Below are 70369 nucleotides of genomic sequence, written 5' to 3' on the forward strand. Positions count from 1 at the left end.
GAACCTTCAAAGCACAGTGTGGTTTCATGTACGAAAGCGAGCCCAAGCGTCTGAGGCTGGCAGCCTCTTGCTTGCGAGGCTTGGTGTCCTCGTGGGCCTGACGGCTACTTCCCTGTTTCCGGCACCCTCAGGAAACTCTTCAGAAGAGCCTTCGGAAGCCGCTGAGAGAGAACAGCTGCGAAGTGGAGGCACAGAGCAGTCACCTCCATACCAGCCCCGTGTCCCAAGCAACGATCCTTCCCCGGAGGGTTCTTAACCCACCCAGGGATTCAAGCAGGGAGTTTGCCTTGTCCAACTTGCACAGGAAACTGGCATGAGAGGTAGGGCTCATGTACTTGCGTTCACACGACGAGGCCCGGAGAAGTTCTCACGGAGCCGAATCCAGCACCCTTCCTCCACCACGTGTGTACAACAAAGGAGCGCTGGGCAGTGGGTGTTCTCAGGCCAAGAGAGAAGTCCTTGTTCTGTGCTGCACCTGCTGGGTGGTTCAAGGGTTCTCTGACCTTCCTCCTCTGGAAGCTTTTCAGAGCTGAGGCTACCCCTGGGCTGCGAAAGCAGAGAGGCGTAGAGGCCTTTCACACTGAAGGCGTGGGCTGGTTTCCCAGGGAGAAAGTGTACGTCGCCCACACCCACACCCCCACCCCACCCCAGCTGGAGGCGTGCAGGTTGACACCATTTTGTTCTGCCCACGGAAAATACAAAGAGGCGTACACGATTTGGGCTGTCTGGCGAAAGGATTCTGAATCGCTGGCACCCTGAGTACCTTTCCTGAAGTTTGCCTCCTAGCTGGTTAAACTCGGCGTTCAGAGGCGAGATGAGAACAGACTTGCTCAGCGTGCGGCGACGAGCCTTGATGCCCTGCCCTAAACGTTTGTGCTTCTGGCCAGCGTCGCGCAAGTACTTTGACACGTAGGATTCTTACCTTTACTCTAAGCTGTCCCTGTTGGCTGAAGCAGTCGGCGTGTCTGTATCGCAGCCTGGGAGGCAGGGCGTTGGGGGAGTCCGCCAAGTGACTGGCCTCCATCATAGCTGAGAAAGTGCGTCGAGGTTTTCGGGAGCCACTTACAGGGAAAGGTTGCAATTCGGAATTGGAGACTGTGCTGGCAAACGTCAGCAGCTCCTCTCCCTCGCAGTGCTCTGGGTGTGCCGACTCCTAACAGCCACCACGGTCCCCAGCTTGTGAACGGTCCCACTGCGAGCCGGTTTCATCCGTGAAAGATCCACGTGAGGCCGATCTCCAGCGATCGGGCTCCACGCCTTGAGCCTCTGGGACAGGGCAGCCCTGTGCCGATGTGCCCACCAGGGGACGCAACCGAAGTTTACTTACCACGGGAAAGCGCATCAAGGCCTCGTGTTCTCTCCATGAGATGAACGCGAGCTTGAAGGGTGACGCGTCAGAGTACACTGTGAACAGCTCGCCGGTACGCCTGTCTTGCCCCCTCTCACGGTCTCACGCACCCGGGCTCAGTTCCCTGTTGGAATGCTGAGTGGGAGCGCCAGCCTCCCTTCTGGACTCTGAAGCCTTCCGCCCCTAATGGCAAGTCTGTGTGCCTCTCACGTGGGGGGGCGGAATGAGGTCGCCCGCAGAGGTTCTGACATGAAAGAACTAAAGACGCGTGGTGCTGAGGAGCTGGTTCCTCATGGAGGGAGCCCAAAGGCCAGAACGCCGAAGGTCTCTTCCAAGGCTGCCGGACGCTCTGCCCTTCTAGGCCTGAGATACGGACCTTGTGACGGCACGGAAAGCCTGCGAGATTTAGGAGACATCGCCAGTGCAAGTGGCAATCCGGAAGGAAGACCCTTCAAGGCGGAGGGTCCTTTCCTGCACAAAACTGCGCCCTAGCATTTAACTTCACAGAACAGGTATCCTCGCACGCCTGTGGCTTACTCTACAGAAAGGACACTGTGAGCAACCTCTTCCGAAAAGCCTTCGCCAACGGCTTGGAGACAACAGCAAGCGAGCGCAGTGGAGGCACAGACCATTATCCTAGATAGCAGCACAGTGTCTCTAGCAGAGATCGCCTCCCGGAGGATACTTACGCCACACCGAGGTTCCAGCAGGGAGTTTTGCCTTGTAGCAGTACAACTCACTCAAGAAACAGGGCTGAGGTGTAGGGCTAATCTGACGTGCGCTCACTCTATGTGTCCGCGAGAAGGTTTCACGGAGCAGAAGGCATCACCGACCGCGACCACGTGTGTGCACCCAAGAAGCCCTGTGCCGTGGGTGTTCTCAGGCCGACCGAGAAGACCTAGGTGTGTGCTGTACCCGCTCTCGGTGGTTCACACGTTGCGTGACCCTGTGCCTTTGGAGGGTTTTCAGGGCGGGTGGCACCTCTGCGCTGCGAGCGCGAAGAGGCGTAGAGGCCTTTCACACTGGAGGAAGGGCCTGCATCTATCTCACGGAGAAAATGTGTACGTCGCCCGGCAGATGGAGGCGCGCTCTTGACACCATTTCTTCTGCCCGTTTAAAACACAAGTATTTGTACTCGATCCGGGCTGCCTGGTTACATGCTTGGCAGTCCGCATCACCCCGAGTACCTTTCCTGAAGTTTGATTCGTAGCTGGGTAAACTCGGGCTTCAGAGGCTAGATGAGACCCAACGTGTTCGGCTTGTGGCGAAAGCCTTTGACCAGAGGCCTATACGCTTGTGCTCGTGGCGAGGGCTAGGCAAGAACGTTTACGCACTGGGTTTTTATCTTTACTCCAAGCTGCCCCTTTCGGCTGCAGCAGGCGGCGTGTCCGTATCCCAGCCAGGGAAGCAGGCCCGTGGGGGAGTCTGCCAGGCGACAGGCCTCCACTCTAGATAACGGCGAAAATGCATCGAGGCCTTCGGAAGCCCCTCTCAAGGAAAGGCTCCTCTCCGGACTAGAAGACTTTGCTAGCGGACTTCAGCAGCTCCTCTCCTTCAGGGTGCTCCGGCTGTGAAGACTAGTGAAAGCCACCATGGTCCCCAGCTTCTGAACGGCTCTTTCCCGAGTTGGTCCCATCCGTGGAAACGCCGAAGGGGCTGATCTCAACCGATCGGGCTGCGCACCGTGAGTCTCTGGGGTAGGGCAGCCCTGAGCCAGTGTGCCACCCAAGGAATGAAAAGCCAAGTTTCCTTACCCACAAGAAGGCACACTGAGGCCCGGTGTGTTCTCTATGAAATTTACGTGGGCTTGAAGGGTGATGCCTATACTACATTGTGGAAAGGCTGGGTCTTACGGCTCTCTCTTTCTCCCTCTCTCGGGCCCATACCCTGGTGCTCAGCTCTTGTGGGAATGCTGAGTGAGAGACACCGCCACTGTGCTGGACTCAGAAGGCTTCCTCCCTTTATGGCAATTCTGTTTGTCTCTTACGTCGAGGAGCAATGGAGGGTGCGCACAGGTATTCTGAAATCAACTGGCTGACGACAGAGGCTCCGGGGGAGCTGGTTTCTCGGTGGAAGGAGCCAAAAGGCCCGCCTTCCTATGGTCTCCTTTAGAGCTGCCGGACACCCGGCCGTCTGAGGCCTAACAATTGGACATTGTGACGGCATGGCATGGAAACCCTGGGAACCCTAAGACACGGTGGAAGTGCGGTTCGCAAGCTGGGTGCCAGGAACCTTCAAAGCACAGTGTGGTTTCATGTACGAAAGCGAGCCCAAGCGTCTGAGGCTGGCAGCCTCTTGCTTGCGAGGCTTGGTGTCCTCGTGGGCCTGACGGCTACTTCCCTGTTTCCGGCACCCTCAGGAAACTCTTCAGAAGAGCCTTCGGAAGCCGCTGAGAGAGAACAGCTGCGAAGTGGAGGCACAGAGCAGTCACCTCGATACCAGCCCCGTGTCCCAAGCAACGATCCTTCCCCGGAGGGTTCTTAACCCACCCAGGGATTCAAGCAGGGAGTTTGCCTTGTCCAACTTGCACAGGAAACTGGCATGAGAGGTAGGGCTCATGTACTTGCGTTCACACGACGAGGCCCGGAGAAGTTCTCACGGAGCCGAATCCAGCACCCTTCCTCCACCACGTGTGTACAACAAAGGAGCGCTGGGCAGTGGGTGTTCTCAGGCCAAGAGAGAAGTCCTTGTTCTGTGCTGCACCTGCTGGGTGGTTCAAGGGTTCTCTGACCTTCCTCCTCTGGAAGCTTTTCAGAGCTGAGGCTACCCCTGGGCTGCGAAAGCAGAGAGGCGTAGAGGCCTTTCACACTGAAGGCGTGGGCTGGTTTCCCAGGGAGAAAGTGTACGTCGCCCACACCCACACCCCCACCCCACCCCAGCTGGAGGCGTGCAGGTTGACACCATTTTGTTCTGCCCACGGAAAATACAAAGAGGCGTACACGATTTGGGCTGTCTGGCGAAAGGATTCTGAATCGCTGGCACCCTGAGTACCTTTCCTGAAGTTTGCCTCCTAGCTGGTTAAACTCGGCGTTCAGAGGCGAGATGAGAACAGACTTGCTCAGCGTGCGGCGACGAGCCTTGATGCCCTGCCCTAAACGTTTGTGCTTCTGGCCAGCGTCGCGCAAGTACTTTGACACGTAGGATTCTTACCTTTACTCTAAGCTGTCCCTGTTGGCTGAAGCAGTCGGCGTGTCTGTATCGCAGCCTGGGAGGCAGGGCGTTGGGGGAGTCCGCCAAGTGACTGGCCTCCATCATAGCTGAGAAAGTGCGTCGAGGTTTTCGGGAGCCACTTACAGGGAAAGGTTGCAATTCGGAATTGGAGACTGTGCTGGCAAACGTCAGCAGCTCCTCTCCCTCGCAGTGCTCTGGGTGTGCCGACTCCTAACAGCCACCACGGTCCCCAGCTTGTGAACGGTCCCACTGCGAGCCGGTTTCATCCGTGAAAGATCCACGTGAGGCCGATCTCCAGCGATCGGGCTCCACGCCTTGAGCCTCTGGGACAGGGCAGCCCTGTGCCGATGTGCCCACCAGGGGACGCAACCGAAGTTTACTTACCACGGGAAAGCGCATCAAGGCCTCGTGTTCTCTCCATGAGATGAACGCGAGCTTGAAGGGTGACGCGTCAGAGTACACTGTGAACAGCTCGCCGGTACGCCTGTCTTGCCCCCTCTCACGGTCTCACGCACCCGGGCTCAGTTCCCTGTTGGAATGCTGAGTGGGAGCGCCAGCCTCCCTTCTGGACTCTGAAGCCTTCCGCCCCTAATGGCAAGTCTGTGTGCCTCTCACGTGGGGGGGCGGAATGAGGTCGCCCGCAGAGGTTCTGACATGAAAGAACTAAAGACGCGTGGTGCTGAGGAGCTGGTTCCTCATGGAGGGAGCCCAAAGGCCAGAACGCCGAAGGTCTCTTCCAAGGCTGCCGGACGCTCTGCCCTTCTAGGCCTGAGATACGGACCTTGTGACGGCACGGAAAGCCTGCGAGATTTAGGAGACATCGCCAGTGCAAGTGGCAATCCGGAAGGAAGACCCTTCAAGGCGGAGGGTCCTTTCCTGCACAAAACTGCGCCCTAGCATTTAACTTCACAGAACAGGTATCCTCGCACGCCTGTGGCTTACTCTACAGAAAGGACACTGTGAGCAACCTCTTCCGAAAAGCCTTCGCCAACGGCTTGGAGACAACAGCAAGCGAGCGCAGTGGAGGCACAGACCATTATCCTAGATAGCAGCACAGTGTCTCTAGCAGAGATCGCCTCCCGGAGGATACTTACGCCACACCGAGGTTCCAGCAGGGAGTTTTGCCTTGTAGCAGTACAACTCACTCAAGAAACAGGGCTGAGGTGTAGGGCTAATCTGACGTGCGCTCACTCTATGTGTCCGCGAGAAGGTTTCACGGAGCAGAAGGCATCACCGACCGCGACCACGTGTGTGCACCCAAGAAGCCCTGTGCCGTGGGTGTTCTCAGGCCGACCGAGAAGACCTAGGTGTGTGCTGTACCCGCTCTCGGTGGTTCACACGTTGCGTGACCCTGTGCCTTTGGAGGGTTTTCAGGGCGGGTGGCACCTCTGCGCTGCGAGCGCGAAGAGGCGTAGAGGCCTTTCACACTGGAGGAAGGGCCTGCATCTATCTCACGGAGAAAATGTGTACGTCGCCCGGCAGATGGAGGCGCGCTCTTGACACCATTTCTTCTGCCCGTTTAAAACACAAGTATTTGTACTCGATCCGGGCTGCCTGGTTACATGCTTGGCAGTCCGCATCACCCCGAGTACCTTTCCTGAAGTTTGATTCGTAGCTGGGTAAACTCGGGCTTCAGAGGCTAGATGAGACCCAACGTGTTCGGCTTGTGGCGAAAGCCTTTGACCAGAGGCCTATACGCTTGTGCTCGTGGCGAGGGCTAGGCAAGAACGTTTACGCACTGGGTTTTTATCTTTACTCCAAGCTGCCCCTTTCGGCTGCAGCAGGCGGCGTGTCCGTATCCCAGCCAGGGAAGCAGGCCCGTGGGGGAGTCTGCCAGGCGACAGGCCTCCACTCTAGATAACGGCGAAAATGCATCGAGGCCTTCGGAAGCCCCTCTCAAGGAAAGGCTCCTCTCCGGACTAGAAGACTTTGCTAGCGGACTTCAGCAGCTCCTCTCCTTCAGGGTGCTCCGGCTGTGAAGACTAGTGAAAGCCACCATGGTCCCCAGCTTCTGAACGGCTCTTTCCCGAGTTGGTCCCATCCGTGGAAACGCCGAAGGGGCTGATCTCAACCGATCGGGCTGCGCACCGTGAGTCTCTGGGGTAGGGCAGCCCTGAGCCAGTGTGCCACCCAAGGAATGAAAAGCCAAGTTTCCTTACCCACAAGAAGGCACACTGAGGCCCGGTGTGTTCTCTATGAAATTTACGTGGGCTTGAAGGGTGATGCCTATACTACATTGTGGAAAGGCTGGGTCTTACGGCTCTCTCTTTCTCCCTCTCTCGGGCCCATACCCTGGTGCTCAGCTCTTGTGGGAATGCTGAGTGAGAGACACCGCCACTGTGCTGGACTCAGAAGGCTTCCTCCCTTTATGGCAATTCTGTTTGTCTCTTACGTCGAGGAGCAATGGAGGGTGCGCACAGGTATTCTGAAATCAACTGGCTGACGACAGAGGCTCCGGGGGAGCTGGTTTCTCGGTGGAAGGAGCCAAAAGGCCCGCCTTCCTATGGTCTCCTTTAGAGCTGCCGGACACCCGGCCGTCTGAGGCCTAACAATTGGACATTGTGACGGCATGGCATGGAAACCCTGGGAACCCTAAGACACGGTGGAAGTGCGGTTCGCAAGCTGGGTGCCAGGAACCTTCAAAGCACAGTGTGGTTTCATGTACGAAAGCGAGCCCAAGCGTCTGAGGCTGGCAGCCTCTTGCTTGCGAGGCTTGGTGTCCTCGTGGGCCTGACGGCTACTTCCCTGTTTCCGGCACCCTCAGGAAACTCTTCAGAAGAGCCTTCGGAAGCCGCTGAGAGAGAACAGCTGCGAAGTGGAGGCACAGAGCAGTCACCTCCATACCAGCCCCGTGTCCCAAGCAACGATCCTTCCCCGGAGGGTTCTTAACCCACCCAGGGATTCAAGCAGGGAGTTTGCCTTGTCCAACTTGCACAGGAAACTGGCATGAGAGGTAGGGCTCATGTACTTGCGTTCACACGACGAGGCCCGGAGAAGTTCTCACGGAGCCGAATCCAGCACCCTTCCTCCACCACGTGTGTACAACAAAGGAGCGCTGGGCAGTGGGTGTTCTCAGGCCAAGAGAGAAGTCCTTGTTCTGTGCTGCACCTGCTGGGTGGTTCAAGGGTTCTCTGACCTTCCTCCTCTGGAAGCTTTTCAGAGCTGAGGCTACCCCTGGGCTGCGAAAGCAGAGAGGCGTAGAGGCCTTTCACACTGAAGGCGTGGGCTGGTTTCCCAGGGAGAAAGTGTACGTCGCCCACACCCACACCCCCACCCCACCCCAGCTGGAGGCGTGCAGGTTGACACCATTTTGTTCTGCCCACGGAAAATACAAAGAGGCGTACACGATTTGGGCTGTCTGGCGAAAGGATTCTGAATCGCTGGCACCCTGAGTACCTTTCCTGAAGTTTGCCTCCTAGCTGGTTAAACTCGGCGTTCAGAGGCGAGATGAGAACAGACTTGCTCAGCGTGCGGCGACGAGCCTTGATGCCCTGCCCTAAACGTTTGTGCTTCTGGCCAGCGTCGCGCAAGTACTTTGACACGTAGGATTCTTACCTTTACTCTAAGCTGTCCCTGTTGGCTGAAGCAGTCGGCGTGTCTGTATCGCAGCCTGGGAGGCAGGGCGTTGGGGGAGTCCGCCAAGTGACTGGCCTCCATCATAGCTGAGAAAGTGCGTCGAGGTTTTCGGGAGCCACTTACAGGGAAAGGTTGCAATTCGGAATTGGAGACTGTGCTGGCAAACGTCAGCAGCTCCTCTCCCTCGCAGTGCTCTGGGTGTGCCGACTCCTAACAGCCACCACGGTCCCCAGCTTGTGAACGGTCCCACTGCGAGCCGGTTTCATCCGTGAAAGATCCACGTGAGGCCGATCTCCAGCGATCGGGCTCCACGCCTTGAGCCTCTGGGACAGGGCAGCCCTGTGCCGATGTGCCCACCAGGGGACGCAACCGAAGTTTACTTACCACGGGAAAGCGCATCAAGGCCTCGTGTTCTCTCCATGAGATGAACGCGAGCTTGAAGGGTGACGCGTCAGAGTACACTGTGAACAGCTCGCCGGTACGCCTGTCTTGCCCCCTCTCACGGTCTCACGCACCCGGGCTCAGTTCCCTGTTGGAATGCTGAGTGGGAGCGCCAGCCTCCCTTCTGGACTCTGAAGCCTTCCGCCCCTAATGGCAAGTCTGTGTGCCTCTCACGTGGGGGGGCGGAATGAGGTCGCCCGCAGAGGTTCTGACATGAAAGAACTAAAGACGCGTGGTGCTGAGGAGCTGGTTCCTCATGGAGGGAGCCCAAAGGCCAGAACGCCGAAGGTCTCTTCCAAGGCTGCCGGACGCTCTGCCCTTCTAGGCCTGAGATACGGACCTTGTGACGGCACGGAAAGCCTGCGAGATTTAGGAGACATCGCCAGTGCAAGTGGCAATCCGGAAGGAAGACCCTTCAAGGCGGAGGGTCCTTTCCTGCACAAAACTGCGCCCTAGCATTTAACTTCACAGAACAGGTATCCTCGCACGCCTGTGGCTTACTCTACAGAAAGGACACTGTGAGCAACCTCTCCCGAAAAGCCTTCGCCAACGGCTTGGAGACAACAGCAAGCGAGCGCAGTGGAGGCACAGACCATTATCCTAGATAGCAGCACAGTGTCTCTAGCAGAGATCGCCTCCCGGAGGATACTTACGCCACACCGAGGTTCCAGCAGGGAGTTTTGCCTTGTAGCAGTACAACTCACTCAAGAAACAGGGCTGAGGTGTAGGGCTAATCTGACGTGCGCTCACTCTATGTGTCCGCGAGAAGGTTTCACGGAGCAGAAGGCATCACCGACCGCGACCACGTGTGTGCACCCAAGAAGCCCTGTGCCGTGGGTGTTCTCAGGCCGACCGAGAAGACCTAGGTGTGTGCTGTACCCGCTCTCGGTGGTTCACACGTTGCGTGACCCTGTGCCTTTGGAGGGTTTTCAGGGCGGGTGGCACCTCTGCGCTGCGAGCGCGAAGAGGCGTAGAGGCCTTTCACACTGGAGGAAGGGCCTGCATCTATCTCACGGAGAAAATGTGTACGTCGCCCGGCAGATGGAGGCGCGCTCTTGACACCATTTCTTCTGCCCGTTTAAAACACAAGTATTTGTACTCGATCCGGGCTGCCTGGTTACATGCTTGGCAGTCCGCATCACCCCGAGTACCTTTCCTGAAGTTTGATTCGTAGCTGGGTAAACTCGGGCTTCAGAGGCTAGATGAGACCCAACGTGTTCGGCTTGTGGCGAAAGCCTTTGACCAGAGGCCTATACGCTTGTGCTCGTGGCGAGGGCTAGGCAAGAACGTTTACGCACTGGGTTTTTATCTTTACTCCAAGCTGCCCCTTTCGGCTGCAGCAGGCGGCGTGTCCGTATCCCAGCCAGGGAAGCAGGCCCGTGGGGGAGTCTGCCAGGCGACAGGCCTCCACTCTAGATAACGGCGAAAATGCATCGAGGCCTTCGGAAGCCCCTCTCAAGGAAAGGCTCCTCTCCGGACTAGAAGACTTTGCTAGCGGACTTCAGCAGCTCCTCTCCTTCAGGGTGCTCCGGCTGTGAAGACTAGTGAAAGCCACCATGGTCCCCAGCTTCTGAACGGCTCTTTCCCGAGTTGGTCCCATCCGTGGAAACGCCGAAGGGGCTGATCTCAACCGATCGGGCTGCGCACCGTGAGTCTCTGGGGTAGGGCAGCCCTGAGCCAGTGTGCCACCCAAGGAATGAAAAGCCAAGTTTCCTTACCCACAAGAAGGCACACTGAGGCCCGGTGTGTTCTCTATGAAATTTACGTGGGCTTGAAGGGTGATGCCTATACTACATTGTGGAAAGGCTGGGTCTTACGGCTCTCTCTTTCTCCCTCTCTCGGGCCCATACCCTGGTGCTCAGCTCTTGTGGGAATGCTGAGTGAGAGACACCGCCACTGTGCTGGACTCAGAAGGCTTCCTCCCTTTATGGCAATTCTGTTTGTCTCTTACGTCGAGGAGCAATGGAGGGTGCGCACAGGTATTCTGAAATCAACTGGCTGACGACAGAGGCTCCGGGGGAGCTGGTTTCTCGGTGGAAGGAGCCAAAAGGCCCGCCTTCCTATGGTCTCCTTTAGAGCTGCCGGACACCCGGCCGTCTGAGGCCTAACAATTGGACATTGTGACGGCATGGCATGGAAACCCTGGGAACCCTAAGACACGGTGGAAGTGCGGTTCGCAAGCTGGGTGCCAGGAACCTTCAAAGCACAGTGTGGTTTCATGTACGAAAGCGAGCCCAAGCGTCTGAGGCTGGCAGCCTCTTGCTTGCGAGGCTTGGTGTCCTCGTGGGCCTGACGGCTACTTCCCTGTTTCCGGCACCCTCAGGAAACTCTTCAGAAGAGCCTTCGGAAGCCGCTGAGAGAGAACAGCTGCGAAGTGGAGGCACAGAGCAGTCACCTCCATACCAGCCCCGTGTCCCAAGCAACGATCCTTCCCCGGAGGGTTCTTAACCCACCCAGGGATTCAAGCAGGGAGTTTGCCTTGTCCAACTTGCACAGGAAACTGGCATGAGAGGTAGGGCTCATGTACTTGCGTTCACACGACGAGGCCCGGAGAAGTTCTCACGGAGCCGAATCCAGCACCCTTCCTCCACCACGTGTGTACAACAAAGGAGCGCTGGGCAGTGGGTGTTCTCAGGCCAAGAGAGAAGTCCTTGTTCTGTGCTGCACCTGCTGGGTGGTTCAAGGGTTCTCTGACCTTCCTCCTCTGGAAGCTTTTCAGAGCTGAGGCTACCCCTGGGCTGCGAAAGCAGAGAGGCGTAGAGGCCTTTCACACTGAAGGCGTGGGCTGGTTTCCCAGGGAGAAAGTGTACGTCGCCCACACCCACACCCCCACCCCACCCCAGCTGGAGGCGTGCAGGTTGACACCATTTTGTTCTGCCCACGGAAAATACAAAGAGGCGTACACGATTTGGGCTGTCTGGCGAAAGGATTCTGAATCGCTGGCACCCTGAGTACCTTTCCTGAAGTTTGCCTCCTAGCTGGTTAAACTCGGCGTTCAGAGGCGAGATGAGAACAGACTTGCTCAGCGTGCGGCGACGAGCCTTGATGCCCTGCCCTAAACGTTTGTGCTTCTGGCCAGCGTCGCGCAAGTACTTTGACACGTAGGATTCTTACCTTTACTCTAAGCTGTCCCTGTTGGCTGAAGCAGTCGGCGTGTCTGTATCGCAGCCTGGGAGGCAGGGCGTTGGGGGAGTCCGCCAAGTGACTGGCCTCCATCATAGCTGAGAAAGTGCGTCGAGGTTTTCGGGAGCCACTTACAGGGAAAGGTTGCAATTCGGAATTGGAGACTGTGCTGGCAAACGTCAGCAGCTCCTCTCCCTCGCAGTGCTCTGGGTGTGCCGACTCCTAACAGCCACCACGGTCCCCAGCTTGTGAACGGTCCCACTGCGAGCCGGTTTCATCCGTGAAAGATCCACGTGAGGCCGATCTCCAGCGATCGGGCTCCACGCCTTGAGCCTCTGGGACAGGGCAGCCCTGTGCCGATGTGCCCACCAGGGGACGCAACCGAAGTTTACTTACCACGGGAAAGCGCATCAAGGCCTCGTGTTCTCTCCATGAGATGAACGCGAGCTTGAAGGGTGACGCGTCAGAGTACACTGTGAACAGCTCGCCGGTACGCCTGTCTTGCCCCCTCTCACGGTCTCACGCACCCGGGCTCAGTTCCCTGTTGGAATGCTGAGTGGGAGCGCCAGCCTCCCTTCTGGACTCTGAAGCCTTCCGCCCCTAATGGCAAGTCTGTGTGCCTCTCACGTGGGGGGGCGGAATGAGGTCGCCCGCAGAGGTTCTGACATGAAAGAACTAAAGACGCGTGGTGCTGAGGAGCTGGTTCCTCATGGAGGGAGCCCAAAGGCCAGAACGCCGAAGGTCTCTTCCAAGGCTGCCGGACGCTCTGCCCTTCTAGGCCTGAGATACGGACCTTGTGACGGCACGGAAAGCCTGCGAGATTTAGGAGACATCGCCAGTGCAAGTGGCAATCCGGAAGGAAGACCCTTCAAGGCGGAGGGTCCTTTCCTGCACAAAACTGCGCCCTAGCATTTAACTTCACAGAACAGGTATCCTCGCACGCCTGTGGCTTACTCTACAGAAAGGACACTGTGAGCAACCTCTCCCGAAAAGCCTTCGCCAACGGCTTGGAGACAACAGCAAGCGAGCGCAGTGGAGGCACAGACCATTATCCTAGATAGCAGCACAGTGTCTCTAGCAGAGATCGCCTCCCGGAGGATACTTACGCCACACCGAGGTTCCAGCAGGGAGTTTTGCCTTGTAGCAGTACAACTCACTCAAGAAACAGGGCTGAGGTGTAGGGCTAATCTGACGTGCGCTCACTCTATGTGTCCGCGAGAAGGTTTCACGGAGCAGAAGGCATCACCGACCGCGACCACGTGTGTGCACCCAAGAAGCCCTGTGCCGTGGGTGTTCTCAGGCCGACCGAGAAGACCTAGGTGTGTGCTGTACCCGCTCTCGGTGGTTCACACGCCGCGTGACCCTGTGCCTTTGGAGGGTTTTCAGGGCGGGTGGCACCTCTGCGCTGCGAGCGCGAAGAGGCGTAGAGGCCTTTCACACTGGAGGAAGGGCCTGCATCTATCTCACGGAGAAAATGTGTACGTCGCCCGGCAGATGGAGGCGCGCTCTTGACACCATTTCTTCTGCCCGTTTAAAACACAAGTATTTGTACTCGATCCGGGCTGCCTGGTTACATGCTTGGCAGTCCGCATCACCCCGAGTACCTTTCCTGAAGTTTGATTCGTAGCTGGGTAAACTCGGGCTTCAGAGGCTAGATGAGACCCAACGTGTTCGGCTTGTGGCGAAAGCCTTTGACCAGAGGCCTATACGCTTGTGCTCGTGGCGAGGGCTAGGCAAGAACGTTTACGCACTGGGTTTTTATCTTTACTCCAAGCTGCCCCTTTCGGCTGCAGCAGGCGGCGTGTCCGTATCCCAGCCAGGGAAGCAGGCCCGTGGGGGAGTCTGCCAGGAGACAGGCCTCCACTCTAGATAACGGCGAAAATGCATCGAGGCCTTCGGAAGCCCCTCTCAAGGAAAGGCTCCTCTCCGGACTAGAAGACTTTGCTAGCGGACTTCAGCAGCTCCTCTCCTTCAGGGTGCTCCGGCTGTGAAGACTAGTGAAAGCCACCATGGTCCCCAGCTTCTGAACGGCTCTTTCCCGAGTTGGTCCCATCCGTGGAAACGCCGAAGGGGCTGATCTCAACCGATCGGGCTGCGCACCGTGAGTCTCTGGGGTAGGGCAGCCCTGAGCCAGTGTGCCACCCAAGGAATGAAAAGCCAAGTTTCCTTACCCACAAGAAGGCACACTGAGGCCCGGTGTGTTCTCTATGAAATTTACGTGGGCTTGAAGGGTGATGCCTATACTACATTGTGGAAAGGCTGGGTCTTACGGCTCTCTCTTTCTCCCTCTCTCGGGCCCATACCCTGGTGCTCAGCTCTTGTGGGAATGCTGAGTGAGAGACACCGCCACTGTGCTGGACTCAGAAGGCTTCCTCCCTTTATGGCAATTCTGTTTGTCTCTTACGTCGAGGAGCAATGGAGGGTGCGCACAGGTATTCTGAAATCAACTGGCTGAGGACAGAGGCTCCGGGGGAGCTGGTTCCTCGGTGGAAGGAGCCAAAAGGCCCGCCTTCCTATGGTCTCCTTTAGAGCTGCCGGACACCCGGCCGTCTGAGGCCTAACAATTGGACATTGTGACGGCATGGCATGGAAACCCTGGGAACCCTAAGACACGGTGGAAGTGCGGTTCGCAAGCTGGGTGCCAGGAACCTTCAAAGCACAGTGTGGTTTCATGTACGAAAGCGAGCCCAAGCCTCTGAGGCTGGCAGCCTCTTGCTTGCGAGGCTTGGTGTCCTCGTGGGCCTGACGGCTACTTCCCTGTTTCCGGCACCCTCAGGAAACTCTTCAGAAGAGCCTTCGGAAGCCGCTGAGAGAGAACAGCTGCGAAGTGGAGGCACAGAGCAGTCACCTCGATACCAGCCCCGTGTCCCAAGCAACGATCCTTCCCCGGAGGGTTCTTAACCCACCCAGGGATTCAAGCAGGGAGTTTGCCTTGTCCAACTTGCACAGGAAACTGGCATGAGAGGTAGGGCTCATGTACTTGCGTTCACACGACGAGGCCCGGAGAAGTTCTCACGGAGCCGAATCCAGCACCCTTCCTCCACCACGTGTGTACAACAAAGGAGCGCTGGGCAGTGGGTGTTCTCAGGCCAAGAGAGAAGTCCTTGTTCTGTGCTGCACCTGCTGGGTGGTTCAAGGGTTCTCTGACCTTCCTCCTCTGGAAGCTTTTCAGAGCTGAGGCTACCCCTGGGCTGCGAAAGCAGAGAGGCGTAGAGGCCTTTCACACTGAAGGCGTGGGCTGGTTTCCCAGGGAGAAAGTGTACGTCGCCCACACCCACACCCCCACCCCACCCCAGCTGGAGGCGTGCAGGTTGACACCATTTTGTTCTGCCCACGGAAAATACAAAGAGGCGTACACGATTTGGGCTGTCTGGCGAAAGGATTCTGAATCGCTGGCACCCTGAGTACCTTTCCTGAAGTTTGCCTCCTAGCTGGTTAAACTCGGCGTTCAGAGGCGAGATGAGAACAGACTTGCTCAGCGTGCGGCGACGAGCCTTGATGCCCTGCCCTAAACGTTTGTGCTTCTGGCCAGCGTCGCGCAAGTACTTTGACACGTAGGATTCTTACCTTTACTCTAAGCTGTCCCTGTTGGCTGAAGCAGTCGGCGTGTCTGTATCGCAGCCTGGGAGGCAGGGCGTTGGGGGAGTCCGCCAAGTGACTGGCCTCCATCATAGCTGAGAAAGTGCGTCGAGGTTTTCGGGAGCCACTTACAGGGAAAGGTTGCAATTCGGAATTGGAGACTGTGCTGGCAAACGTCAGCAGCTCCTCTCCCTCGCAGTGCTCTGGGTGTGCCGACTCCTAACAGCCACCACGGTCCCCAGCTTGTGAACGGTCCCACTGCGAGCCGGTTTCATCCGTGAAAGATCCACGTGAGGCCGATCTCCAGCGATCGGGCTCCACGCCTTGAGCCTCTGGGACAGGGCAGCCCTGTGCCGATGTGCCCACCAGGGGACGCAACCGAAGTTTACTTACCACGGGAAAGCGCATCAAGGCCTCGTGTTCTCTCCATGAGATGAACGCGAGCTTGAAGGGTGACGCGTCAGAGTACACTGTGAACAGCTCGCCGGTACGCCTGTCTTGCCCCCTCTCACGGTCTCACGCACCCGGGCTCAGTTCCCTGTTGGAATGCTGAGTGGGAGCGCCAGCCTCCCTTCTGGACTCTGAAGCCTTCCGCCCCTAATGGCAAGTCTGTGTGCCTCTCACGTGGGGGGGCGGAATGAGGTCGCCCGCAGAGGTTCTGACATGAAAGAACTAAAGACGCGTGGTGCTGAGGAGCTGGTTCCTCATGGAGGGAGCCCAAAGGCCAGAACGCCGAAGGTCTCTTCCAAGGCTGCCGGACGCTCTGCCCTTCTAGGCCTGAGATACGGACCTTGTGACGGCACGGAAAGCCTGCGAGATTTAGGAGACATCGCCAGTGCAAGTGGCAATCCGGAAGGAAGACCCTTCAAGGCGGAGGGTCCTTTCCTGCACAAAACTGCGCCCTAGCATTTAACTTCACAGAACAGGTATCCTCGCACGCCTGTGGCTTACTCTACAGAAAGGACACTGTGAGCAACCTCTTCCGAAAAGCCTTCGCCAACGGCTTGGAGACAACAGCAAGCGAGCGCAGTGGAGGCACAGACCATTATCCTAGATAGCAGCACAGTGTCTCTAGCAGAGATCGCCTCCCGGAGGATACTTACGCCACACCGAGGTTCCAGCAGGGAGTTTTGCCTTGTAGCAGTACAACTCACTCAAGAAACAGGGCTGAGGTGTAGGGCTAATCTGACGTGCGCTCACTCTATGTGTCCGCGAGAAGGTTTCACGGAGCAGAAGGCATCACCGACCGCGACCACGTGTGTGCACCCAAGAAGCCCTGTGCCGTGGGTGTTCTCAGGCCGACCGAGAAGACCTAGGTGTGTGCTGTACCCGCTCTCGGTGGTTCACACGTTGCGTGACCCTGTGCCTTTGGAGGGTTTTCAGGGCGGGTGGCACCTCTGCGCTGCGAGCGCGAAGAGGCGTAGAGGCCTTTCACACTGGAGGAAGGGCCTGCATCTATCTCACGGAGAAAATGTGTACGTCGCCCGGCAGATGGAGGCGCGCTCTTGACACCATTTCTTCTGCCCGTTTAAAACACAAGTATTTGTACTCGATCCGGGCTGCCTGGTTACATGCTTGGCAGTCCGCATCACCCCGAGTACCTTTCCTGAAGTTTGATTCGTAGCTGGGTAAACTCGGGCTTCAGAGGCTAGATGAGACCCAACGTGTTCGGCTTGTGGCGAAAGCCTTTGACCAGAGGCCTATACGCTTGTGCTCGTGGCGAGGGCTAGGCAAGAACGTTTACGCACTGGGTTTTTATCTTTACTCCAAGCTGCCCCTTTCGGCTGCAGCAGGCGGCGTGTCCGTATCCCAGCCAGGGAAGCAGGCCCGTGGGGGAGTCTGCCAGGCGACAGGCCTCCACTCTAGATAACGGCGAAAATGCATCGAGGCCTTCGGAAGCCCCTCTCAAGGAAAGGCTCCTCTCCGGACTAGAAGACTTTGCTAGCGGACTTCAGCAGCTCCTCTCCTTCAGGGTGCTCCGGCTGTGAAGACTAGTGAAAGCCACCATGGTCCCCAGCTTCTGAACGGCTCTTTCCCGAGTTGGTCCCATCCGTGGAAACGCCGAAGGGGCTGATCTCAACCGATCGGGCTGCGCACCGTGAGTCTCTGGGGTAGGGCAGCCCTGAGCCAGTGTGCCACCCAAGGAATGAAAAGCCAAGTTTCCTTACCCACAAGAAGGCACACTGAGGCCCGGTGTGTTCTCTATGAAATTTACGTGGGCTTGAAGGGTGATGCCTATACTACATTGTGGAAAGGCTGGGTCTTACGGCTCTCTCTTTCTCCCTCTCTCGGGCCCATACCCTGGTGCTCAGCTCTTGTGGGAATGCTGAGTGAGAGACACCGCCACTGTGCTGGACTCAGAAGGCTTCCTCCCTTTATGGCAATTCTGTTTGTCTCTTACGTCGAGGAGCAATGGAGGGTGCGCACAGGTATTCTGAAATCAACTGGCTGACGACAGAGGCTCCGGGAGAGCTGGTTTCTCGGTGGAAGGAGCCAAAAGGCCCGCCTTCCTATGGTCTCCTTTAGAGCTGCCGGACACCCGGCCGTCTGAGGCCTAACAATTGGACATTGTGACGGCATGGCATGGAAACCCTGGGAACCCTAAGACACGGTGGAAGTGCGGTTCGCAAGCTGGGTGCCAGGAACCTTCAAAGCACAGTGTGGTTTCATGTACGAAAGCGAGCCCAAGCGTCTGAGGCTGGCAGCCTCTTGCTTGCGAGGCTTGGTGTCCTCGTGGGCCTGACGGCTACTTCCCTGTTTCCGGCACCCTCAGGAAACTCTTCAGAAGAGCCTTCGGAAGCCGCTGAGAGAGAACAGCTGCGAAGTGGAGGCACAGAGCAGTCACCTCCATACCAGCCCCGTGTCCCAAGCAACGATCCTTCCCCGGAGGGTTCTTAACCCACCCAGGGATTCAAGCAGGGAGTTTGCCTTGTCCAACTTGCACAGGAAACTGGCATGAGAGGTAGGGCTCATGTACTTGCGTTCACACGACGAGGCCCGGAGAAGTTCTCACGGAGCCGAATCCAGCACCCTTCCTCCACCACGTGTGTACAACAAAGGAGCGCTGGGCAGTGGGTGTTCTCAGGCCAAGAGAGAAGTCCTTGTTCTGTGCTGCACCTGCTGGGTGGTTCAAGGGTTCTCTGACCTTCCTCCTCTGGAAGCTTTTCAGAGCTGAGGCTACCCCTGGGCTGCGAAAGCAGAGAGGCGTAGAGGCCTTTCACACTGAAGGCGTGGGCTGGTTTCCCAGGGAGAAAGTGTACGTCGCCCACACCCACACCCCCACCCCACCCCAGCTGGAGGCGTGCAGGTTGACACCATTTTGTTCTGCCCACGGAAAATACAAAGAGGCGTACACGATTTGGGCTGTCTGGCGAAAGGATTCTGAATCGCTGGCACCCTGAGTACCTTTCCTGAAGTTTGCCTCCTAGCTGGTTAAACTCGGCGTTCAGAGGCGAGATGAGAACAGACTTGCTCAGCGTGCGGCGACGAGCCTTGATGCCCTGCCCTAAACGTTTGTGCTTCTGGCCAGCGTCGCGCAAGTACTTTGACACGTAGGATTCTTACCTTTACTCTAAGCTGTCCCTGTTGGCTGAAGCAGTCGGCGTGTCTGTATCGCAGCCTGGGAGGCAGGGCGTTGGGGGAGTCCGCCAAGTGACTGGCCTCCATCATAGCTGAGAAAGTGCGTCGAGGTTTTCGGGAGCCACTTACAGGGAAAGGTTGCAATTCGGAATTGGAGACTGTGCTGGCAAACGTCAGCAGCTCCTCTCCCTCGCAGTGCTCTGGGTGTGCCGACTCCTAACAGCCACCACGGTCCCCAGCTTGTGAACGGTCCCACTGCGAGCCGGTTTCATCCGTGAAAGATCCACGTGAGGCCGATCTCCAGCGATCGGGCTCCACGCCTTGAGCCTCTGGGACAGGGCAGCCCTGTGCCGATGTGCCCACCAGGGGACGCAACCGAAGTTTACTTACCACGGGAAAGCGCATCAAGGCCTCGTGTTCTCTCCATGAGATGAACGCGAGCTTGAAGGGTGACGCGTCAGAGTACACTGTGAACAGCTCGCCGGTACGCCTGTCTTGCCCCCTCTCACGGTCTCACGCACCCGGGCTCAGTTCCCTGTTGGAATGCTGAGTGGGAGCGCCAGCCTCCCTTCTGGACTCTGAAGCCTTCCGCCCCTAATGGCAAGTCTGTGTGCCTCTCACGTGGGGGGGCGGAATGAGGTCGCCCGCAGAGGTTCTGACATGAAAGAACTAAAGACGCGTGGTGCTGAGGAGCTGGTTCCTCATGGAGGGAGCCCAAAGGCCAGAACGCCGAAGGTCTCTTCCAAGGCTGCCGGACGCTCTGCCCTTCTAGGCCTGAGATACGGACCTTGTGACGGCACGGAAAGCCTGCGAGATTTAGGAGACATCGCCAGTGCAAGTGGCAATCCGGAAGGAAGACCCTTCAAGGCGGAGGGTCCTTTCCTGCACAAAACTGCGCCCTAGCATTTAACTTCACAGAACAGGTATCCTCGCACGCCTGTGGCTTACTCTACAGAAAGGACACTGTGAGCAACCTCTTCCGAAAAGCCTTCGCCAACGGCTTGGAGACAACAGCAAGCGAGCGCAGTGGAGGCACAGACCATTATCCTAGATAGCAGCACAGTGTCTCTAGCAGAGATCGCCTCCCGGAGGATACTTACGCCACACCGAGGTTCCAGCAGGGAGTTTTGCCTTGTAGCAGTACAACTCACTCAAGAAACAGGGCTGAGGTGTAGGGCTAATCTGACGTGCGCTCACTCTATGTGTCCGCGAGAAGGTTTCACGGAGCAGAAGGCATCACCGACCGCGACCACGTGTGTGCACCCAAGAAGCCCTGTGCCGTGGGTGTTCTCAGGCCGACCGAGAAGACCTAGGTGTGTGCTGTACCCGCTCTCGGTGGTTCACACGTTGCGTGACCCTGTGCCTTTGGAGGGTTTTCAGGGCGGGTGGCACCTCTGCGCTGCGAGCGCGAAGAGGCGTAGAGGCCTTTCACACTGGAGGAAGGGCCTGCATCTATCTCACGGAGAAAATGTGTACGTCGCCCGGCAGATGGAGGCGCGCTCTTGACACCATTTCTTCTGCCCGTTTAAAACACAAGTATTTGTACTCGATCCGGGCTGCCTGGTTACATGCTTGGCAGTCCGCATCACCCCGAGTACCTTTCCTGAAGTTTGATTCGTAGCTGGGTAAACTCGGGCTTCAGAGGCTAGATGAGACCCAACGTGTTCGGCTTGTGGCGAAAGCCTTTGACCAGAGGCCTATACGCTTGTGCTCGTGGCGAGGGCTAGGCAAGAACGTTTACGCACTGGGTTTTTATCTTTACTCCAAGCTGCCCCTTTCGGCTGCAGCAGGCGGCGTGTCCGTATCCCAGCCAGGGAAGCAGGCCCGTGGGGGAGTCTGCCAGGCGACAGGCCTCCACTCTAGATAACGGCGAAAATGCATCGAGGCCTTCGGAAGCCCCTCTCAAGGAAAGGCTCCTCTCCGGACTAGAAGACTTTGCTAGCGGACTTCAGCAGCTCCTCTCCTTCAGGGTGCTCCGGCTGTGAAGACTAGTGAAAGCCACCATGGTCCCCAGCTTCTGAACGGCTCTTTCCCGAGTTGGTCCCATCCGTGGAAACGCCGAAGGGGCTGATCTCAACCGATCGGGCTGCGCACCGTGAGTCTCTGGGGTAGGGCAGCCCTGAGCCAGTGTGCCACCCAAGGAATGAAAAGCCAAGTTTCCTTACCCACAAGAAGGCACACTGAGGCCCGGTGTGTTCTCTATGAAATTTACGTGGGCTTGAAGGGTGATGCCTATACTACATTGTGGAAAGGCTGGGTCTTACGGCTCTCTCTTTCTCCCTCTCTCGGGCCCATACCCTGGTGCTCAGCTCTTGTGGGAATGCTGAGTGAGAGACACCGCCACTGTGCTGGACTCAGAAGGCTTCCTCCCTTTATGGCAATTCTGTTTGTCTCTTACGTCGAGGAGCAATGGAGGGTGCGCACAGGTATTCTGAAATCAACTGGCTGACGACAGAGGCTCCGGGGGAGCTGGTTTCTCGGTGGAAGGAGCCAAAAGGCCCGCCTTCCTATGGTCTCCTTTAGAGCTGCCGGACACCCGGCCGTCTGAGGCCTAACAATTGGACATTGTGACGGCATGGCATGGAAACCCTGGGAACCCTAAGACACGGTGGAAGTGCGGTTCGCAAGCTGGGTGCCAGGAACCTTCAAAGCACAGTGTGGTTTCATGTACGAAAGCGAGCCCAAGCGTCTGAGGCTGGCAGCCTCTTGCTTGCGAGGCTTGGTGTCCTCGTGGGCCTGACGGCTACTTCCCTGTTTCCGGCACCCTCAGGAAACTCTTCAGAAGAGCCTTCGGAAGCCGCTGAGAGAGAACAGCTGCGAAGTGGAGGCACAGAGCAGTCACCTCGATACCAGCCCCGTGTCCCAAGCAACGATCCTTCCCCGGAGGGTTCTTAACCCACCCAGGGATTCAAGCAGGGAGTTTGCCTTGTCCAACTTGCACAGGAAACTGGCATGAGAGGTAGGGCTCATGTACTTGCGTTCACACGACGAGGCCCGGAGAAGTTCTCACGGAGCCGAATCCAGCACCCTTCCTCCACCACGTGTGTACAACAAAGGAGCGCTGGGCAGTGGGTGTTCTCAGGCCAAGAGAGAAGTCCTTGTTCTGTGCTGCACCTGCTGGGTGGTTCAAGGGTTCTCTGACCTTCCTCCTCTGGAAGCTTTTCAGAGCTGAGGCTACCCCTGGGCTGCGAAAGCAGAGAGGCGTAGAGGCCTTTCACACTGAAGGCGTGGGCTGGTTTCCCAGGGAGAAAGTGTACGTCGCCCACACCCACACCCCCACCCCACCCCAGCTGGAGGCGTGCAGGTTGACACCATTTTGTTCTGCCCACGGAAAATACAAAGAGGCGTACACGATTTGGGCTGTCTGGCGAAAGGATTCTGAATCGCTGGCACCCTGAGTACCTTTCCTGAAGTTTGCCTCCTAGCTGGTTAAACTCGGCGTTCAGAGGCGAGATGAGAACAGACTTGCTCAGCGTGCGGCGACGAGCCTTGATGCCCTGCCCTAAACGTTTGTGCTTCTGGCCAGCGTCGCGCAAGTACTTTGACACGTAGGATTCTTACCTTTACTCTAAGCTGTCCCTGTTGGCTGAAGCAGTCGGCGTGTCTGTATCGCAGCCTGGGAGGCAGGGCGTTGGGGGAGTCCGCCAAGTGACTGGCCTCCATCATAGCTGAGAAAGTGCGTCGAGGTTTTCGGGAGCCACTTACAGGGAAAGGTTGCAATTCGGAATTGGAGACTGTGCTGGCAAACGTCAGCAGCTCCTCTCCCTCGCAGTGCTCTGGGTGTGCCGACTCCTAACAGCCACCACGGTCCCCAGCTTGTGAACGGTCCCACTGCGAGCCGGTTTCATCCGTGAAAGATCCACGTGAGGCCGATCTCCAGCGATCGGGCTCCACGCCTTGAGCCTCTGGGACAGGGCAGCCCTGTGCCGATGTGCCCACCAGGGGACGCAACCGAAGTTTACTTACCACGGGAAAGCGCATCAAGGCCTCGTGTTCTCTCCATGAGATGAACGCGAGCTTGAAGGGTGACGCGTCAGAGTACACTGTGAACAGCTCGCCGGTACGCCTGTCTTGCCCCCTCTCACGGTCTCACGCACCCGGGCTCAGTTCCCTGTTGGAATGCTGAGTGGGAGCGCCAGCCTCCCTTCTGGACTCTGAAGCCTTCCGCCCCTAATGGCAAGTCTGTGTGCCTCTCACGTGGGGGGGCGGAATGAGGTCGCCCGCAGAGGTTCTGACATGAAAGAACTAAAGACGCGTGGTGCTGAGGAGCTGGTTCCTCATGGAGGGAGCCCAAAGGCCAGAACGCCGAAGGTCTCTTCCAAGGCTGCCGGACGCTCTGCCCTTCTAGGCCTGAGATACGGACCTTGTGACGGCACGGAAAGCCTGCGAGATTTAGGAGACATCGCCAGTGCAAGTGGCAATCCGGAAGGAAGACCCTTCAAGGCGGAGGGTCCTTTCCTGCACAAAACTGCGCCCTAGCATTTAACTTCACAGAACAGGTATCCTCGCACGCCTGTGGCTTACTCTACAGAAAGGACACTGTGAGCAACCTCTTCCGAAAAGCCTTCGCCAACGGCTTGGAGACAACAGCAAGCGAGCGCAGTGGAGGCACAGACCATTATCCTAGATAGCAGCACAGTGTCTCTAGCAGAGATCGCCTCCCGGAGGATACTTACGCCACACCGAGGTTCCAGCAGGGAGTTTTGCCTTGTAGCAGTACAACTCACTCAAGAAACAGGGCTGAGGTGTAGGGCTAATCTGACGTGCGCTCACTCTATGTGTCCGCGAGAAGGTTTCACGGAGCAGAAGGCATCACCGACCGCGACCACGTGTGTGCACCCAAGAAGCCCTGTGCCGTGGGTGTTCTCAGGCCGACCGAGAAGACCTAGGTGTGTGCTGTACCCGCTCTCGGTGGTTCACACGTTGCGTGACCCTGTGCCTTTGGAGGGTTTTCAGGGCGGGTGGCACCTCTGCGCTGCGAGCGCGAAGAGGCGTAGAGGCCTTTCACACTGGAGGAAGGGCCTGCATCTATCTCACGGAGAAAATGTGTACGTCGCCCGGCAGATGGAGGCGCGCTCTTGACACCATTTCTTCTGCCCGTTTAAAACACAAGTATTTGTACTCGATCCGGGCTGCCTGGTTACATGCTTGGCAGTCCGCATCACCCCGAGTACCTTTCCTGAAGTTTGATTCGTAGCTGGGTAAACTCGGGCTTCAGAGGCTAGATGAGACCCAACGTGTTCGGCTTGTGGCGAAAGCCTTTGACCAGAGGCCTATACGCTTGTGCTCGTGGCGAGGGCTAGGCAAGAACGTTTACGCACTGGGTTTTTATCTTTACTCCAAGCTGCCCCTTTCGGCTGCAGCAGGCGGCGTGTCCGTATCCCAGCCAGGGAAGCAGGCCCGTGGGGGAGTCTGCCAGGCGACAGGCCTCCACTCTAGATAACGGCGAAAATGCATCGAGGCCTTCGGAAGCCCCTCTCAAGGAAAGGCTCCTCTCCGGACTAGAAGACTTTGCTAGCGGACTTCAGCAGCTCCTCTCCTTCAGGGTGCTCCGGCTGTGAAGACTAGTGAAAGCCACCATGGTCCCCAGCTTCTGAACGGCTCTTTCCCGAGTTGGTCCCATCCGTGGAAACGCCGAAGGGGCTGATCTCAACCGATCGGGCTGCGCACCGTGAGTCTCTGGGGTAGGGCAGCCCTGAGCCAGTGTGCCACCCAAGGAATGAAAAGCCAAGTTTCCTTACCCACAAGAAGGCACACTGAGGCCCGGTGTGTTCTCTATGAAATTTACGTGGGCTTGAAGGGTGATGCCTATACTACATTGTGGAAAGGCTGGGTCTTACGGCTCTCTCTTTCTCCCTCTCTCGGGCCCATACCCTGGTGCTCAGCTCTTGTGGGAATGCTGAGTGAGAGACACCGCCACTGTGCTGGACTCAGAAGGCTTCCTCCCTTTATGGCAATTCTGTTTGTCTCTTACGTCGAGGAGCAATGGAGGGTGCGCACAGGTATTCTGAAATCAACTGGCTGACGACAGAGGCTCCGGGGGAGCTGGTTTCTCGGTGGAAGGAGCCAAAAGGCCCGCCTTCCTATGGTCTCCTTTAGAGCTGCCGGACACCCGGCCGTCTGAGGCCTAACAATTGGACATTGTGACGGCATGGCATGGAAACCCTGGGAACCCTAAGACACGGTGGAAGTGCGGTTCGCAAGCTGGGTGCCAGGAACCTTCAAAGCACAGTGTGGTTTCATGTACGAAAGCGAGCCCAAGCGTCTGAGGCTGGCAGCCTCTTGCTTGCGAGGCTTGGTGTCCTCGTGGGCCTGACGGCTACTTCCCTGTTTCCGGCACCCTCAGGAAACTCTTCAGAAGAGCCTTCGGAAGCCGCTGAGAGAGAACAGCTGCGAAGTGGAGGCACAGAGCAGTCACCTCCATACCAGCCCCGTGTCCCAAGCAACGATCCTTCCCCGGAGGGTTCTTAACCCACCCAGGGATTCAAGCAGGGAGTTTGCCTTGTCCAACTTGCACAGGAAACTGGCATGAGAGGTAGGGCTCATGTACTTGCGTTCACACGACGAGGCCCGGAGAAGTTCTCACGGAGCCGAATCCAGCACCCTTCCTCCACCACGTGTGTACAACAAAGGAGCGCTGGGCAGTGGGTGTTCTCAGGCCAAGAGAGAAGTCCTTGTTCTGTGCTGCACCTGCTGGGTGGTTCAAGGGTTCTCTGACCTTCCTCCTCTGGAAGCTTTTCAGAGCTGAGGCTACCCCTGGGCTGCGAAAGCAGAGAGGCGTAGAGGCCTTTCACACTGAAGGCGTGGGCTGGTTTCCCAGGGAGAAAGTGTACGTCGCCCACACCCACACCCCCACCCCACCCCAGCTGGAGGCGTGCAGGTTGACACCATTTTGTTCTGCCCACGGAAAATACAAAGAGGCGTACACGATTTGGGCTGTCTGGCGAAAGGATTCTGAATCGCTGGCACCCTGAGTACCTTTCCTGAAGTTTGCCTCCTAGCTGGTTAAACTCGGCGTTCAGAGGCGAGATGAGAACAGACTTGCTCAGCGTGCGGCGACGAGCCTTGATGCCCTGCCCTAAACGTTTGTGCTTCTGGCCAGCGTCGCGCAAGTACTTTGACACGTAGGATTCTTACCTTTACTCTAAGCTGTCCCTGTTGGCTGAAGCAGTCGGCGTGTCTGTATCGCAGCCTGGGAGGCAGGGCGTTGGGGGAGTCCGCCAAGTGACTGGCCTCCATCATAGCTGAGAAAGTGCGTCGAGGTTTTCGGGAGCCACTTACAGGGAAAGGTTGCAATTCGGAATTGGAGACTGTGCTGGCAAACGTCAGCAGCTCCTCTCCCTCGCAGTGCTCTGGGTGTGCCGACTCCTAACAGCCACCACGGTCCCCAGCTTGTGAACGGTCCCACTGCGAGCCGGTTTCATCCGTGAAAGATCCACGTGAGGCCGATCTCCAGCGATCGGGCTCCACGCCTTGAGCCTCTGGGACAGGGCAGCCCTGTGCCGATGTGCCCACCAGGGGACGCAACCGAAGTTTACTTACCACGGGAAAGCGCATCAAGGCCTCGTGTTCTCTCCATGAGATGAACGCGAGCTTGAAGGGTGACGCGTCAGAGTACACTGTGAACAGCTCGCCGGTACGCCTGTCTTGCCCCCTCTCACGGTCTCACGCACCCGGGCTCAGTTCCCTGTTGGAATGCTGAGTGGGAGCGCCAGCCTCCCTTCTGGACTCTGAAGCCTTCCGCCCCTAATGGCAAGTCTGTGTGCCTCTCACGTGGGGGGGCGGAATGAGGTCGCCCGCAGAGGTTCTGACATGAAAGAACTAAAGACGCGTGGTGCTGAGGAGCTGGTTCCTCATGGAGGGAGCCCAAAGGCCAGAACGCCGAAGGTCTCTTCCAAGGCTGCCGGACGCTCTGCCCTTCTAGGCCTGAGATACGGACCTTGTGACGGCACGGAAAGCCTGCGAGATTTAGGAGACATCGCCAGTGCAAGTGGCAATCCGGAAGGAAGACCCTTCAAGGCGGAGGGTCCTTTCCTGCACAAAACTGCGCCCTAGCATTTAACTTCACAGAACAGGTATCCTCGCACGCCTGTGGCTTACTCTACAGAAAGGACACTGTGAGCAACCTCTTCCGAAAAGCCTTCGCCAACGGCTTGGAGACAACAGCAAGCGAGCGCAGTGGAGGCACAGACCATTATCCTAGATAGCAGCACAGTGTCTCTAGCAGAGATCGCCTCCCGGAGGATACTTACGCCACACCGAGGTTCCAGCAGGGAGTTTTGCCTTGTAGCAGTACAACTCACTCAAGAAACAGGGCTGAGGTGTAGGGCTAATCTGACGTGCGCTCACTCTATGTGTCCGCGAGAAGGTTTCACGGAGCAGAAGGCATCACCGACCGCGACCACGTGTGTGCACCCAAGAAGCCCTGTGCCGTGGGTGTTCTCAGGCCGACCGAGAAGACCTAGGTGTGTGCTGTACCCGCTCTCGGTGGTTCACACGTTGCGTGACCCTGTGCCTTTGGAGGGTTTTCAGGGCGGGTGGCACCTCTGCGCTGCGAGCGCGAAGAGGCGTAGAGGCCTTTCACACTGGAGGAAGGGCCTGCATCTATCTCACGGAGAAAATGTGTACGTCGCCCGGCAGATGGAGGCGCGCTCTTGACACCATTTCTTCTGCCCGTTTAAAACACAAGTATTTGTACTCGATCCGGGCTGCCTGGTTACATGCTTGGCAGTCCGCATCACCCCGAGTACCTTTCCTGAAGTTTGATTCGTAGCTGGGTAAACTCGGGCTTCAGAGGCTAGATGAGACCCAACGTGTTCGGCTTGTGGCGAAAGCCTTTGACCAGAGGCCTATACGCTTGTGCTCGTGGCGAGGGCTAGGCAAGAACGTTTACGCACTGGGTTTTTATCTTTACTCCAAGCTGCCCCTTTCGGCTGCAGCAGGCGGCGTGTCCGTATCCCAGCCAGGGAAGCAGGCCCGTGGGGGAGTCTGCCAGGCGACAGGCCTCCACTCTAGATAACGGCGAAAATGCATCGAGGCCTTCGGAAGCCCCTCTCAAGGAAAGGCTCCTCTCCGGACTAGAAGACTTTGCTAGCGGACTTCAGCAGCTCCTCTCCTTCAGGGTGCTCCGGCTGTGAAGACTAGTGAAAGCCACCATGGTCCCCAGCTTCTGAACGGCTCTTTCCCGAGTTGGTCCCATCCGTGGAAACGCCGAAGGGGCTGATCTCAACCGATCGGGCTGCGCACCGTGAGTCTCTGGGGTAGGGCAGCCCTGAGCCAGTGTGCCACCCAAGGAATGAAAAGCCAAGTTTCCTTACCCACAAGAAGGCACACTGAGGCCCGGTGTGTTCTCTATGAAATTTACGTGGGCTTGAAGGGTGATGCCTATACTACATTGTGGAAAGGCTGGGTCTTACGGCTCTCTCTTTCTCCCTCTCTCGGGCCCATACCCTGGTGCTCAGCTCTTGTGGGAATGCTGAGTGAGAGACACCGCCACTGTGCTGGACTCAGAAGGCTTCCTCCCTTTATGGCAATTCTGTTTGTCTCTTACGTCGAGGAGCAATGGAGGGTGCGCACAGGTATTCTGAAATCAACTGGCTGACGACAGAGGCTCCGGGGGAGCTGGTTTCTCGGTGGAAGGAGCCAAAAGGCCCGCCTTCCTATGGTCTCCTTTAGAGCTGCCGGACACCCGGCCGTCTGAGGCCTAACAATTGGACATTGTGACGGCATGGCATGGAAACCCTGGGAACCCTAAGACACGGTGGAAGTGCGGTTCGCAAGCTGGGTGCCAGGAACCTTCAAAGCACAGTGTGGTTTCATGTACGAAAGCGAGCCCAAGCGTCTGAGGCTGGCAGCCTCTTGCTTGCGAGGCTTGGTGTCCTCGTGGGCCTGACGGCTACTTCCCTGTTTCCGGCACCCTCAGGAAACTCTTCAGAAGAGCCTTCGGAAGCCGCTGAGAGAGAACAGCTGCGAAGTGGAGGCACAGAGCAGTCACCTCGATACCAGCCCCGTGTCCCAAGCAACGATCCTTCCCCGGAGGGTTCTTAACCCACCCAGGGATTCAAGCAGGGAGTTTGCCTTGTCCAACTTGCACAGGAAACTGGCATGAGAGGTAGGGCTCATGTACTTGCGTTCACACGACGAGGCCCGGAGAAGTTCTCACGGAGCCGAATCCAGCACCCTTCCTCCACCACGTGTGTACAACAAAGGAGCGCTGGGCAGTGGGTGTTCTCAGGCCAAGAGAGAAGTCCTTGTTCTGTGCTGCACCTGCTGGGTGGTTCAAGGGTTCTCTGACCTTCCTCCTCTGGAAGCTTTTCAGAGCTGAGGCTACCCCTGGGCTGCGAAAGCAGAGAGGCGTAGAGGCCTTTCACACTGAAGGCGTGGGCTGGTTTCCCAGGGAGAAAGTGTACGTCGCCCACACCCACACCCCCACCCCACCCCAGCTGGAGGCGTGCAGGTTGACACCATTTTGTTCTGCCCACGGAAAATACAAAGAGGCGTACACGATTTGGGCTGTCTGGCGAAAGGATTCTGAATCGCTGGCACCCTGAGTACCTTTCCTGAAGTTTGCCTCCTAGCTGGTTAAACTCGGCGTTCAGAGGCGAGATGAGAACAGACTTGCTCAGCGTGCGGCGACGAGCCTTGATGCCCTGCCCTAAACGTTTGTGCTTCTGGCCAGCGTCGCGCAAGTACTTTGACACGTAGGATTCTTACCTTTACTCTAAGCTGTCCCTGTTGGCTGAAGCAGTCGGCGTGTCTGTATCGCAGCCTGGGAGGCAGGGCGTTGGGGGAGTCCGCCAAGTGACTGGCCTCCATCATAGCTGAGAAAGTGCGTCGAGGTTTTCGGGAGCCACTTACAGGGAAAGGTTGCAATTCGGAATTGGAGACTGTGCTGGCAAACGTCAGCAGCTCCTCTCCCTCGCAGTGCTCTGGGTGTGCCGACTCCTAACAGCCACCACGGTCCCCAGCTTGTGAACGGTCCCACTGCGAGCCGGTTTCATCCGTGAAAGATCCACGTGAGGCCGATCTCCAGCGATCGGGCTCCACGCCTTGAGCCTCTGGGACAGGGCAGCCCTGTGCCGATGTGCCCACCAGGGGACGCAACCGAAGTTTACTTACCACGGGAAAGCGCATCAAGGCCTCGTGTTCTCTCCATGAGATGAACGCGAGCTTGAAGGGTGACGCGTCAGAGTACACTGTGAACAGCTCGCCGGTACGCCTGTCTTGCCCCCTCTCACGGTCTCACGCACCCGGGCTCAGTTCCCTGTTGGAATGCTGAGTGGGAGCGCCAGCCTCCCTTCTGGACTCTGAAGCCTTCCGCCCCTAATGGCAAGTCTGTGTGCCTCTCACGTGGGGGGGCGGAATGAGGTCGCCCGCAGAGGTTCTGACATGAAAGAACTAAAGACGCGTGGTGCTGAGGAGCTGGTTCCTCATGGAGGGAGCCCAAAGGCCAGAACGCCGAAGGTCTCTTCCAAGGCTGCCGGACGCTCTGCCCTTCTAGGCCTGAGATACGGACCTTGTGACGGCACGGAAAGCCTGCGAGATTTAGGAGACATCGCCAGTGCAAGTGGCAATCCGGAAGGAAGACCCTTCAAGGCGGAGGGTCCTTTCCTGCACAAAACTGCGCCCTAGCATTTAACTTCACAGAACAGGTATCCTCGCACGCCTGTGGCTTACTCTACAGAAAGGACACTGTGAGCAACCTCTCCCGAAAAGCCTTCGCCAACGGCTTGGAGACAACAGCAAGCGAGCGCAGTGGAGGCACAGACCATTATCCTAGATAGCAGCACAGTGTCTCTAGCAGAGATCGCCTCCCGGAGGATACTTACGCCACACCGAGGTTCCAGCAGGGAGTTTTGCCTTGTAGCAGTACAACTCACTCAAGAAACAGGGCTGAGGTGTAGGGCTAATCTGACGTGCGCTCACTCTATGTGTCCGCGAGAAGGTTTCACGGAGCAGAAGGCATCACCGACCGCGACCACGTGTGTGCACCCAAGAAGCCCTGTGCCGTGGGTGTTCTCAGGCCGACCGAGAAGACCTAGGTGTGTGCTGTACCCGCTCTCGGTGGTTCACACGTTGCGTGACCCTGTGCCTTTGGAGGGTTTTCAGGGCGGGTGGCACCTCTGCGCTGCGAGCGCGAAGAGGCGTAGAGGCCTTTCACACTGGAGGAAGGGCCTGCATCTATCTCACGGAGAAAATGTGTACGTCGCCCGGCAGATGGAGGCGCGCTCTTGACACCATTTCTTCTGCCCGTTTAAAACACAAGTATTTGTACTCGATCCGGGCTGCCTGGTTACATGCTTGGCAGTCCGCATCACCCCGAGTACCTTTCCTGAAGTTTGATTCGTAGCTGGGTAAACTCGGGCTTCAGAGGCTAGATGAGACCCAACGTGTTCGGCTTGTGGCGAAAGCCTTTGACCAGAGGCCTATACGCTTGTGCTCGTGGCGAGGGCTAGGCAAGAACGTTTACGCACTGGGTTTTTATCTTTACTCCAAGCTGCCCCTTTCGGCTGCAGCAGGCGGCGTGTCCGTATCCCAGCCAGGGAAGCAGGCCCGTGGGGGAGTCTGCCAGGCGACAGGCCTCCACTCTAGATAACGGCGAAAATGCATCGAGGCCTTCGGAAGCCCCTCTCAAGGAAAGGCTCCTCTCCGGACTAGAAGACTTTGCTAGCGGACTTCAGCAGCTCCTCTCCTTCAGGGTGCTCCGGCTGTGAAGACTAGTGAAAGCCACCATGGTCCCCAGCTTCTGAACGGCTCTTTCCCGAGTTGGTCCCATCCGTGGAAACGCCGAAGGGGCTGATCTCAACCGATCGGGCTGCGCACCGTGAGTCTCTGGGGTAGGGCAGCCCTGAGCCAGTGTGCCACCCAAGGAATGAAAAGCCAAGTTTCCTTACCCACAAGAAGGCACACTGAGGCCCGGTGTGTTCTCTATGAAATTTACGTGGGCTTGAAGGGTGATGCCTATACTACATTGTGGAAAGGCTGGGTCTTACGGCTCTCTCTTTCTCCCTCTCTCGGGCCCATACCCTGGTGCTCAGCTCTTGTGGGAATGCTGAGTGAGAGACACCGCCACTGTGCTGGACTCAGAAGGCTTCCTCCCTTTATGGCAATTCTGTTTGTCTCTTACGTCGAGGAGCAATGGAGGGTGCGCACAGGTATTCTGAAATCAACTGGCTGACGACAGAGGCTCCGGGGGAGCTGGTTTCTCGGTGGAAGGAGCCAAAAGGCCCGCCTTCCTATGGTCTCCTTTAGAGCTGCCGGACACCCGGCCGTCTGAGGCCTAACAATTGGACATTGTGACGGCATGGCATGGAAACCCTGGGAACCCTAAGACACGGTGGAAGTGCGGTTCGCAAGCTGGGTGCCAGGAACCTTCAAAGCACAGTGTGGTTTCATGTACGAAAGCGAGCCCAAGCGTCTGAGGCTGGCAGCCTCTTGCTTGCGAGGCTTGGTGTCCTCGTGGGCCTGACGGCTACTTCCCTGTTTCCGGCACCCTCAGGAAACTCTTCAGAAGAGCCTTCGGAAGCCGCTGAGAGAGAACAGCTGCGAAGTGGAGGCACAGAGCAGTCACCTCCATACCAGCCCCGTGTCCCAAGCAACGATCCTTCCCCGGAGGGTTCTTAACCCACCCAGGGATTCAAGCAGGGAGTTTGCCTTGTCCAACTTGCACAGGAAACTGGCATGAGAGGTAGGGCTCATGTACTTGCGTTCACACGACGAGGCCCGGAGAAGTTCTCACGGAGCCGAATCCAGCACCCTTCCTCCACCACGTGTGTACAACAAAGGAGCGCTGGGCAGTGGGTGTTCTCAGGCCAAGAGAGAAGTCCTTGTTCTGTGCTGCACCTGCTGGGTGGTTCAAGGGTTCTCTGACCTTCCTCCTCTGGAAGCTTTTCAGAGCTGAGGCTACCCCTGGGCTGCGAAAGCAGAGAGGCGTAGAGGCCTTTCACACTGAAGGCGTGGGCTGGTTTCCCAGGGAGAAAGTGTACGTCGCCCACACCCACACCCCCACCCCACCCCAGCTGGAGGCGTGCAGGTTGACACCATTTTGTTCTGCCCACGGAAAATACAAAGAGGCGTACACGATTTGGGCTGTCTGGCGAAAGGATTCTGAATCGCTGGCACCCTGAGTACCTTTCCTGAAGTTTGCCTCCTAGCTGGTTAAACTCGGCGTTCAGAGGCGAGATGAGAACAGACTTGCTCAGCGTGCGGCGACGAGCCTTGATGCCCTGCCCTAAACGTTTGTGCTTCTGGCCAGCGTCGCGCAAGTACTTTGACACGTAGGATTCTTACCTTTACTCTAAGCTGTCCCTGTTGGCTGAAGCAGTCGGCGTGTCTGTATCGCAGCCTGGGAGGCAGGGCGTTGGGGGAGTCCGCCAAGTGACTGGCCTCCATCATAGCTGAGAAAGTGCGTCGAGGTTTTCGGGAGCCACTTACAGGGAAAGGTTGCAATTCGGAATTGGAGACTGTGCTGGCAAACGTCAGCAGCTCCTCTCCCTCGCAGTGCTCTGGGTGTGCCGACTCCTAACAGCCACCACGGTCCCCAGCTTGTGAACGGTCCCACTGCGAGCCGGTTTCATCCGTGAAAGATCCACGTGAGGCCGATCTCCAGCGATCGGGCTCCACGCCTTGAGCCTCTGGGACAGGGCAGCCCTGTGCCGATGTGCCCACCAGGGGACGCAACCGAAGTTTACTTACCACGGGAAAGCGCATCAAGGCCTCGTGTTCTCTCCATGAGATGAACGCGAGCTTGAAGGGTGACGCGTCAGAGTACACTGTGAACAGCTCGCCGGTACGCCTGTCTTGCCCCCTCTCACGGTCTCACGCACCCGGGCTCAGTTCCCTGTTGGAATGCTGAGTGGGAGCGCCAGCCTCCCTTCTGGACTCTGAAGCCTTCCGCCCCTAATGGCAAGTCTGTGTGCCTCTCACGTGGGGGGGCGGAATGAGGTCGCCCGCAGAGGTTCTGACATGAAAGAACTAAAGACGCGTGGTGCTGAGGAGCTGGTTCCTCATGGAGGGAGCCCAAAGGCCAGAACGCCGAAGGTCTCTTCCAAGGCTGCCGGACGCTCTGCCCTTCTAGGCCTGAGATACGGACCTTGTGACGGCACGGAAAGCCTGCGAGATTTAGGAGACATCGCCAGTGCAAGTGGCAATCCGGAAGGAAGACCCTTCAAGGCGGAGGGTCCTTTCCTGCACAAAACTGCGCCCTAGCATTTAACTTCACAGAACAGGTATCCTCGCACGCCTGTGGCTTACTCTACAGAAAGGACACTGTGAGCAACCTCTTCCGAAAAGCCTTCGCCAACGGCTTGGAGACAACAGCAAGCGAGCGCAGTGGAGGCACAGACCATTATCCTAGATAGCAGCACAGTGTCTCTAGCAGAGATCGCCTCCCGGAGGATACTTACGCCACACCGAGGTTCCAGCAGGGAGTTTTGCCTTGTAGCAGTACAACTCACTCAAGAAACAGGGCTGAGGTGTAGGGCTAATCTGACGTGCGCTCACTCTATGTGTCCGCGAGAAGGTTTCACGGAGCAGAAGGCATCACCGACCGCGACCACGTGTGTGCACCCAAGAAGCCCTGTGCCGTGGGTGTTCTCAGGCCGACCGAGAAGACCTAGGTGTGTGCTGTACCCGCTCTCGGTGGTTCACACGTTGCGTGACCCTGTGCCTTTGGAGGGTTTTCAGGGCGGGTGGCACCTCTGCGCTGCGAGCGCGAAGAGGCGTAGAGGCCTTTCACACTGGAGGAAGGGCCTGCATCTATCTCACGGAGAAAATGTGTACGTCGCCCGGCAGATGGAGGCGCGCTCTTGACACCATTTCTTCTGCCCGTTTAAAACACAAGTATTTGTACTCGATCCGGGCTGCCTGGTTACATGCTTGGCAGTCCGCATCACCCCGAGTACCTTTCCTGAAGTTTGATTCGTAGCTGGGTAAACTCGGGCTTCAGAGGCTAGATGAGACCCAACGTGTTCGGCTTGTGGCGAAAGCCTTTGACCAGAGGCCTATACGCTTGTGCTCGTGGCGAGGGCTAGGCAAGAACGTTTACGCACTGGGTTTTTATCTTTACTCCAAGCTGCCCCTTTCGGCTGCAGCAGGCGGCGTGTCCGTATCCCAGCCAGGGAAGCAGGCCCGTGGGGGAGTCTGCCAGGCGACAGGCCTCCACTCTAGATAACGGCGAAAATGCATCGAGGCCTTCGGAAGCCCCTCTCAAGGAAAGGCTCCTCTCCGGACTAGAAGACTTTGCTAGCGGACTTCAGCAGCTCCTCTCCTTCAGGGTGCTCCGGCTGTGAAGACTAGTGAAAGCCACCATGGTCCCCAGCTTCTGAACGGCTCTTTCCCGAGTTGGTCCCATCCGTGGAAACGCCGAAGGGGCTGATCTCAACCGATCGGGCTGCGCACCGTGAGTCTCTGGGGTAGGGCAGCCCTGAGCCAGTGTGCCACCCAAGGAATGAAAAGCCAAGTTTCCTTACCCACAAGAAGGCACACTGAGGCCCGGTGTGTTCTCTATGAAATTTACGTGGGCTTGAAGGGTGATGCCTATACTACATTGTGGAAAGGCTGGGTCTTACGGCTCTCTCTTTCTCCCTCTCTCGGGCCCATACCCTGGTGCTCAGCTCTTGTGGGGATGCTGAGTGAGAGACACCGCCACTGTGCTGGACTCAGAAGGCTTCCTCCCTTTATGGCAATTCTGTTTGTCTCTTACGTCGAGGAGCAATGGAGGGTGCGCACAGGTATTCTGAAATCAACTGGCTGACGACAGAGGCTCCGGGGGAGCTGGTTTCTCGGTGGAAGGAGCCAAAAGGCCCGCCTTCCTATGGTCTCCTTTAGAGCTGCCGGACACCCGGCCGTCTGAGGCCTAACAATTGGACATTGTGACGGCATGGCATGGAAACCCTGGGAACCCTAAGACACGGTGGAAGTGCGGTTCGCAAGCTGGGTGCCAGGAACCTTCAAAGCACAGTGTGGTTTCATGTACGAAAGCGAGCCCAAGCGTCTGAGGCTGGCAGCCTCTTGCTTGCGAGGCTTGGTGTCCTCGTGGGCCTGACGGCTACTTCCCTGTTTCCGGCACCCTCAGGAAACTCTTCAGAAGAGCCTTCGGAAGCCGCTGAGAGAGAACAGCTGCGAAGTGGAGGCACAGAGCAGTCACCTCGATACCAGCCCCGTGTCCCAAGCAACGATCCTTCCCCGGAGGGTTCTTAACCCACCCAGGGATTCAAGCAGGGAGTTTGCCTTGTCCAACTTGCACAGGAAACTGGCATGAGAGGTAGGGCTCATGTACTTGCGTTCACACGACGAGGCCCGGAGAAGTTCTCACGGAGCCGAATCCAGCACCCTTCCTCCACCACGTGTGTACAACAAAGGAGCGCTGGGCAGTGGGTGTTCTCAGGCCAAGAGAGAAGTCCTTGTTCTGTGCTGCACCTGCTGGGTGGTTCAAGGGTTCTCTGACCTTCCTCCTCTGGAAGCTTTTCAGAGCTGAGGCTACCCCTGGGCTGCGAAAGCAGAGAGGCGTAGAGGCCTTTCACACTGAAGGCGTGGGCTGGTTTCCCAGGGAGAAAGTGTACGTCGCCCACACCCACACCCCCACCCCACCCCAGCTGGAGGCGTGCAGGTTGACACCATTTTGTTCTGCCCACGGAAAATACAAAGAGGCGTACACGATTTGGGCTGTCTGGCGAAAGGATTCTGAATCGCTGGCACCCTGAGTACCTTTCCTGAAGTTTGCCTCCTAGCTGGTTAAACTCGGCGTTCAGAGGCGAGATGAGAACAGACTTGCTCAGCGTGCGGCGACGAGCCTTGATGCCCTGCCCTAAACGTTTGTGCTTCTGGCCAGCGTCGCGCAAGTACTTTGACACGTAGGATTCTTACCTTTACTCTAAGCTGTCCCTGTTGGCTGAAGCAGTCGGCGTGTCTGTATCGCAGCCTGGGAGGCAGGGCGTTGGGGGAGTCCGCCAAGTGACTGGCCTCCATCATAGCTGAGAAAGTGCGTCGAGGTTTTCGGGAGCCACTTACAGGGAAAGGTTGCAATTCGGAATTGGAGACTGTGCTGGCAAACGTCAGCAGCTCCTCTCCCTCGCAGTGCTCTGGGTGTGCCGACTCCTAACAGCCACCACGGTCCCCAGCTTGTGAACGGTCCCACTGCGAGCCGGTTTCATCCGTGAAAGATCCACGTGAGGCCGATCTCCAGCGATCGGGCTCCACGCCTTGAGCCTCTGGGACAGGGCAGCCCTGTGCCGATGTGCCCACCAGGGGACGCAACCGAAGTTTACTTACCACGGGAAAGCGCATCAAGGCCTCGTGTTCTCTCCATGAGATGAACGCGAGCTTGAAGGGTGACGCGTCAGAGTACACTGTGAACAGCTCGCCGGTACGCCTGTCTTGCCCCCTCTCACGGTCTCACGCACCCGGGCTCAGTTCCCTGTTGGAATGCTGAGTGGGAGCGCCAGCCTCCCTTCTGGACTCTGAAGCCTTCCGCCCCTAATGGCAAGTCTGTGTGCCTCTCACGTGGGGGGGCGGAATGAGGTCGCCCGCAGAGGTTCTGACATGAAAGAACTAAAGACGCGTGGTGCTGAGGAGCTGGTTCCTCATGGAGGGAGCCCAAAGGCCAGAACGCCGAAGGTCTCTTCCAAGGCTGCCGGACGCTCTGCCCTTCTAGGCCTGAGATACGGACCTTGTGACGGCACGGAAAGCCTGCGAGATTTAGGAGACATCGCCAGTGCAAGTGGCAATCCGGAAGGAAGACCCTTCAAGGCGGAGGGTCCTTTCCTGCACAAAACTGCGCCCTAGCATTTAACTTCACAGAACAGGTATCCTCGCACGCCTGTGGCTTACTCTACAGAAAGGACACTGTGAGCAACCTCTTCCGAAAAGCCTTCGCCAACGGCTTGGAGACAACAGCAAGCGAGCGCAGTGGAGGCACAGACCATTATCCTAGATAGCAGCACAGTGTCTCTAGCAGAGATCGCCTCCCGGAGGATACTTACGCCACACCGAGGTTCCAGCAGGGAGTTTTGCCTTGTAGCAGTACAACTCACTCAAGAAACAGGGCTGAGGTGTAGGGCTAATCTGACGTGCGCTCACTCTATGTGTCCGCGAGAAGGTTTCACGGAGCAGAAGGCATCACCGACCGCGACCACGTGTGTGCACCCAAGAAGCCCTGTGCCGTGGGTGTTCTCAGGCCGACCGAGAAGACCTAGGTGTGTGCTGTACCCGCTCTCGGTGGTTCACACGTTGCGTGACCCTGTGCCTTTGGAGGGTTTTCAGGGCGGGTGGCACCTCTGCGCTGCGAGCGCGAAGAGGCGTAGAGGCCTTTCACACTGGAGGAAGGGCCTGCATCTATCTCACGGAGAAAATGTGTACGTCGCCCGGCAGATGGAGGCGCGCTCTTGACACCATTTCTTCTGCCCGTTTAAAACACAAGTATTTGTACTCGATCCGGGCTGCCTGGTTACATGCTTGGCAGTCCGCATCACCCCGAGTACCTTTCCTGAAGTTTGATTCGTAGCTGGGTAAACTCGGGCTTCAGAGGCTAGATGAGACCCAACGTGTTCGGCTTGTGGCGAAAGCCTTTGACCAGAGGCCTATACGCTTGTGCTCGTGGCGAGGGCTAGGCAAGAACGTTTACGCACTGGGTTTTTATCTTTACTCCAAGCTGCCCCTTTCGGCTGCAGCAGGCGGCGTGTCCGTATCCCAGCCAGGGAAGCAGGCCCGTGGGGGAGTCTGCCAGGCGACAGGCCTCCACTCTAGATAACGGCGAAAATGCATCGAGGCCTTCGGAAGCCCCTCTCAAGGAAAGGCTCCTCTCCGGACTAGAAGACTTTGCTAGCGGACTTCAGCAGCTCCTCTCCTTCAGGGTGCTCCGGCTGTGAAGACTAGTGAAAGCCACCATGGTCCCCAGCTTCTGAACGGCTCTTTCCCGAGTTGGTCCCATCCGTGGAAACGCCGAAGGGGCTGATCTCAACCGATCGGGCTGCGCACCGTGAGTCTCTGGGGTAGGGCAGCCCTGAGCCAGTGTGCCACCCAAGGAATGAAAAGCCAAGTTTCCTTACCCACAAGAAGGCACACTGAGGCCCGGTGTGTTCTCTATGAAATTTACGTGGGCTTGAAGGGTGATGCCTATACTACATTGTGGAAAGGCTGGGTCTTACGGCTCTCTCTTTCTCCCTCTCTCGGGCCCATACCCTGGTGCTCAGCTCTTGTGGGGATGCTGAGTGAGAGACACCGCCACTGTGCTGGACTCAGAAGGCTTCCTCCCTTTATGGCAATTCTGTTTGTCTCTTACGTCGAGGAGCAATGGAGGGTGCGCACAGGTATTCTGAAATCAACTGGCTGACGACAGAGGCTCCGGGGGAGCTGGTTCCTCGGTGGAAGGAGCCAAAAGGCCCGCCTTCCTATGGTCTCCTTTAGAGCTGCCGGACACCCGGCCGTCTGAGGCCTAACAATTGGACATTGTGACGGCATGGCATGGAAACCCTGGGAACCCTAAGACACGGTGGAAGTGCGGTTCGCAAGCTGGGTGCCAGGAACCTTCAAAGCACAGTGTGGTTTCATGTACGAAAGCGAGCCCAAGCGTCTGAGGCTGGCAGCCTCTTGCTTGCGAGGCTTGGTGTCCTCGTGGGCCTGACGGCTACTTCCCTGTTTCCGGCACCCTCAGGAAACTCTTCAGAAGAGCCTTCGGAAGCCGCTGAGAGAGAACAGCTGCGAAGTGGAGGCACAGAGCAGTCACCTCGATACCAGCCCCGTGTCCCAAGCAACGATCCTTCCCCGGAGGGTTCTTAACCCACCCAGGGATTCAAGCAGGGAGTTTGCCTTGTCCAACTTGCACAGGAAACTGGCATGAGAGGTAGGGCTCATGTACTTGCGTTCACACGACGAGGCCCGGAGAAGTTCTCACGGAGCCGAATCCAGCACCCTTCCTCCACCACGTGTGTACAACAAAGGAGCGCTGGGCAGTGGGTGTTCTCAGGCCAAGAGAGAAGTCCTTGTTCTGTGCTGCACCTGCTGGGTGGTTCAAGGGTTCTCTGACCTTCCTCCTCTGGAAGCTTTTCAGAGCTGAGGCTACCCCTGGGCTGCGAAAGCAGAGAGGCGTAGAGGCCTTTCACACTGAAGGCGTGGGCTGGTTTCCCAGGGAGAAAGTGTACGTCGCCCACACCCACACCCCCACCCCCCCCCAGCTGGAGGCGTGCAGGTTGACACCATTTTGTTCTGCCCACGGAAAATACAAAGAGGCGTACACGATTTGGGCTGTCTGGCGAAAGGATTCTGAATCGCTGGCACCCTGAGTACCTTTCCTGAAGTTTGCCTCCTAGCTGGTTAAACTCGGCGTTCAGAGGCGAGATGAGAACAGACTTGCTCAGCGTGCGGCGACGAGCCTTGATGCCCTGCCCTAAACGTTTGTGCTTCTGGCCAGCGTCGCGCAAGTACTTTGACACGTAGGATTCTTACCTTTACTCTAAGCTGTCCCTGTTGGCTGAAGCAGTCGGCGTGTCTGTATCGCAGCCTGGGAGGCAGGGCGTTGGGGGAGTCCGCCAAGTGACTGGCCTCCATCATAGCTGAGAAAGTGCGTCGAGGTTTTCGGGAGCCACTTACAGGGAAAGGTTGCAATTCGGAATTGGAGACTGTGCTGGCAAACGTCAGCAGCTCCTCTCCCTCGCAGTGCTCTGGGTGTGCCGACTCCTAACAGCCACCACGGTCCCCAGCTTGTGAACGGTCCCACTGCGAGCCGGTTTCATCCGTGAAAGATCCACGTGAGGCCGATCTCCAGCGATCGGGCTCCACGCCTTGAGCCTCTGGGACAGGGCAGCCCTGTGCCGATGTGCCCACCAGGGGACGCAACCGAAGTTTACTTACCACGGGAAAGCGCATCAAGGCCTCGTGTTCTCTCCATGAGATGAACGCGAGCTTGAAGGGTGACGCGTCAGAGTACACTGTGAACAGCTCGCCGGTACGCCTGTCTTGCCCCCTCTCACGGTCTCACGCACCCGGGCTCAGTTCCCTGTTGGAATGCTGAGTGGGAGCGCCAGCCTCCCTTCTGGACTCTGAAGCCTTCCGCCCCTAATGGCAAGTCTGTGTGCCTCTCACGTGGGGGGGCGGAATGAGGTCGCCCGCAGAGGTTCTGACATGAAAGAACTAAAGACGCGTGGTGCTGAGGAGCTGGTTCCTCATGGAGGGAGCCCAAAGGCCAGAACGCCGAAGGTCTCTTCCAAGGCTGCCGGACGCTCTGCCCTTCTAGGCCTGAGATACGGACCTTGTGACGGCACGGAAAGCCTGCGAGATTTAGGAGACATCGCCAGTGCAAGTGGCAATCCGGAAGGAAGACCCTTCAAGGCGGAGGGTCCTTTCCTGCACAAAACTGCGCCCTAGCATTTAACTTCACAGAACAGGTATCCTCGCACGCCTGTGGCTTACTCTACAGAAAGGACACTGTGAGCAACCTCTCCCGAAAAGCCTTCGCCAACGGCTTGGAGACAACAGCAAGCGAGCGCAGTGGAGGCACAGACCATTATCCTAGATAGCAGCACAGTGTCTCTAGCAGAGATCGCCTCCCGGAGGATACTTACGCCACACCGAGGTTCCAGCAGGGAGTTTTGCCTTGTAGCAGTACAACTCACTCAAGAAACAGGGCTGAGGTGTAGGGCTAATCTGACGTGCGCTCACTCTATGTGTCCGCGAGAAGGTTTCACGGAGCAGAAGGCATCACCGACCGCGACCACGTGTGTGCACCCAAGAAGCCCTGTGCCGTGGGTGTTCTCAGGCCGACCGAGAAGACCTAGGTGTGTGCTGTACCCGCTCTCGGTGGTTCACACGCCGCGTGACCCTGTGCCTTTGGAGGGTTTTCAGGGCGGGTGGCACCTCTGCGCTGCGAGCGCGAAGAGGCGTAGAGGCCTTTCACACTGGAGGAAGGGCCTGCATCTATCTCACGGAGAAAATGTGTACGTCGCCCGGCAGATGGAGGCGCGCTCTTGACACCATTTCTTCTGCCCGTTTAAAACACAAGTATTTGTACTCGATCCGGGCTGCCTGGTTACATGCTTGGCAGTCCGCATCACCCCGAGTACCTTTCCTGAAGTTTGATTCGTAGCTGGGTAAACTCGGGCTTCAGAGGCTAGATGAGACCCAACGTGTTCGGCTTGTGGCGAAAGCCTTTGACCAGAGGCCTATACGCTTGTGCTCGTGGCGAGGGCTAGGCAAGAACGTTTACGCACTGGGTTTTTATCTTTACTCCAAGCTGCCCCTTTCGGCTGCAGCAGGCGGCGTGTCCGTATCCCAGCCAGGGAAGCAGGCCCGTGGGGGAGTCTGCCAGGAGACAGGCCTCCACTCTAGATAACGGCGAAAATGCATCGAGGCCTTCGGAAGCCCCTCTCAAGGAAAGGCTCCTCTCCGGACTAGAAGACTTTGCTAGCGGACTTCAGCAGCTCCTCTCCTTCAGGGTGCTCCGGCTGTGAAGACTAGTGAAAGCCACCATGGTCCCCAGCTTCTGAACGGCTCTTTCCCGAGTTGGTCCCATCCGTGGAAACGCCGAAGGGGCTGATCTCAACCGATCGGGCTGCGCACCGTGAGTCTCTGGGGTAGGGCAGCCCTGAGCCAGTGTGCCACCCAAGGAATGAAAAGCCAAGTTTCCTTACCCACAAGAAGGCACACTGAGGCCCGGTGTGTTCTCTATGAAATTTACGTGGGCTTGAAGGGTGATGCCTATACTACATTGTGGAAAGGCTGGGTCTTACGGCTCTCTCTTTCTCCCTCTCTCGGGCCCATACCCTGGTGCTCAGCTCTTGTGGGAATGCTGAGTGAGAGACACCGCCACTGTGCTGGACTCAGAAGGCTTCCTCCCTTTATGGCAATTCTGTTTGTCTCTTACGTCGAGGAGCAATGGAGGGTGCGCACAGGTATTCTGAAATCAACTGGCTGACGACAGAGGCTCCGGGGGAGCTGGTTCCTCGGTGGAAGGAGCCAAAAGGCCCGCCTTCCTATGGTCTCCTTTAGAGCTGCCGGACACCCGGCCGTCTGAGGCCTAACAATTGGACATTGTGACGGCATGGCATGGAAACCCTGGGAACCCTAAGACACGGTGGAAGTGCGGTTCGCAAGCTGGGTGCCAGGAACCTTCAAAGCACAGTGTGGTTTCATGTACGAAAGCGAGCCCAAGCGTCTGAGGCTGGCAGCCTCTTGCTTGCGAGGCTTGGTGTCCTCGTGGGCCTGACGGCTACTTCCCTGTTTCCGGCACCCTCAGGAAACTCTTCAGAAGAGCCTTCGGAAGCCGCTGAGAGAGAACAGCTGCGAAGTGGAGGCACAGAGCAGTCACCTCGATACCAGCCCCGTGTCCCAAGCAACGATCCTTCCCCGGAGGGTTCTTAACCCACCCAGGGATTCAAGCAGGGAGTTTGCCTTGTCCAACTTGCACAGGAAACTGGCATGAGAGGTAGGGCTCATGTACTTGCGTTCACACGACGAGGCCCGGAGAAGTTCTCACGGAGCCGAATCCAGCACCCTTCCTCCACCACGTGTGTACAACAAAGGAGCGCTGGGCAGTGGGTGTTCTCAGGCCAAGAGAGAAGTCCTTGTTCTGTGCTGCACCTGCTGGGTGGTTCAAGGGTTCTCTGACCTTCCTCCTCTGGAAGCTTTTCAGAGCTGAGGCTACCCCTGGGCTGCGAAAGCAGAGAGGCGTAGAGGCCTTTCACACTGAAGGCGTGGGCTGGTTTCCCAGGGAGAAAGTGTACGTCGCCCACACCCACACCCCCACCCCACCCCAGCTGGAGGCGTGCAGGTTGACACCATTTTGTTCTGCCCACGGAAAATACAAAGAGGCGTACACGATTTGGGCTGTCTGGCGAAAGGATTCTGAATCGCTGGCACCCTGAGTACCTTTCCTGAAGTTTGCCTCCTAGCTGGTTAAACTCGGCGTTCAGAGGCGAGATGAGAACAGACTTGCTCAGCGTGCGGCGACGAGCCTTGATGCCCTGCCCTAAACGTTTGTGCTTCTGGCCAGCGTCGCGCAAGTACTTTGACACGTAGGATTCTTACCTTTACTCTAAGCTGTCCCTGTTGGCTGAAGCAGTCGGCGTGTCTGTATCGCAGCCTGGGAGGCAGGGCGTTGGGGGAGTCCGCCAAGTGACTGGCCTCCATCATAGCTGAGAAAGTGCGTCGAGGTTTTCGGGAGCCACTTACAGGGAAAGGTTGCAATTCGGAATTGGAGACTGTGCTGGCAAACGTCAGCAGCTCCTCTCCCTCGCAGTGCTCTGGGTGTGCCGACTCCTAACAGCCACCACGGTCCCCAGCTTGTGAACGGTCCCACTGCGAGCCGGTTTCATCCGTGAAAGATCCACGTGAGGCCGATCTCCAGCGATCGGGCTCCACGCCTTGAGCCTCTGGGACAGGGCAGCCCTGTGCCGATGTGCCCACCAGGGGACGCAACCGAAGTTTACTTACCACGGGAAAGCGCATCAAGGCCTCGTGTTCTCTCCATGAGATGAACGCGAGCTTGAAGGGTGACGCGTCAGAGTACACTGTGAACAGCTCGCCGGTACGCCTGTCTTGCCCCCTCTCACGGTCTCACGCACCCGGGCTCAGTTCCCTGTTGGAATGCTGAGTGGGAGCGCCAGCCTCCCTTCTGGACTCTGAAGCCTTCCGCCCCTAATGGCAAGTCTGTGTGCCTCTCACGTGGGGGGGCGGAATGAGGTCGCCCGCAGAGGTTCTGACATGAAAGAACTAAAGACGCGTGGTGCTGAGGAGCTGGTTCCTCATGGAGGGAGCCCAAAGGCCAGAACGCCGAAGGTCTCTTCCAAGGCTGCCGGACGCTCTGCCCTTCTAGGCCTGAGATACGGACCTTGTGACGGCACGGAAAGCCTGCGAGATTTAGGAGACATCGCCAGTGCAAGTGGCAATCCGGAAGGAAGACCCTTCAAGGCGGAGGGTCCTTTCCTGCACAAAACTGCGCCCTAGCATTTAACTTCACAGAACAGGTATCCTCGCACGCCTGTGGCTTACTCTACAGAAAGGACACTGTGAGCAACCTCTTCCGAAAAGCCTTCGCCAACGGCTTGGAGACAACAGCAAGCGAGCGCAGTGGAGGCACAGACCATTATCCTAGATAGCAGCACAGTGTCTCTAGCAGAGATCGCCTCCCGGAGGATACTTACGCCACACCGAGGTTCCAGCAGGGAGTTTTGCCTTGTAGCAGTACAACTCACTCAAGAAACAGGGCTGAGGTGTAGGGCTAATCTGACGTGCGCTCACTCTATGTGTCCGCGAGAAGGTTTCACGGAGCAGAAGGCATCACCGACCGCGACCACGTGTGTGCACCCAAGAAGCCCTGTGCCGTGGGTGTTCTCAGGCCGACCGAGAAGACCTAGGTGTGTGCTGTACCCGCTCTCGGTGGTTCACACGCTGCGTGACCCTGTGCCTTTGGAGGGTTTTCAGGGCGGGTGGCACCTCTGCGCTGCGAGCGCGAAGAGGCGTAGAGGCCTTTCACACTGGAGGAAGGGCCTGCATCTATCTCACGGAGAAAATGTGTACGTCGCCCGGCAGATGGAGGCGCGCTCTTGACACCATTTCTTCTGCCCGTTTAAAACACAAGTATTTGTCCTCGATCCGGGCTGCCTGGTTACATGCTTGGCAGTCCGCATCACCCCGAGTACCTTTCCTGAAGTTTGATTCGTAGCTGGGTAAACTCGGGCTTCAGAGGCTAGATGAGACCCAACGTGTTCGGCTTGTGGCGAAAGCCTTTGACCAGAGGCCTATACGCTTGTGCTCGTGGCGAGGGCTAGGCAAGAACGTTTACGCACTGGGTTTTTATCTTTACTCCAAGCTGCCCCTTTCGGCTGCAGCAGGCGGCGTGTCCGTATCCCAGCCAGGGAAGCAGGCCCGTGGGGGAGTCTGCCAGGCGACAGGCCTCCACTCTAGATAACGGCGAAAATGCATCGAGGCCTTCGGAAGCCCCTCTCAAGGAAAGGCTCCTCTCCGGACTAGAAGACTTTGCTAGCGGACTTCAGCAGCTCCTCTCCTTCAGGGTGCTCCGGCTGTGAAGACTAGTGAAAGCCACCATGGTCCCCAGCTTCTGAACGGCTCTTTCCCGAGTTGGTCCCATCCGTGGAAACGCCGAAGGGGCTGATCTCAACCGATCGGGCTGCGCACCGTGAGTCTCTGGGGTAGGGCAGCCCTGAGCCAGTGTGCCACCCAAGGAATGAAAAGCCAAGTTTCCTTACCCACAAGAAGGCACACTGAGGCCCGGTGTGTTCTCTATGAAATTTACGTGGGCTTGAAGGGTGATGCCTATACTACATTGTGGAAAGGCTGGGTCTTACGGCTCTCTCTTTCTCCCTCTCTCGGGCCCATACCCTGGTGCTCAGCTCTTGTGGGAATGCTGAGTGAGAGACACCGCCACTGTGCTGGACTCAGAAGGCTTCCTCCCTTTATGGCAATTCTGTTTGTCTCTTACGTCGAGGAGCAATGGAGGGTGCGCACAGGTATTCTGAAATCAACTGGCTGACGACAGAGGCTCCGGGGGAGCTGGTTCCTCGGTGGAAGGAGCCAAAAGGCCCGCCTTCCTATGGTCTCCTTTAGAGCTGCCGGACACCCGGCCGTCTGAGGCCTAACAATTGGACATTGTGACGGCATGGCATGGAAACCCTGGGAACCCTAAGACACGGTGGAAGTGCGGTTCGCAAGCTGGGTGCCAGGAACCTTCAAAGCACAGTGTGGTTTCATGTACGAAAGCGAGCCCAAGCGTCTGAGGCTGGCAGCCTCTTGCTTGCGAGGCTTGGTGTCCTCGTGGGCCTGACGGCTACTTCCCTGTTTCCGGCACCCTCAGGAAACTCTTCAGAAGAGCCTTCGGAAGCCGCTGAGAGAGAACAGCTGCGAAGTGGAGGCACAGAGCAGTCACCTCGATACCAGCCCCGTGTCCCAAGCAACGATCCTTCCCCGGAGGGTTCTTAACCCACCCAGGGATTCAAGCAGGGAGTTTGCCTTGTCCAACTTGCACAGGAAACTGGCATGAGAGGTAGGGCTCATGTACTTGCGTTCACACGACGAGGCCCGGAGAAGTTCTCACGGAGCCGAATCCAGCACCCTTCCTCCACCACGTGTGTACAACAAAGGAGCGCTGGGCAGTGGGTGTTCTCAGGCCAAGAGAGAAGTCCTTGTTCTGTGCTGCACCTGCTGGGTGGTTCAAGGGTTCTCTGACCTTCCTCCTCTGGAAGCTTTTCAGAGCTGAGGCTACCCCTGGGCTGCGAAAGCAGAGAGGCGTAGAGGCCTTTCACACTGAAGGCGTGGGCTGGTTTCCCAGGGAGAAAGTGTACGTCGCCCACACCCACACCCCCACCCCACCCCAGCTGGAGGCGTGCAGGTTGACACCATTTTGTTCTGCCCACGGAAAATACAAAGAGGCGTACACGATTTGGGCTGTCTGGCGAAAGGATTCTGAATCGCTGGCACCCTGAGTACCTTTCCTGAAGTTTGCCTCCTAGCTGGTTAAACTCGGCGTTCAGAGGCGAGATGAGAACAGACTTGCTCAGCGTGCGGCGACGAGCCTTGATGCCCTGCCCTAAACGTTTGTGCTTCTGGCCAGCGTCGCGCAAGTACTTTGACACGTAGGATTCTTACCTTTACTCTAAGCTGTCCCTGTTGGCTGAAGCAGTCGGCGTGTCTGTATCGCAGCCTGGGAGGCAGGGCGTTGGGGGAGTCCGCCAAGTGACTGGCCTCCATCATAGCTGAGAAAGTGCGTCGAGGTTTTCGGGAGCCACTTACAGGGAAAGGTTGCAATTCGGAATTGGAGACTGTGCTGGCAAACGTCAGCAGCTCCTCTCCCTCGCAGTGCTCTGGGTGTGCCGACTCCTAACAGCCACCACGGTCCCCAGCTTGTGAACGGTCCCACTGCGAGCCGGTTTCATCCGTGAAAGATCCACGTGAGGCCGATCTCCAGCGATCGGGCTCCACGCCTTGAGCCTCTGGGACAGGGCAGCCCTGTGCCGATGTGCCCACCAGGGGACGCAACCGAAGTTTACTTACCACGGGAAAGCGCATCAAGGCCACGTGTTCTCTCCATGAGATGAACGCGAGTTTGAAGGGTGACGCGTCAGAGTACACTGTGAACAGCTCGCCGGTACGCCTGTCTGTGGTCCCAACGAATGGGTTTCTCAATTTCATGATTCGGGCTCTCTGGTGTGAGTTCACTTCGGCCTGGATCCCATAGCCTCAGTGCTCTGGGCCGCCTTCTGGGAGATTCCAACTACGGGATTGCTCACCTTCTTTATTCTATGGGGCCTCTGTTGTGAGGCTCCTCCTGCCTGCCTCACTCCCAGCCCCTTCGTGATGTGGGTCCTCTGATTTGAGGTCACATGTGCTGGTTTCCTCACCTTTCAATGATGTGTATGTGATCCCACTGGTGTGAGGACACTCCTGCTTCGTTCCCATCCCCTTAGTGATGTGGCCTCTCTGGTGAGAGTCTGATCCTGGCTGGGTTCCTCACCCTTCTGTGACGTGGTCTCTCTGCTCTGAGGTCTCTCCTGCTTGGCTTGCACACTTCGCCTTGGCGTCGTGTGCCCTCTGGTGGAAGTTGGAGCTACTGGGCGCCTCCTCCCCTCGGTGATGTTGGGCCTCTGGCGTCAGGCTTTAACTAGTGGGCTCCCCACGTTTTCTGATGAGCACCCAGTGATGCCAGGACACTCCTGCCAGGTTCCCGTCCCCATGGGTATGTTGGCCTTCTGCTCTGAGGTCCCAACGGCTGGGTTGCTCACAGTTTCATACTGTGTGTCCTCTGTTGTGAGTTCACTCCAGCCTGGATCTCATAGCTTCTGTGCTCTGGGCCGCCTGCTGGGAGGATCCAACTGCTGGGATCCTCACCTTTTTTATTCTATGGGCCCTCTGTTTTGAGGCTTCTTCCGCCTTCCTCACTCCAAGCCCCTTCGTGATGTGGGTACTCAGATTTGAGGCCATATGTGCTGGGTTCCGCACATTTCGTTGATCTGGCCACACTGGTGTGAGGACACTCCTGCCCGGTTTCCATCCCCTTGGTGATGTGGGCCCTCTGGCAAGAGTCTTATCCTGGCTGGGTTCCTCACCCTTCTGTGAGGTAGGCCCTCTGCTGTGAGGTCACTCCTGCCTTGCGGGCACACATCGCCTTGGCGACGTGGGCCTTCTGGTGGCAGTTAGGGCCTGCTGCGAACCTTCTGCCCTCAGTGATGAGGGCCCTCTGGCGTAAGGCCCTAACTGCTGGGCTCCCCACATTTTCAGATGTGTGCCCAGTGGGGCGTGGCCAGTCCTGCCTGTTTCCCATCCCAGTGGGGATGTGGGTCTTCTGCTCTGAGGTCCCAACGTCTGGGTTGCTCATAGTTTCATGATGTGGGCCCTCTGCTGTGAGTTCACTCCGGCCTGGATCCCATAGCTTCGGTGCCCTTGGCCGCCTGCTGGGAGATTCCAACTGCGGGATTCCTCACCTTTTTAATTCTATTGGGCCTCTGTTGTGAAGCTCCTCCTGCCTACCTCACTCCCAGCCCCTTCGTGATGTGGGTCCTCTGATTTGAGGCCACATATGCTGGTTTCCTCACCTTTCGTTGATGTGGATGTGATCCCAGTGTTGTGAGGACACTCCTGCCTGGTTCCCATCCCCTTAGTGATATGGCCTCTCTGGTGAGAGTCTGATCTTGGCTGGGTTCCTCAACCTTCTGTGTCTTGGGCCCTCTGTTCTGAGGTCACTCTGGCCTGGCTGGCACACGTTGCCTTGGAGACGTGAGACCTCTGCTGTCTGGTGGAACCGGCTGGGAGCCTCCCCCCCTCGGTGATGAGGGCCCTCTGGTGTCAGAACCTAACTGCTGGTCTCTCCACGTTTTCTGCTGTGCGCCCAGTGGTACGAGGACACTCCGGCCAGGTGTCCATTCCCATGTGGATGTGGGCCTTCTGCTCTGTGGTCCCAATGACAGGGTTGCTCAATTTCATGATGTGGGCTCTCTGGTGTGAGTTCACTCCTGCCTGAATGCCATAGCCTTGGTGCCTTAGGTCACCTGTTGGGAGGTTCCAACTGCTGGATTCCTCACCATTTTTATTCTATGGGTCCTCTGTTGTGAGGCTACTCCTGCCTGGTTCACTCCAAGCCCCTTTGTGATGTGGTTCCTGTGGTTTGAGTCCGCATGTGCTGGGTTCGACAACTTTCGATGGTGTTGCCCCCCTCTGTGAGGACACTACTGCCTGGTTCCGATACCCTTAATGATGTGGGCTCTCTGGTGAGAGTCTGAACCTGGCTGGGATCCTCACCCTTCTGTGACGTGGTCTCTGTGCTGTGAGGTCTCTCCTTCCTGGCTTGCACAGTTCGCCTTGGCGTCGTGTGCCCTCTGGTGGCAGTTGGAGCTGCTGGGCGCCTCCTCCCCTGGGTGATGTTGGGCCTCTGGCGTCAGGCTTTAACTTGTGGGCTCCCCACGTTTTCGGATGAGCACCCAGTGATGCCAGGACACTCCTGCCAGGTTCCCGTCCCCATGGGTATGTTGGCCTTCTGCTCTTTGGTCCCAACGACTGGGTTGCTCAGTTTCATGATGTGGGCTCTCTGGTGTGAGTTCACTCCTTCCTGGATTCCATATCCTTGGTGCTCTGGGCCACCTGCTGGGAGGTTCCAACTGCTGGATTCCTCACCTTTTTTATTCTATGGGCCCTCTGTTGTGAGGCTACTCTTGCCTGCCTCACTCCCGGCCCCTTTGTGATGTGGGTCCTCTGGTTTGAGGCCACATGTGCTGGGTTTCTCCACTTTCGATGATGTGGCCTCACTTTTGTGAGGACACTCCTGCCTGGTTCCCATTCCCTTGGAGATGTGGGCTCTCTGGTGAGCGTGTCATCCTAGCTGGGTTCCTCATGTTTCTCTGAGGTGGGCTCTTTTCTGTGAGATCTCTCCTGCCTGGCACACGTAGCCTTGGCACCGTGTGCCCGCTGGTGTCATCTGGAGACTGCTGGGATCATCTTCCCCTCAGTCATGAGGGCTCTCTGGCGTCAGGTCCCCATGCTGGGCTCCCCACATTTTTTGATGTGCGCCCAGTGGTGCGAGGACCCTCCTGCCAGATTCCCATCCCCGTGCGGATGTGGGCATTCTCCTCTGAGGTCCCAACCACTGGGTTGCTCACAGTTTCATTTTGTGGGCCCGCTGGTGTGAGTTCACTCCGGCCTGGATCCCATAGCCTCTGTGCTCTTTGGTCGCCTGTTAGGAGATTCCAACTGCTGGATTCCTCACCTTTTTTATTCTATGGGCCCTCTGTTGTGAGGTTCCTCCTGCCTGCCTCACTCCAAGCAAATTGGTGATGTGTGTCCTAGGGTTTGAGGTCACATGTGCCGGCTTCCTCACCTTTCGATGATGTAGCCCCACTGGTGTGAGGACACTCCTGTCTGGTTCCCATCCCCTTAGTGATGTGGGACCTCTGGTGAGAGTATGATCCTTCTGGGTTCCTTACCCTTCTGTGAGGTGGGCCCTCTGCTGTGAGGTCACTCCTGCCTGGATGACACCCGTCGCCTTGGGGACGTGGGCCCGCTGGTGTCAGTTGGAGCCTGCTGGGAGCCTCCTCTCCTAGGTGGTGAGGCCCCTCTGGCGTCAGGCCCTAACTGCTGGGCTCCGCACATTTTCGGATGTGCGTCCAGTGGTGCGAGGACACTCATGCCAGGTTCCAATCCCCATGCGGATGTGGGTCTTCTGCTCTGAGGTCCAAAGGGCTGGGTTACTCACAGTTTCATGATGTGGGGCCTCTGGTGTTTGTTCACTGCGGCCTGGATCCCATAGCCACGGTGCTCCGGGACCCTACTGGGGGGTTCCAACTGCTACATACGGGCAGCCTCAGGGCCTCACTTAGTGACAGCGTCAGGGCTTATTTTGGGACAGTTTCAGGACCTTGGTAAGACATTGGTCATGATATTACCTGAGGATAATGTCAGGACTTTATTTGTCGACGGCAAGAGGTCCATAGTTACACACAGTGTGAGGGCCTGCGATAGGACTAGAATCTGGGCCTCTGTTAGGTACCGTGTCAGGGCCTGAGTTAGGAATAGTGATGGACAGTTCTGGGACAGATTTAAGACGAGCATCTGGGCCTCAGTTAGGGACAGTGTCATGGCCTTGGGCCTAAAGACAGTGTCTGTGTTAGGCACAGAGTAACGGCTTCAATTAGCATAAGATGCAGGACATTTGCTGGGGCTAGGTTTAGGGTAAAGTTTATGGATCGTGTCAGGGAATGACCTAGAGATAGTGTCAAGTCCTTAGTCACTGAGAGTATCAGGGCCTTAATTAGAAACTGTATCATGGCTTCATGTAGGGACCGCTCCAGTGGTTGACTTAGGGAGAGCCAAAGGGCCTGAGTGAGGCCTAGCGTCAGGCCCTTTGCTGGGCACCCTGTCAAGGCCTGTTGAAGGAGCTGCATCAGGGCCTTTGTTGGGTCAGCAATAGGGTCTTAAAGACATGATCAGGGCCTGAGGTGCTCACAGCTTCAAGGCCTGAGGTAGGCATAGATTCAGGGCCTGAGTTAGGCACAGCCTCAGACCTTCACTTAGGGACAGAGACAGGGCTTTCTTACGCACAGTGTGACGACCTTGGTTAGAAATGGGTCAGATATTTGACTCAGGATAGTATCTGGATTTTAGTTATTGACAGCAGCAGGGCCTATATTAGGGACAGATTCCGGGCCTTAGTTAGAGACAGTGTCAGGGCCGTAGTTAGGACTAGTCTGTGCCTTAGTTAGGGAGAGCATCAGGGCTTCAGTGAGCACAAGAGGCAGGAAATTAGCTCGGGACAGAGTCAGGTTCCAGGTCAGGTATAGGGTCAGGAAATGAGCTACAGATAGCGTGAAGACCTTAGTTATTGAGAGCATCAGGGCCTTAATTAGGACCAGTGTCAGGGGCTTAATCAGGACCAGTATCAGGGCTTGATGGAGCGACAGCATCAGATCCTAACTAAGGTACGGCAACAGGGCCTCAGTGAGGCCTATCTTTAGGGCCTAAGTGAGGGACAGTGTCAGGGCATCATGTAGGAATAGTATAAGGGCCTTTGTAGGATCAGCATTAGGGTCTTCGATAAAGACCTTCTCAGGGCTTCTGATAGGGACAGCCTCAGGGCCTCACTTAGGGACAGCTTCAGGGATTATTCTGGGAGAGTTTCAGGACCTTGGTAAGACATGGGTCATGATATTAACTCAGGATAATGTCAGGACATTAGATATCGACGGCAACAGGGCCGTAGTTACACACAGTGTCAGGGCCTGCGTTAGGAATAGCATCTGGGCCTATGTTAGGTACTGTGTCAGGGTCTGAGTTAGGAGTAGTGTTAGGGCTTTAGTGAGGGACAGTTCTGGGCCACATTTAGGAAGAGCATCTTGGCCTCTGTTTGGGACAGTGTCACGCCCTTGGGACTAAACTCAGGGCCTAAGTTAGGCACAGCATAGGGGCTTCCGTCAGCATAAGAGGCAGGACAGTTGCAAGAGCCAGGCTTAGGGTGAAGTGTAGGGATCGTGTGAGGAAATGACCTAGGGGTAGTGTCAAGTCCTTAGTCCCTGAGAGTATCTGGGCCTTAATTACAACCCGTGTCAGGGCTTCAGGTAGGGACAGTGTGAGAGCCAGACATAGGGAGAACCACAGGGCCTGAGTGAGGCCTAACGTCAGGCCCTTAGCTGGGGACACTGTCAGGGCATGATGTAGGAGTTGCATCAGGGCCTTTGTGGGGTCAGCAACAGGGTCTTAGTTAAAGGCATGATCAGGGCCTGAGGCAGTCACAGCGTCAAGGCCTCAGGTAGGCATAGCTTCAGGGCCTGAGTTAGGCACAGCCTCAGGCCTTCACTTAGGGACAGAGACAGGGCTTTCTTAGGGACAGTGTCAGGACCTTGGTTAGAAATGGGTCACATTCTTAACTCAGGATAGTGTCCGGATTTTAGTTATTGCCGGCAGCAGGTCCTATATTAGGGATAGATTCCGGGCCTTAGTTAGAGACAGTGTCAGGGCCTTAGTTAGGACTAATCTGGACCTTAGTTAGGGAGAGTCTTAGGGCTTCTGTGAGGATAAGAGGCAGGAAATTAGCTCGGGACAGAGTCAGCTTCCAGGCCAGGGATAGTGTCAGGAAATGAGCTAGGGATAGTGGGAAGACCTTAGTGGTTGAGAGCATCAGGGCCTTAGTTGGGACCAGTGTCAGGGGCTTAATCAGGACCAGTGTCATGGCTTGATGTAGGGACAGCGTCAGAGCCTAACTAAGGTACGGAAACAGGGCCTAAGTGAGGCCTATCTTTAGGGCCTGAGTGAGGGACAGTGTCAGGGCATGACGTAAGAGTAGTATAAGGGCCTCTGTAAGATCAGCCTTAGGGTCTTCGTAAAAGACATTCTCAGGGCGTCTGTTAGGGACATCCTCAGGGCCTCACTTAGGGGCAGCGTCAGGGCTCACTTTGGGACAGTTTCACGACCTTGGTAAGACATGGGTCAGGATATTAGCTCAGGATAATGTCAGGATTTTAGATATTGATGACCGCAGGGCCTTAGAGACAGTGTCAGGGCCTGACTTAGGAAGAGCATCAGAGCCTTTGTTAGGTACAGTGTCGTCTTTTGGACGAGAGCCAAATTTTTAGGTGTTAGGTGATAATCTCATTGTTCTTTTGATGTGCGTTTCCCTGATGATAAGTGATATTGCTTATCTGTTCGTATGTCTCTTGGCCATCTGTACGTGCTCTTTGGAAAAATGTTCAGTCCCATGTTGTAATTGGGTTTTGGTTTTTGGAGGTTCAGTTGTGTGAGTTCTTCATCTATTTTAGATATGAACCCCTTCTCAGACATATTGTTTGCCACTATTTTCTCACATTCGGTAGGCTGCCTCTTCATTTTGTGGATGGTTTCCTTTGCCATTGAAAAGCTTTAAAGTTGGATGGAGTCCCATTGGTTTATTCTGCTTTTCTTCCTCTTGCTTGGGGAGACAGATCCAGAAAAATATTGCTAAGACGGATGTCAAAAAGCAGACTGCTTATGTTTTCTTCAAGGAGCTTTATGGCTTCAGGTCTTACATTGAAGTATTTGATTCATTTTGAGGTTGCTAGTGTAGGTGGTATAAGAAAGAATTCCAGTTTGATTCTTGTGCATGTAGTTGTCCAGTTTTCCCACCACCATTCATTGAAAAGGCTATCTTTTCCCCAATGTATAGTCTCACCTCCTTTGTCATAGATGGATGGACCATATACGCCTATGTTTATTTTGGGGCTCTCAATTCTGTTCCATGGATCTATGTGTATTTCTTTTGTTCCTATACCATACTGTCTTGATTATTCTACATATGTAGTATAGTTTGAAACAGGGAGTGTGATATGTCCGAGTTTGTTCTTCTTTCTTAAGATCGTGTTGACTATTCAGGTACTTTTCTGTTTCCTTACACATATCAGAATTCTTTGTGCTAGTTCTCATAAAATTCCATTGGTATTTTGATAAGAATGGCATCAAATCTCTAGATTGCTCTGGGGTGTGGAATCATTTTAACAATATGAATTCTTCCAATCCATGAACACATTATATCTGTCCATTTGTCTGTGTCGTCTCCAATTTCTTTCACCAGTGTCTTCCAGTTTTCTGAGTACAGGTCTTTGACCTCCTGGATTAGATGTATTCCTAGGTATTTCATTTTTGTTAATACCATTGTCAATGGGTTTGTTTTCTTACTTTCTCACTCTGAAAGTTTGTTGCCAGTGGATAGAGATGCAACTGATTTCTATAGGTTAATTTTGTATCCTGCAACTTAACTGAATTTCCCAATGAATTCTATTTGTTTTGAGGGCCATCTTAAGGATTTTCTAAATAAAACATCATGTCGGGACTTCCCCAGTGGTCCAGAGGTTAATACTCCGCGCTCCCAATGCAGGGGGCCTGGGTTCGATCCCTGGTCAGGGAACTAGATCCCACATGGATGCCACAACTAAGAGTTCACATGCCACAACTAAGGAGCCTGCCTGCCGCAACTAAGGAGCTCACCTGCCACAACTAAGACCCAGCGAAACCTGAATAAATAAATGAAATATAAAACATCATCTCATCTACAAACAGTGACAGTTTTACTTTTTCCTCTGCCATTGGATTCTTTTTATTTCTTTTTCTCATATAATTACTATGTCTAGGACGTCCTAGACCATGTTGAATGAAAGTGGTGAGAGGTCAGGGTTAGAGTTAAGTTTAAGCAGAATCTGCCCTCTTCCCCTTCCTCCCTCCCCATCACTCTGAGACCTCCAGGAAGGACAGGACTAGTCCTGGGTCACACATGACTCAGGGAGTTGAACTGGACCACTGTTTCTCTGCCCCACAGTCCTGGGCATAGTTTTGTATACTATCTCTGTACCTTCTTTGACAAGGTGTCTATTTAGAGTTTTCCCTATTTTTAAAGGGGTTGTGTTGTAGTTCTTTGTCTATTTTGAGAGAAATTCTTTATTAGATATGTTTGCAGTTTTTTTCCCCCAGTGTGTGTTGTCTTTTGATTTTCTGAATGAGGTTTTTCACACAGTAGAAATCTTTAATTTTGTAAAGTCCACAGAATCCCTTGTTTTTCTTTTTGGACTCCTTTTTTGTGTTGTGTGTTAAAACCACAAAGCTTGTGATGGACATGAACAAGCCCAAGCTCATATCAATTTTCTTTTATGTTTTCTCCTTTAATTTTGAATAGTTTTGCATTTAAAACTTGTCTGTGAATCATTTTGAGTGAATTTGGTGTAAGTTGTAAAGCACGTGTCTACATTCATTTTATTCCATATGGTTTCCAATTCATTGTTCCCTAACTACTTTGGAGAAGCTATGGGATATTGTCTTCATATGTTTGATTTCCACAATTTAATGGGTTCAGCAGTTCTGCCAGCAGGGTCTCTGTCTCCAGTGACCCCTGAGGGAGGGGCGGCCTGCACTTCCCGCACCGACCACAGGGTGGCGCTGATCCCGCCTCTGTGACCCAGAGAGCATGCGCGTTCCCCGCGGACCCCGCTCTGAGCGCAGCTGAGGGGAGTTGTGTCTCCTCAGGCACCGCCGGGTTGTGGCTGCTGACGGGCGCTCGGTCTCCTCAAGGACTAGCTGTGGTTTCGGCTTCAGGACAACGTGGGGCTGCGTCCAGGCCGGCGGGAGCTGGGTTTCCTGAAGACGCAGGTGACGTTGGAGGAACAGCTGGGAGAAGCTTCCTAGGGGCGACTGACGGCTGCGGGGGTCCGTCTTCATGTGACCCAGGAAGGCCTTGGTGTGCAAAGCTGGGTTTTTGGTCAGGCTGGTGTGCGGTGGAGCCGTGTGGGTTATGGGGTGTGCAGTCTTTCCCGCACCGTTTACCGTGGGGCTGCCCTTCCGCTTGGTGTGTCCTTGGCCCCCTTGTCGTAACTTAACGGCCCCCTCGCCCCCCCCCCCAAAACGTGCAGGATGTGTTCTGGGCTCTCCGTCCAGTCCCTCTGGTCTGTGCGCTTGTTTTGAGCCAGTTCCGCACTGTTTTGGGGACTGTAGCTTCGTGATGAACTGTGAAGTCAGGGAGGGAGATGCCTGCGGCCTGTTCTTCTTTCTCAGGTCGCCTTGGCTCTTCGGGGTCCTTTGTGGCTCCACACACATCTTAGGAGGATTTGCTCCATTTCTGTGAAAAACACCACTGGAATTTCAGGACGGCCTGCCTTCCCTGTGTGCACGGCTTTGGGTAGAATGGATATTTTAGCAACAGTAATTCTTGCATTCCATGAGCACGGGGAGTCTTTCCACTGACTTGTGTCTTCTTCAATGTCTTCATGAGTGTCTTAATGTTGTCAGGTCTTTCACATCCTCGGTTAAATTTATTCTTTGGTATTTTGTTCTTTTTGATGCAGTTGTAGATAGGGTTTTTTTTCTCTTTCTGATGGTTCATTATTAGTGTTTAGAAATGCAGTTGAGCCGTGTGTACTGATTTTGTGTCTCTACTGAATTCATTCATTATTTCTAACAGTTTTTTTGGGGGGAATGATGTGGAAAATTGAACTTCCAAAATCCCGCTGTTTCTACCACATCCAAGCATCCACAACAGGGAGGAAAGGGAAGTCCTTTATATTGGGAAGTCCTGGGACCCTTCCGGGGCTCCCCACCTGCTCACCCTTGGTCGGTGTCCTCAGTCCACCTGTGCAGGCAGGTGAGGATCCCCTTCAGAGGCTCCCAAACGCTTCACCCCTACATGCTCCCCGGGGTCGGCCCATGTCCTGTCGGGATGTTCCACCCTCAGGAAGCCCCCAAGTACATGGCAAGGGCAGGCATCAGGCCTGCTGTGTGCACTGCTGTGCATCCTGCTGTATACACAGGCATGACACTGCCCAGGGTGCAGGAAAGGCAGGCTTACCTCGGGACGTGGGGATAGGGGCTGCCCACAGGGTGGACGTCAGCTCTCGGCTCACCAGGCAAGGGCAGCCGGGTTCTCGCTCCTTGGACCCTTTCTCACCCGGCCAGACCATGACCCGGCTTTGTTCCCATCCCTGTTGTCCCTCCATTGGCCTCGCTCTTGTGAGCAGAGCAGGACAGTGTGGTCTGTGGTTACAGGCTGAGTCACACAGACACTGGCTGAGCTGCGTGCACCCACCTGACCCCACGGAACGGGCACTGCACCAGGGCCTGTGCGGTGTGGGTTCGCCTGCCCACAGAGACGCCGGACCTCTGTCCTGGCTGCAGAGGTCACCTTGAGTCTGACCGGAGTGTCTGTGCTCCTACAATTTTGTGTTAATTTCTACTGTACAGCAAAGTGATTCATATATACAAACATACATATATACATATTTTTCATATTCTTTTCCATTAAGGTAAATTACAGGGTATTGAATACAGTTCCCTGTGCTGTACAGTAAGACCTTGTTTATCCATCCTATATATAATAATTTGCATCTACTAATCCCAAACTCCCAATCCATCCCTCTCCCGTCTTCCCCTTGACAACCACAAGTCTGCTTTCTATATTTGTGAGTGTGTTTTTGTTCTGTAGATAGGTTCATTTGTGTCTCATTTTATAATCCACATATAAGTGATATCATATGGTATGTGTTGTTCTCTGTCTGACTTACTTCACTTTGTATGATAATCTCTAGGTCCATCCATGTAGCTGCAGATGGCATTATTTCATTCTGTTTTATGGCTGAGTAATATTCCATTGTATATATGTACCACATCTTCTATATCCATTCATCTGTTGAGGGACATTCAGGTTGCTTCTGTGTCTTGGCTATTGTGAAGAGTGCTGCTGTGAATGCTGGGGTGCACGTATCTTTTCGAATTATAGTTTTGTCTGGATGTGTGCCCAGGAGTGAGATTGCTGGTTGATATGGGAATTCTATTTTTAGTTTTTGAGGAGCCTCCATACTGTTTTCCATAGCGGCTGCATCAATTTACATTCCCACCAGTAGTGTAGGAGGGTTCCCTTTTCTCCACACCCCTTCCAGCATTTATTTCTAGACATTTTAATGATGGCCATCCTGACCACTACGGGGTGATAACTCACTGTAGTTTTGATTTGCATTCTCTAATAATTAGCGATGTGGAGCATATTTTCACGTGCCTCTTGGCCATCTCTATGTCCTTGGAGAAATGTCTATTTAGACCTTCTAAAATTCTGCCTATTTTTTGATTTTTTTTCTCTTTTGAGTTGTATGAGCTGTTTGTATATTTTAGAATTAAGCCCTTGTTGGTCACGTGATTTGCAGGTATTTTCTCCCAAACAGTGAGCACAGCTTCTGTAACAACTGGATCCCCACATGCAGAAGAATAAAGTTGGACCCTTACCTCCCACCACCTCATATACAAAATCAACGCAAAATGGATCGAAGGCCTAGATGCAAAACCAAAATTATAAAACTGCTAGAAGAAAACATGAGAGTAAATCTTCATGACTTTGGATTTGGTCATGATTCCTTAGATCTACCAAAAGCACAAGCAACAAAAGACAAAATAGATGAATTGGACTTCCTCAAGATGAAAAACAGTTGTGTATAAAAGGAGCAAGGAGTAAGATAATCCACCATCCAAACTGGCCCAAGATGTTTGCAAAGCATGTATCAGATAATGGACTGTAGCCCAGCAGCCAAGCCCCCGGTGATTCCAGTGGAGTGTCTGTGCGGCCCCTCCCGTCCTCGGTGATCAGGGGATTTCAGGCCCCGCAGCACCCAAGGGGTGGATACGGGTCATCCTTGGCACCCTCAGGGAGTGAGTGCTGGATGGTTTTGAGGCCAGATGCACTCCCATTACTGCCCTCAAAGGCTGAAGGCTTCAGCATGCCTCCAGAAGGACACACAGTATTTGCAAGTCTTTGAGAACCAAGAGAACAGTCTTCACTTTTCTGAAAGGGCATCTTATTATTTCGCAGCATGACCAATTTCAATCTGGCTCTCAGTGGTGCCCTCCCAACTCCCTGATTTCTCTGAGAGTGGCCATGGGGGTTTGGCTGTCCCCAGTCCCCACACCAGGTGACAAGGCCAGTGGGGCCAGACCCTGGTGGTCCTTAGCTTCGCTGGAGACTAACCCAGACTCTCAGCCTGCGTTTGAACATGGACACCCCTGCTTCTTCCCGTCACCAATTCTCATCTCCTCCTCTGTCTGTCTTTCTCTTGCTTTTCAGTCTCAGATTTACCTGACGGCCACCACTCACAGCTCCCGAAGAGCCCAGAGATTTCTCCTGGAAGGAAAGGTTCTGGAAATTCAGAGGGATAAAGGATGCAGCTGATTCCCGCCTTGTGCTGACGCCCAAGAGGGTGAGGAGAGTGAGTGTTTTCTCATTAGAATTTTAAATCCTCCAAGTAAGAGATCATTAGGGGGGGCATCCAGTGTTCTCCTGCTCATTCTAAGAATGTCATTCCTGGATTTCAATGTGGTAAATAATTTATATTATAAATATGCAGAGGGGCGATATCCATTCAAAAATGTTAGAGGTAACTCCAAGGGATTTATAATGAACAAGGGCTCAGAACCCTGTGTCCAGACACTGGCTGAGAGACTCCTACACTTAGCCGCAGTCCCCTGGAGGGCGGAGTCGCCATGACTCTCCTACGGCAGGTGAGCCTACACAGGCACCTCCCACGTGGGACCGCTGTATTGCAGGATCTTAGAGTGGCCGATGGCAGGCAGCTGGCTAGAGATACGGACAAGAGAAAACTGCCCAGCAGCCTGGGACAACCCCGGGGTGAGGCCTTAGGAAGGGCCAGTGTCAGAGCCTCAGAGATAACTTGAAGAGAGTTCAGGCTGTTAAGGACATCGTCAGAGATGCACTTAGGGATATATTCAGGGCGTTACCTTTGGACAGGATCAGGGCATTATTTAGTGACAGCTTAGACTATAAGGGACAGCATCATGGCCTAAGTTAGGTACAGTGTCAGTGCTTCACTTAGAGATAACGTGAGAGCCTTAGTTAGACACAGTTCAGGCTGTTACTTAGGGCTATCTTCAGGGCCTTAGGGCCAGCATCGTGGCCATAATTAGAACCAGTGTCAGGTTGTTAGTTAGGTCCCAAACTAGGGTGTTATTTAGGGAGTCAGGTCATTAGTTACAGACAGTGTCAGGGTTTTAGTTAGGGACAGCGGCAAGCCCTTAGTTAAGAAGAGTGTCGGGGCCTCACTTAGGAGCAGCGCCAGGATGTTAGTTCGGGAGAGTCAGGACATTAGAATTTCAGCTTCTGAGGTAGAGACAGCATCAGGGCCTTAGTTAGGGACAGCGTCAGAGACTTACCTAGGGACATATTCAGGGCCTTAACTATGGACAGAATCAGGGTGATACAGAGGAACACCTAAGTGTATTAGGGACATCTTCAGGGCCTCAATTAGAGATAGCATCAGGGTATTCGTTAGGGAAAGAGTCAGGCCATTATTATAGATAGTGTCATTGTCTTACGTAGAGAGAGCATCAGGGCCTTAGTTAAGGACAGCGTCAGAGACATACTTAGGGACATATTCAGGGCCTTAGTTATGGACAGGATCAGGGCGTTATTGAGAGATACATGAGGCTATTAGGGACAGCATCAGGGTGTTAGGGAAAGAGTCGGCCATTATTATAGTCAGTGACAGTGCCTGAGGTAGAGACATAATCACAGCTTTAGGAAGTGGGTCAGGGCCTTGGTGAGGGACAGGGTCAGGCCAACAATACGGGACATCTAAGTCTATTAGGGACATAGTCAGGGCCTTAGATAGGGTCAGCATCAAGGCTCTAGTTAGGACGAGTGTCAGGGCGTTATTTAGGGACAAAATTAGGATGCTAGTTAAGGAAAAAGCCAGAAAACTAGTTACAGACAGTGTCAGCTTCTCAGGTAGAGACTTCAAGGTCTAAGTGAGAACATCAGCATCTCAGGTAGGGGCTGCACCAGGTCACTAATTACAGACAGTGTCAAGGCCTTAATTAGGGAGATTGTCAGGGCTTCAGAGAAAAACATGAGGGCCTTAGTAAGAGACATTTTGGGTCATTAGTGACATCGTCTGGACCTTCGTGCCGTCTTCAGTACATCATTTATGGGCCGCATCAGGGCATTAATGAGGGACAGCTCAAGTTATTAGGGACCGTGTCAGGATCTTAGTTAGGGAATGTTTCAGGACCTTTGTTAGGGAAAGAGTGAAGCCAGTAGTTAAAGACAGACTCAGGGCCTTAGTCAGAGACAGCCTCAGTCCTTAATTAGGGAGAGTGTCAGGGCCTCAGTTAAAGCTAAGTTGAGGGCCTTTGTTAAGGACAGCCTCCAGGTCTCAGTTAGAGACAGGTTCACGGGCTCGGGACTAAATTCAGGGTCTTAGTTAGGGACAGCATCAGGGATTTAGTTAGCATAAGAGACTCGACATTAGCTAAAGACAAGTTTAGGTTAAGGTCTAGGAATAGCGTCAGGAAATGACGTAGGGATAGTGTCAAGACCATAGCTACTTAGAGCATTAGTGCCTAATTTAGAACCAGTGTCAGGGCTTCAGGTAGGGACAGCATCAGAGCCTGACTTAGGGAGAGCCACAGGGACTGAGTGAGGCCTAGAGTCAGGGCCTTAGCTGGGGACAGTGTCAGGGCATGACTTAGGAGCAGCATAAGGGCCTCGGTAGGAACAGCCTAAGGGGTTTGTTAAAGACATTCTCAGGGCCTCTGTGAGAGACAGCCTCACAGCCTCACGTAGGGACAGCGTCAAGTCTTACTTTGGGACAGTTTTAGGACCTTAATAAAACATGGGCCAGGATATAATAAGCTCAGGATACTGTCAGGACTTTAAATATTGACGGCAGCAGGGCCTTAGTTAGGGACACTGTCAAGGCCTTAGATAGGACTGCCATCTGGGTCTCTGTTAGGTACCGTGTCAGGGCCTGTGTTAGCAAGAGTGTTAGGGCAATAGTTAGGGACAGTATCAGGGCCGGATTTAGGATGAGCATCTAGGCCTTAGTTAGGGACAGTGTCACGGCCTTGGGACTAAATTCAGGGCCTGAGGTATTCACAGCATCAGGGCTTCAGTTAGCATAAGAGGCAGAAGAGTTGCTAGGGCCAGGCTTACGGTAAAGTTTAGGGATCGTGTCAGGAAATGACCTAGGGATACTGTCAAACCCTTAGTCACTGAGAGTATCAGGGCCTTAATTAGAACCAGTGTCAGGGCTTCAGGTAAGGACAGCGTCAGAGCCTGACTTAGAGAGAGCCACAGGGACTGAGTGAGGCCTAGCGTCACGCCCTTAGTGGGGACACTGTCAGGGCACGATGTAAGAGCTGCATCAGGGCCTTTGTTGGGTCAGCAACAGGGTCTTACTTAAAAACATGATCAGGGCCTGAGATGGTCACAGCTTCAAGACATGAGTTAGGGATAGCTTCAGGGCCTCAGTTAGGCACAGCCTCAGTCCTTCACTTAGGGACAGAGACAGGGCTTTCTTAGGGACAGTGCCAGGACCTTGGTTAGAAATGGGTCCAATTCTGAACTCAGGATAGTGTCCAGATTTTAGTTATTGCCGGCAGCAGGTCCTATATTAGGGATAGATTCCGGGCCTTAGTTAGGACAAATCTGGGCCTTAGTTAGGGAGAGCCTTAGGGCTTCTGTGAGGATAAGAGGCAGGAAATTAGCTCAGGACAGAGTCAGCTTCCAGGCCAGGGATAGTGTCAGGAAATGAACTAGGGATAGCGTGAAGACCTTAGTGGTTGAGAGCATCAGGGCCTTAGTTGGGACCAGTGTCAGGGGTTTAATCAGGACCAGTGTCATGGCTTGATGTAGGGACAGCGTCAGAGCCTAACTAAGGTACGGAAACAGGGCCTAAGTGAGGCCTATCTTTAGGGCCTGAGTGAGGGACAATGTCAGGGCATGACATAGGAATTGTATAAGGGCCTCTGTAGGATCAGCATTAGGGTCTTCGTTAAAGACCTTCTCCGGGCCTCTGATAGGGACAGCGTCAGGGCTTACTTTGGGACAGTTTCAGGACCTTGGTAAGACATGGGTCATGATATTAGCTCAGGAAAATGTAAGGACTTTAGATATTGATGGCAGCAGGGGCTTAGTTAGACACAGTGTCAGGGCCTGAATTAGGAATAGCATCTCGGCCTCTGTTAGGTACCATGTCAGGACCTGAGTTAGGAATAGTGTTAGGGTTTTAGTGAGGGACAGTTCTGGGCCAGATTTAGGAAAAGCATCTAGGCCTCAGTTAGGGACAGTGCCACGGCCTTGGGACAAAATTCAGGGCCTGAGTTAGGCACATCATAACGGCATCAGTTAGCATAAGCAAGACTGTTGCCCTAACTGCTGGGCTCCCCCACATTTCCTGATGTGTGCACAGTGGTGCGAGGACACCCCTGCCAGGTTCCCATCCCCATGGTGATGTGGGCCTTCTGCTCTGAGGTCCAAACGACTGGCTTGCTCACACTTTCATGGTGTGGGGCCCTCGGGTGTGAGTTCACTGGAGCCTGGATCCCATAGTCTCGGTGCTCCGGGCAGCCTGCTGGGTGGTTCCAACTGCTGGATTCCTCAACTTTTGGATTCCATGGGCTCTCAGTCGTGAAGCTCCTCTTTCCTGCCTCACTCCCAGCCCCATGGTGATGTCGGTCCTCTGGTTTGAGGCCACATGTGCTGGGTTCCTCATCTTTCGATGATGTGGATGTGACCTCACTGGTGTGAGGACACTCCTGCCTGGTTCCCATCCCCTTGGTGACGTTGGCCCTCTGGTGAGAGTCTGATCCTGCCTGGGTTCATCACAGTTCTGTGAGGCGGACCCTCTGCTGTGAGGTCACTCCTGCCTGGCACACATCACCTTAGCGACGTCGGCCCTCTGGTGTCAGTTGGAGCCTGCTGGGAGCCTCCTCCCTCGGTGATGAGGGCCCCTCTGGCGTCAGGCCCTAACTGCTGGGCTCCCCCACATTTCCTGCTGTGCGCCCAGTGGTGCGAGGACACCCCTGCCAGGTTCCCATCCCCACTGGGATGTTGGCTTTCTGCTCTGAGGTCCCAAAGGCTGGCATGCTCACACTTTCATGGTGTTGGGCCCTCTGGTGTGAGTTCACTGCGGCCTGTATCCAATAGACTCGGTGCTCCGGGCCGCCTGCTGGGGTGTGCCAACTGCAGGATTCCGCACCTTTTTTATTCCATAGGCCCTCTGTTGTTAGGCTCCTCCTGCCAGCCTCACTCCCAGCCCCTTCGTGATGTGAGTCCTCTGATTTGAGGCCACATGTGCTGGGTTCCTCAACTTTCGATAATGTGGATATGGCCCCACTGGTGTGAGGACACTCCTTCCTGGTTCCCATCCCCTTGGTGATGTGGGCCCTCTGGTGAGAGTCTGATACTGGCTGGGTTCCTCACCCTTCTGTGAGGTGGACCCTCTGCTCTGAGGTCACTCCTGCCGGGCTGGCACACGTGGCCTTTGCGACGTGGGCCCTCTGCTGGCAGTTGGAGCCAGCTGGGAGCCTCCTCCCCTCGGTGACGTGGGCCCGCTGGCGTCAGGCCCTAACTGCTGGTCTCCCCACGTTTTCTAATGTGCGCCCAGTGATGCGAGGACACTCCGGCCAGGTTCCGATCCCCATGGGGATGTGGGCCTTCTGCTCTGAGGTCCCGACGGCTGGGTTGCTCACAGTTTCATGATGTGGGCCCTCTGCTATGAGTTCACTACGGCCTGGATCCCATTGCCTCGCTGCTCTGGGACGCCTGCTGGGAGTTTCCAACTGCTGGATTCCTCACCTTTCTATTTTATGTCCCTCTGTTGTGAGGCTACTGTTGCCTGCTTCGCTCCCAGCCCTTGGTGATGTGGTTCCTCTGGTTTGAGGCCACATGTGCTGGGTTCCTCACCTTTCAATGATGTGGCCTCACTGGTGTGAGGACACGCCTGCCTGGTTACATTCCCCTTGGTGATGTGGGCCCTCTAGTGAGAGTCTGATCCTGTCTTCGTTCCTCACCCTTCTGTGAGGTGGGCCCTCAGCTGTGAGGTCACTCCTGCCTGGCTGGCGCATGTCACCTTGGTGACGTGTGCCCTCTGGTGGCAGTTGGAAGCTGCTGGGAGACTGCTCCACTCGGTGATGAGGGCCCTCTTGCGTCAGGCCCTAACTGCTGGGCTCGCAACATTTTCTGATGTGCCCCCAGTGATTCCAGGACACTCCTGCCTGGTTCCCATCCCCATGGTATTGTGGGCTTTCTGCTCTGAGGTCCCAATGGCTGGGTTGCTCACAGTTTCATGATGTGGGCCCTCTGGTGTGAGTTCACTCCGGTCTGGATCCCATACCACGGTGCTCTGGGCCCTCTGCTGAGAGATTCCAACTGCTGGATTCCTCAACTTTGTTATACTGTGGGCCCTCTGTTGTGAGGCTACACCTTCGTGCCTCACTCCCAGGCTCTTGGTGATGTAGGTCCTTTGGTTTGAGTCCACATGTGCTGGGTTGCTCACCTTTCGATGATGTGGATGTGGCCCCAATGGTGTGAGGACACTCCTGCTTTCTTCCCATCCCCGTGGTTATCTGGGCTCTCTGGTGAGAGTCTGATCCTGCCTGGGTTCCTCACAGTTCTGTGAGGTGGGCCCTCGGCTGTGAGGTCACTCCTGCCTGGCGCACGTCGCCTTGGCGACATGGGCCCTCTGGGGTCAGTTGGAGCCTGCTGGGAGCCTCGTCCCCTCGGTGATGAGGGCCAGTCTGGCGTCAGGCTCTAACTGCTGGGCTCTCCCATGTTTCCTGATGTGTGTCCAGTGGTGCGAGGACACCCCTGCCAGGTTCCCATCCCCAAGCAGATGTGGGCCTTCTGCTCTGAGGTCCCAAAGGTTGGCTTGCACACACTTTCATGGTGTGGGGCCCTCTGGTGTGAGTTCACTGTGGCCTGGATCCCATAGCCTAGGCTCTCCGGGCCAAGTGCTGGGGGCTTCCAACTGCTGGATTCCTCACCTTTTTTATTCCATGGTCCCTCTGTTTTGAGGCTCCTCCTGCCTTCCTCACTCCAAGCCCCTTCGTGACGTGGGTCCTCTTATTTGAAGCCACATGTGCTGGTTTCCGCACCTTTCGACGGTGTGGCCACACTGGTGTGAGGACACTCCTGCCTGGTTTCCATCCCCTTGGTGATGTGGTCTCTCTGATGAGAGTCTGAACCTGGCTGGGTTCCTCACCCTTCTGTGAGGTGGGCCCTCTGCTCTGAGGTCACTCTGGCCTGGCTGGCACACATTGCCTTGGAGACGTGCGCCCTCTGCTGTCTGTTGGAACCTGCTGGGAGCCTCGTCCGCTCGGTGATGAGGGCCCTCTGGCGTCAGAACCTAACTGCTGGTCTCCCCATTTTTTCTGATGTACGCCCAGTGGTACGAGGCGACTCCTGCCAGGTGTCCATGCCCATGTGGATGTGGGCCTTCTGCTCTGTGGTCCCAACGACTGGGTTGCTCAGTTTCATGATGTGGACTCTCTGGTGTGAGTTCACTCCTGCCTGGTTCCCATAGACTTGATGCTCTGGGCCACGTGCTGTGAGGTTCCAAGTGCTGGATTCCTCACCTTTTTTATTCTATGGGCCCTGTGTTGTGAGGCTACTCCTGCCTGGTTCACTCCCAGCCCCTTTGTGATGGGGTGCCTGTGGTTTCAGTCCGCATGTGCTGGGTTCCTCAACTTTCGATGGTTTTGCCCCCTCATGTGAGGACACTCCTGCCTGGTTCCCATCCCCTTAGTGATGTGGGCTCTCTGGTGAGAGTCTGATCCTGGCTGGGTTCCTCACCCTTCTGTGATGTGGACCCTCTGCTCTGAGGTCACTACTGCCTGGCGGGCACACATCGCCTTGGCAACGTGGGCCCCCTCGTGGCAGTTGGAGCCTGCTGGGCGTCTCCCCCCCTGGGTGATGTTGGCCCTCTGGCGTCAGGCTTTAACACGTGGGCTTCCGACATTTTCGGATGAGCACCCAGTGATGCCAGGACACTCCTGCCAGGTTCGCATCCCCATGGGGATGTTGGCCTTCTGCTCTGTGGTCCTAACGGCTGGGTTTCTCACAGTTTCATAATGTGGGGCCTCTGCTGTGAGTTCACTCCAGCGTGGATCCCATAGCTTCGGTGCTCTGGGCCGCCTGCTGGGAGGTTCCAACTGCTGGATTCCTCACCTTTTTTATTCTTGGGGCCCTCTGTTGTGAGGCTCCTCCTGCCTTCCTCACTCCAAGCCCCTTCGTGATGTGGGTCCTCTGATTTGAGGCCATATGTGCTGGGTTCCGCTCATTTCCTTGATGTGGTCACACTGGTATGAGGACACACCTGCCTGGTTCCCATCTCTTTAGTGATGTGGGTTCTCTGGTGAGAGTCTGATCCTGGCTGGGTTCCTCACCCTTCTATGACGTGGGCCCTCTGCTCTGAGGTCACTGCTGCCTGGCTGGCACACTTCGCCTAGCTAACGTGGGCCCTCTGGTGGCAGTTGGAGCCTGCTGGGCGCCTCCTCCCCTGGGTGATGAGGGCCCTCTGGCAAGAGTCTTATCCTGGCTGGGTTCCTCACCCTTCTGTGAGGTAGGCCCTCTGCTGTGAGGTCACTCCTGCCTTGCTGGCACACATCGCCTTGGCGATGTGGGCCTTCTTGTGGCAGTTGGACCCTGCTGGGAGCCTCCTGCCCTCGGTGATGAGGGCTCTCTTGCGTCAGGCCCTAACTGCTGGGCTCCCCACATTTTCAGATGTGTGCCCAGTGGTGCCTTGACAGTCCTGACAGTTTCCCATTCCAATGGGGATGTGGACCTTCTGCTCTGAGGTCCCAACGTCTGGGTTGCTCACAGTTTCATGATGTGGGCCCTCTGCTGTGAGCTCACTGCGGCCTGGATCTCATACCTTCGGTGCTCTGGGCCGACTGCTGGGAGATTCCTACTGTGGGTTTCCTCATGTTTTTATTCTGTGGGACCTCTGTTGTGAGGCTCCTCCTGCCTTCCTGACTCCCAGCCCCTTTGTGATGTGGGTCCTCTGATTTGAGACCTCATGTGCTGGTTTCCTCACCTTTCAATGATGTGGATGTGATCCCAGTGGTGTGAGGACACTCCTGCCTGGTTCCCATCCCCTTAGTGATGTGGGCTGTCTGGTGAGAGTCTGATCCTGGCTGGGTTCCTCACCCTTCTGTGACGTGTGCCCGCTGCTCTGAGGTCACTCCGGCCGGGCTGGCACACATAGCCTTGGCAACGTGGGCCCTCTGGTGGCACTTGGAACCTGCTTGGCGCCTCCTCCCCTGGGTGATGTTGGCCCTCTGGCATCATGCTTTAAATAGTGGGTTCCCCACGTTTTCTGATGTGCACCCAGTGATGCCAGGACAGTCCTCTCAGGTTCCCAACCCCATGGGGATGTGGGCCTTCTGCTCTGTGGTCCCAAGAGCTGGGTTGCTCACAGTTTCAAAATGTGGGCCCTCTGCTGTGAGTTCCCTCCAGCCTGGATCCCATAGCTTCGGTGATATTGGCCGCGTGCTGGGAGGCTCCAGCTGCTGGATTCCTCACCTTTTTTATTCTATGGGCCCTCTGTTGTGAGGCTCCTCCTGCCTTCCTCACTCCATGCCCCTTCGTGATGTGGGTCCTCTGATTTGTGGCCATATGTGCTGGGTTCCGCACATTTCCTTGATGTGGCCACACTGGTGTGAGGACACTCCTGCCTGGTTCCCATCCCCTTAGTGATGCGGGCTCTCTGGTGAGAGTCTGATCCTGGCTGGGTCCCTCAACCTTCTGTGACGTGGGCCCTCTGCTCTGAGGTCACTCCTGCGTGGCTGGCACACTTCGCCTTGGCAACGTGGGCCCTCTGGTGGCAGTTGGAGCCTGCTGGGCGCCTCCTCCCCTGGGTGATGAGGGCCCTCTGGCAAGAGACTTATCGTGGCTGGGTTCCTCACCCTTCTGTGAGGTAGGCCCTCTGCTGTGAGGTCACTCCTGCCTGGCTGGCACACATTGCCTTGGCGACGTGGACTTTCTGGTGGCAGTTGGACCCTGCTTGGAGCCTCCTGCCCTTGGTGATGAGGGCCCTCTGGCGTCAGGCCCTAACTGCTGGGCTCCCCACATTTTCAGATGTGTGCCCAGTGGTGCGTTGACAGTCCTGCCAGTTTCCCATCCCATTGTGGATGTGGGCCTTTTGCTCTGAGTTCCCATTGTCTGGGTTGCTCACAGTTTCATGATGTGGGGCCGCTGCTGTGAGTTCACTCTGGCCTGGATCCCATAGCTTCGGTGCGCTGGGCCGGCTACTGGGAGATTCCAACTGCGGGATT

Source organism: Delphinapterus leucas, chromosome 20 (genome assembly GCF_059928025.1).
Source record: "Delphinapterus leucas isolate spDelLeu-1000000601 "Yukka" chromosome 20, BTC_Dleu_Yukka2, whole genome shotgun sequence".
In the NCBI taxonomy this organism is placed as follows: domain Eukaryota; kingdom Metazoa; phylum Chordata; class Mammalia; order Artiodactyla; family Monodontidae; genus Delphinapterus; species Delphinapterus leucas.